The sequence below is a fragment of the Lampetra fluviatilis genome, chromosome 12, assembly GCF_964198595.1.
Source record: "Lampetra fluviatilis chromosome 12, kcLamFluv1.1, whole genome shotgun sequence".
In the NCBI taxonomy this organism is placed as follows: Eukaryota; Metazoa; Chordata; class Hyperoartia; order Petromyzontiformes; family Petromyzontidae; genus Lampetra; species Lampetra fluviatilis.
Window position 1 is genome coordinate 10,839,271 of NC_136286.1, and position 59,610 is coordinate 10,898,880.

Below are 59,610 nucleotides of genomic sequence, written 5' to 3' on the forward strand. Positions count from 1 at the left end.
ACCTTTTAAACCAAGTCAAGCATTAAAGTGCACATTAATGTAAATACTATATGCATCTTTTATGATTATGGACTTTTACAAAGTAAACACGTCCTGACTGTTTTGAATGCTGGTAAGATTTTTTGTTTAATTCCAGAGTCAAAGGGTAATCCAGTGTCTGTGCGAAAAAAAGACACGACAGCGAAAACAACAGTCCCAGGGTAGAACCACCTATTCCATCATCATCGTCATCATCCGTTGTTGATCCACTGATGGATGTAGGCCTTTCCCATGCAGTCGCTATCCCTTGTGGCCCTGTCCATAAAGTCATCTCAATTGCGTCTTCTTCGTGGTTGTAGTCATCTCAGGTTCATTCTCTGCTTTGAATGTCATTCCATCACCGGCCTCGTCCGTCGGTCGTCATCCCTTTCTCAAGTGACGTGCGCCGTCTCAGCATACTTACTTTACTTAATACAGGAGTCAAAACGTGATGTCTCTGGTTTTGGATGCATTCCCTTATTTTATTAACGCCACGAAATATGACGATACGAAGAGGCAAACAAGAGCGCGGTCGAGTGCTTTCGGAAAACTGAGTTATGACGACAGTGAAAAGCAGTTATACTGTGCCACTGTGTCCGAAGGGAGAAACATTTTCAATAACTGGATATTGACAGCTGTGGCACGGATCAGAAACGTGGACGAGTTGAAATGCATTATAAACAACAACAAAGAATAATATATAAACACCCGCAGTATTGAGGGTGTCACGCAAAAACTGCAAACAAATTGTCACAAATGTTGTCTGAAATGACCCATATCCCCGGTATCCGGATTTGATTTTTGTTGCTTACGTTAATTCTTCCATTGTTTTTAACACGAACGCTTGACACGTGCACATTCCAGAGGGGTAGGGGGTGTCATCCTTTACAGAAAAAACCCCATCGTCAGTAATCCGCTGTCATTTCCTACGTCCGCAAGAAGTAATTGTTTTATCCAGCAGGATATCATTCCAGGGGCAGCAGTATTTTCCTTTCAAGAAAATCGTGCATTACACACAGGAGTCAGACGACCCCACCCCACCACATCTCCTGTTACGGCGCGTGGCACTTGCTAGATGGTCGCCTGGTGCGCTTTGGGGGGGGGGGTTCTTCACATTCTTCCGAACTTCCAATAAGGCGTAAACCTCAGGCATCCAGGCAAACATTGCACTGATGATTGCGCAACAGCAGGCATGAGTTGCAGTATTGCTACGTGATTTTTTTTTATCGTCTCTACTCTACACACCAACCTGTAACGTATTTACAAATGCACCGCGGTAAAGGATAGATAAAGGTTTAAGAGTTATGTTTTATATTTATGTGGTGGCGCAGTGGATATTGCACTGCGGCATTAAAAAAAAACCAGCGACCTGAGTTTGATTCCCGGCCATGACTTTCATCAGTAGTGAGTGATATCCAGGGTCTACGAAAACAATATTTTGCCATGTTTTTTTTGTTTGTATGTATGATAATTATTTTTCAACCAAGATATCTTCTTGAATAAATATATTTACAGAGCAAGGATAGGCACAGTGCATATACAAATAGGCAGAGTTCATGTCAATGACAATAGGTTTCTTTTCAAAAGGTGAGAGAAATTAACACCGGAGATGAACTTTTCCAGATTGATTTTCATCGCAAAATTACCAATAACAATCTTCAAATGGTGCTTTTTGCACGATCTCATTCTCAAAAGAGAGCGGTGCACGGGAAGACAAAGGCGGCGTTGTTGTCCTACGCGTCAAAACCAGCGAGTGACAGCAGTGATAGCAGTCACACGGGGCTGCAGCAGCAGTATCAACTTTAGAGAATTATCACTGAAGGCCCACGAAACAGAAGTGCCTACAAGCACCTTAATCCGGCCCTGGTGATATCACCTAGCCTACGCCATCAATTAACTCACACTGACCAGCGTGGTGAAGTATGGTCAAACAACCCCTCACTGAAGGATCACGGTATAAAAACAGCCAAACCTGTGAGTATGTTGACCGTGTGATGAAGTCAGCTTGTGTGAAGGAGATAGATTGATTGTTGCATTGTAATGACTTGGGGGAGGCTTTCCGCCAGCATTGAATAGTTCATGGGGGATGATAATGATAAAAACAAGTTAGTTATAACATAAAAGAATATGCCTTAAAAACAAGGATTTAAATGTATTATAATACAGTGCTGTATTTTTTTTAATGTTATATCTTATTCAGAAATGTTTGTTAAATATGCTTTAAAAAAACAATCAAAATCATGTTACAATTTAATTGAAGGATTAGCTAATGTGCTTTAGGGGTTGTTTTACACGAAGCTGTAGTTGGGAAATGTCAAGCCGGGTCAACTTGGATTCTCTCCATAACCCCCTTCGGGTCCTCTGCACCTGCAAAAGTTACTCGCTGCTGGGGGGGAGGTTGGGAAGGTTGGGGAGGTTGGTGAGGTCATGATGACATCAGACGCCAGCTGCCGAAAAAAGCCCTTGAACAATGGAAAAATAAAGTGTCTACACTGTGGATGGAATGTTTACGCTGGGTTATTTGATTGAACTACAAGTGACTCGGAAGCCAAAGCGATTCCGTCATGATTTCCAAATTGCTGGCAAATAAATACAAAATTAAATTATCCCTGAAAAAAAGGCATGTTGGTAGAGAAATGTGAACTATTTAATTACACGCACACAAACAATCCTTTGGGATATTTATATTTTAAACATATCTGTAGCGGAATCAACGGCAAGCTCCGTGTTATACATTGTTCAGCCAGCCACACATTCTGAGACATTATCATAGCCATCTACCAAATAGTTGGAAAGTGTCCTTTCAGCATGAGAATAATAATTCATGTTTTCTTTCCATAGCATCCTGTCTCGCTGGCATCCGCTACAATATTACGTAGGGCTGTGACATTTGCAATCGTTGCATCAGACCTGCCCTTCCATATGTCTGTCCGCCCTCCATCCGTCCACACTTGTGTGTGAATCAAGGAAATCAAACATTTGCACACAAACCCCGCAGCTGGGACCATGAATTAGGAGCCAATGTACCTGGTAAAAACGAGTATTGGGGTTCGAAAAGTGAAAATACGGTGTTCGCCGAATATAGAGTGCGTGTTGCATAAATCGTAGTTGTCCACAGTCCATCACTGCAGCACCATCAGTGTGTGTGTTTTTGTGTGTGTTTGTTTAAAATAAGCCAATCGCTTTGATGGATGTGCTGGCTACGCCCACGTGCGAGTGGCAGCATGCCAGGAAGATGATGTCAAGTGAGGGCCCTTTGCCAGCTTCAGTATTGCAATGCTTAAGCTGCTCGGACAAATATAATTTCCAAATCATTCTGACCTCTAGTGTAGACAGATAAATAAGAGTCTAATCTGATGAGGGCGCCCCTAAATATCAATAACACCACATACTTATCAGCAGTTACATTTATGCATCGTTAATTTTTTGGGTGGTTTAGTGAAACAGCCATTGGCCTTTGCATTCCTCGTTGGTGCACAAACCTCGGTTTAGGCAGCAGAACTGGCCAATGATCGAGATGTTAACTAACCTAGTTTGGTATACAGGAGGTCATGTGTTCGATCCCGACCCTGATGCCTGCTGTATATTCGTAGTTTTCATGTTCTACCTGTGGTTGCGTGGATTTTTCTCCGGGCCCTCCAGTTTTTCCGTCTACATTTAGAAACGTGCGTTCAGAGTATTTGGCTGCTATAAATGTGCACGTGATGAGAAGCCACTTCGTTGAGCTGTCATTTGTGGCCAGGTCGCTTCTGAAAAAGAGCTACGTAACTCAGTGGGCCTTACCTGGTAAAATAAACTAAAATGTGTTTAGTTTGGAATGCCTGCCAAAGGAGACATCATTCCAGAAAGGACGACCACCACGGAAAGACATTTTGGACATTGAGGCCACGGCTGACGACGATGATTATGAATTTCATCAGCATCATCGTTTGGCAAAATATATATGTTTTCGTTCCAGAGCAGCTAGTGGGAATACACGTCTGTCTCCCTTCACTTTTACAACCTGCCTTGCAAAATTGGACCCATTCCCAGGAGAAGGGAAGAGTTGGCTTGTTCAACATTAGTGAATTTTAATTAAGATAAGTAAGCAGTCTTTGCCTGCTTTTATAGTAATTGGTCTTTGGGAAGGTGCTTTGCCAAGCATACATCAATTTCTTCAAGTAGTGTTTCGCCGGTTTGCAGAATAGTCGTGCAGTACTCATGCCCAATTTAAACCATTACAACATAAACACTATAACTGTGCTTCGTCACTTGTATGAATGAGAGAGGAAGCCAGAAGTATTTCGTGATAAGTTTGTATAGTGTGACAGACAAACACTTAAAATAGCCCCCTAATGTCAATATTACAATATTAATGAAGTAAATATGATGTTTCAAGATATAGCGGACATATATCCATGTGCCTTTTGAAGAGTCATATTACTTACATGACGGTAAATCCATTTATTTTTGTCACAAAATCTTCTCAGATTACAAATATTCCAATAAAATATTTAGCTAAACATTGGGAAACTCGTCAAATGCTATGAATAATGCCACAAAACATTGCCAATTAAGTATATGAAAACACATTTTTAAAAAGGCAGTGTTGACGAGTGTGTTAAGTTTTTTTGTTTGTTAATAATGCAGTGGAGTAGATTCAAATGATAGTGGCCAGGTGAAGCAGACAGATTTAAGGTTGTGAATCACTTATTATAGTGAGAAACTAAAGTGTATTGCAATTTAACACGCATGCCTTCATTGACACTGCACTCTGTAAGTTTGGTGCTGCTCAAACACAAAACTCCCAAGTGATTTTCCGTGTGTACTCTTTACTGCAGCAACAACGAGATTTAAACTATGACTTCATGTACCATGTTAATAAAAAAAACAATTATTTTTCCCCCCAGATCTCAGCAGTACTTCAGAAAAAGACCTCAAAGAGGCACTTACGTAGTCATAAGTAGGGCTTAAGATATTGGCGGGGAGATAAGAAAAACGTTCAAAATGTAATCCCGTTTTAGCTTCAACGTTTCAAATATTTTGTGGACATGTAATTATAATTTAAAGTTCGAACGTATGACGATTTCAGAGAACAGCGGTAAATTCATACCTGTCAACCCATACGGTTTACCCCGTATTTGTGCACAGGGAAATTGAGTTTTCAGGTCCATACGGCGTAAAGCCGTTTCAATACGGGCACATTTTTTGTGTCTGTTTGTGTTTCTCCCTTGTGATGGGATTTTGTAGGATGACCGTTGAGATTTATAAGGGCCCGAGGTGACCAATAAGGTCTGAATTGGTCTGTAATAAGATAGGCACTGATAAGGAGTTGACAGGTATGTTAATTTCAGTTGGAATTCACATTTTGGTATTCAAACAATATTGATTTAAATCTATTCTATACGCAGATTGTTAAACTAATTATTTTTCCGATTATTTCACGAATAGAAAAAATATTTAAATCAGCCGAATTAATAATTATCGCTGTATAATTCCTGTTAGAACAAAAGCCCCGTATTATGTAATCCCATTTCTAGACGCTATGTAAAGTATGAGAAAAAAAATATTTTATCGTGAGAGTTTTTTGTTGGTGCAATGTTTGACCAAGAGCTCTCTGCATGAGTCACCCCAAGGCGAGGCGGTGTGCCTGTCTGGTGATGTCACCCCTCCCTCTGGTAGCCCAGTGCCCAATTGTCTCCTAGATGACTCACTCGGAGTGCTGCTGCTTCAGATCGCATCTGTGTGCAGTTGACTGAACAGGCACGCGGCAAAACACGTGCGACTCGGCCGCCGTTTGAGCACATTGCAATGGGAAATACTGGCATATGCATTAAAATGTATATTAACCCTGAAGGGGAAAACACAATAAAGGAACTTACCAGTGTAGTCTATAAACTACTAAACTATTTTTTATTTTACCAGGTGAGACCCACTGAGCTACATAGCACTTTTTCAGAAGCGACCTGGCCACAAATGATAGCTCGACGAAGTGGCTTATCATCACGTGGACATATTTTAGCAGCCAAATAATCTGAATGCACGTTGATTCTAAATGTGGAGGGAATACCGTAGGCGCCAGAGAAATATCCAAACGATCACGGGGAGAGAGACACGCAAACTCCAGGTACACAGCAGCAGGCGTCAGGGTCGGCATCGAACCCACGACCTCCTGTAGACTAGGCGAGGTAGTTAACATCTCCTAGCCACCGTGATGATGATGATGATGATGAGAAAGAGAGAGAGAGAGACACCTCAAAATCCAAATATACAGCAGGCGTCAGGGTCGGGATTGAACCCACGACCTCCTGTAGACCAGGCGAGGTAGTTAACATCTCCTAGCCACCGTGGTGATGATGAGAGAGAGAGAGAGACACCGCAAACTCCAAATATACAGCAGGCGTCAGGGTCGGGATTGAACCCACGACCTCCTGTAGACCAGGCGAGGTTGTTAACATCTCCTAGCCACCGTGATGATGATGATGAGAAAGAGAGAGAGACACCGCAAACTCCAAATATACAGCAGGCGTCAGGGACGGGATTGAACCCACGACCTCCTGTAGACCAGGCGAGGTAGTTAACATCTCCTAGCCACCGTGATGATGATGATGAGAGAGAGAGACACCGCAAACTCCAAATATATAGCAGGCGTCAGGGACGGGATTGAACCCACGACCTCCTGTAGACCAGCCGAGGTAGTTAACATCTCCTAGCCACCGTGATGATGATGATGAGAGAGAGAGACACCACAAACTCCAAACATACAGCAGCAGGCGTCAGGGTCGGGATTGAACCCACGACCTCCTGTATACCAGGCGAGGTAGTTAACATCTCATAGCCACCGTGGTGATGATGAGAGACACCACAAACTCCAAATATACAGCAGGCGTCAGAGTCGGGATTGGACCCACGACCTCCTGTATACCAGGCGAGGTAGTTAACATCTCATAGCCACCGTGATGATGATGACAAAGAGAGAGAAACACCGCAAACTCCAAATATACGGCAGGCGTCAGGGTCGGTATCGAACCTACGACATCCTGTATACCAGGCGAGGTAGTTAACATCTCGCCACCATAGCGCCCGAATCCTTTATATACGTTGTCTTCCGTGGTATAGTGAATTAAAAGCAGTGTTTCGTTGGATAAATTACTTAACTGCCGATTTACCAAAGTGATCATCAAGTGAGTTAAATGCAGAGTAGAGACAATGGTGGCTGCCCCATAGAACAACCACCGTTGTGGTCACCACATGGGCTGTTCTGTAGGGAGACTGGCCCCACACATTAGTTCAGACAAAATAATCATTAGCGTTATTGTGGAAGATTTAAGTAACTGAACAAATAAGCAGACGAGACACCTTCCCTCGCTCCCGTAAAACAAATGCATTTTTTTTAGATATCCCACCAGCGGCAAGGCCTTCTTGGAGTAAATGATTTAAGCAGCATAGATTCAACACAAGCAGGTTATGGCACCTCGACACCCGCAAGGAATGAGTCCAATGTTTCAATGACATTCAAATTCAACGCTTGTTACATGGAAAATCCCATCTAGGCAGTTACCAAGATAATTTGCAAGGGAGATCCGTCCTGCATCAGCACAGAACAAGAGCAATAACATCAAAGTGATGCATACGAATGAACAGGAAACATTAGAACAGAACGCGCTGGAGGAAGAGGCAACATCAGAACACGGGTACACAGTTGTAAGCCCATTGCACTGCTGACTGAAAGAGCTCTCCTGGGTCCTGACCTCAGATGGGGTCATGAAGGGGCTTTACAGGGGTCATAAGAAGTCACGGCAGCACCCAGGACTCATACTACTCTTTCTAAACACTTTGTTGTTTCATGGTGTCAATGTAACATAAAATACGTTTCCTTGCTAATTATCGTAACTTGCATCTTGACCACGTTGCAGAAACTAGCATTATTAGTAATATTTACATTAAATTCGCTTGCAGCATTAAAACATCTCTCTTTCATTAGCACTATGTATACATTTGGTCTTAAACATGTCAATATGGCTGTAAATTGTGTTTAATAAATGAACTACAATCGTAACAATTGTGGTTGTAACAATGCATATAATCAGTTTAACACGTAGGCTTTCGCGACCAATATGTATATATTAATTAATAATTATTGATTCTCAAGTTAAGGACACGTGCATCTTTTCACAGGCGTAAACATCCTCTATTTCCATAGAATGTGTTGACAAAAACCCTTCAGCCACCAGATAGTCTCCTTTAATCACCATACATCAAAAAACATTTTTTGAATCAAACCATCAGCAGCAGTAGCAACGGTAACTTATTTTGGTCGGCAAGGCAGCACAGTGGTTATATTTGTGCCTTACAGCAAAAAGGTGCCTGGTTTCAACCCCCACTGTTTCCGCATGGGTTTCCTTCAGATTCTCCGGTCTTCTAACCACAGCTAAACTAAAACAATCATAAAATGTAACTGGTATTGGGCAAAAAAAATCCGGATGCTTAGAATTATTACCTGAAAATTACTCAATGAGGATGACAGATATCGATGTCGCCCCCTACTGTAGAAACTTGGCAGGGTCCTCCCAAACATAGAGTCTTAAGACCCAGTAAGCCATATTCTTAGGTTTTTTCGGTAAAGTCACGTAGGTAAAAAATGTTAATTAATAAAAGTAAAATAAAACAAAATAAAAAATCACGACGTTTCGGAAGTACTTGATACAGCTGTCGTGGCTGTGACGGTTCCACCTGAAGACGGAGGCTTGTGTTGCTTCCGAAACGTCGTGATTTTTTATTTTGTTGTATTTTACTTGTATTAATTTACATTTTTTACCTACGTGACTTTACCGAAAAAACCTAAGAATATGAATCCTTGCAGTCACGAAAGCTTCAAATCTAGGACCCAGTAAGCCTTTCCCGGATAAACAAGCGTGATAATAAATATATAATGGTCAATCCATCGTTGGATGAAGGCCTCCATAAGCCACCACCATCCCTCATGGCCCTGCGATTCCACAATGCACCTCGTACCTGCACAGGGGTAGATTCCATCACTCTGTCCCAACAGCGGGCATCCTCTGTGACTCATTTCATCTCTTGGCTGACACTCCATCATTAATATTAACCATCAACCATACACCCTCACAGCGATGTAACCTGCCCAAGCCAACTTGCCTTTCTTGACACTTTGAATTGTTTATAACCTGGGCATGTTCTCTAACCCACGTGTTCCTCTTAATGTATATAAATGTAATTCTACGCGTGCTGAATCATATTATGACTTGTGATAATTCTGTGAGAGGGAAAAACCTTCCACCTCTTAAGAACATTTTTTTTTGTAGAACCTGTACATTAAGTATTTAAGATGCATTGTTCGAGTGATAATCAATTGTAACAAAACACCATGTTCACACGTGAATATGTTCGGCATTTCTAAGTTACCCCACAGCGTTTCCGGATCGCGTGTACCCAAATCGGTGTTGGAGACACGCAGTCAAAGGCTCGATTAATTGACAACAACAACAACATTCACACTTATCTACCTACGTGCCTAGGACGAAGTACAGCGGCCCGTGTGTGGGACATTGCACAGGGAGGGGACGACAACTTTTCCACATCTTTTGAGCTGGGGAGGGTTGGGAAACCTGAGCCAGACTCGGTGCAGCTCTTCCAAAATAGCGGACACTTGTGCAGGAAGTCAATCCAGCACTCCCACGCACAAACAGCTGCTGTTTGCATTCAGACGTTCGCTGGGCCCCACCCGAGGCCCAGACACAGCCAGGAACCACCGTCAGACGCCCAAGATATTCACGGTCAATCCCGCGCCTCGGAGTTGTTCAACGCGATTTGTTCGACGTCCTCCGCCTTTCGCGCACCCGCACAGCGCGCGGTGTTATTGTATCGGTGCGCTGCGAACGCCCTTTTTCTGAGGTTTCATTTTGGGGTCAAAATAGTCAAGAAGTCGAAGTGATTTTCGTGCTCAAATGATCACGAACACGGCGCTCATCTCCCGCTTACAGCCCCTGATACAGTGGTGGAAATTCCACATTGCTATGGCGGGGGGCGGAGGGGGTGGAGAGCAAGTATCGCTGTAGCACGACCATCGACATTTCCCCCCCGCAGAGCGGTGCTCATTGTGTTGACTTGGGAGGAACGATGGGGCTGAGTCAACCTCCAATCAGGATTTGAGTTCGCAAACCTTCCCCGTGTGCGCTCCGGTCACCCGGCGTTCTGCTGAGCCACGTGACAAATCTGTTTGGCAAATGTTGGTTCGAGCGAAGGGATGAATGCCTTTGTCCACAGAGTCGTGTTCTTTCTTTTGATGGTGATGATGATGATGATTTTATAATAGTGAAAATTTCACTTGGCACATGGCAACGACTCGTAAAATGACGTACCCTGTAAAAATATATATATTTTGTGATACTGCAGTGGTGCCACACGCACAAATTATATATATTTTTAACTCAACACATTCTTGAATAACACTTCCTATTTATAAGAAGGGCCATCACCCAAAACTTGAATGATTTTGATGAGCTTTTGCAAAAAATACTAGTTGTGACAGTCGACTGCATGCAATGACATCACCAATAGGGTGAAATTAAATAATGTTTGTACATGCCTATGAATACGTTACTTTTTGCCAGATTGCAATAGGTTACACCATGATACAAAAATGTATACGTAACACCACTAACTTGTTGAATTTATCTGATTTGTTAAATATTACTAAAAGGAGCTATGTCAACATTGCCCCAATGCGGCAAGACGTGGATACGAGTCGCTGGATTAACATCATTCGAGTGGAATGGAGCTCGATTCCCAATCACAGGTAGCATCGAACGTGAGTGATATCCTGCACTTGCCAGTGTGGTGAAGTATGTCAAACAACCCTCATAGCAACACAGCATGGGAGGGACCTTAACGAGCAGATGCTTGACAAAGGTCCGTAAAGCGTTTTCAAATATATATTTTGCATCATTATTACTTAAGAACGATTCGGCTAAATCTTGACTTAAAGCTTTCGTGACTGCAGGAATTCATATTATTGGGTCTTTCGGTAAAGTCACGTAGATAGGTTCAAAGAAAATAACAAAAAATAACAAAAAACTACGACGTTTCGATCGTCTTGTGTTGCGATCGAAACGTCGTAGTTTTCTGTTATTTTTGGTTATTTTCTTTGAACCTATCTACGTGACTTTACCGAAAGACCCAAGAATATAAACGATTAGGCTACCAATGCTGCTGCTCAATCGAATAATAAATTGCATTGGTAATTGTCTTAATTATTTAAATATAACGTAACAATATGAAATCCCCCCCACCCACACCCCCCCACCCCCCGACGAAACACGTCCGTGCATATTCTGCGACCTGGCCAATCTCACCCACACGGTAAACATCCCTCCCAGCCAGCCAGCCAGCCACCAGCCCTCCACACGCACCCCACGCTCCCAACCCCGCCACAGACACAGAGGGCCCTCTTGTCCACAGTCTAAATTCCACAGACGGGTGAGTGGCAGGGGTGAGGCTTCTAATTGCTGCTATCTTTAGCTGCCAAACGCGTCAGGGCTCGGTGTGGGTTACATTACTGCCCCCCCCCTCCCCCGTCACTGCCGCCTCCCCCCCCCCCCTTTTGCCAGTCAGACGAATAAAAAATATGAGAGAGTAATGAAGGACATAAATAAATAAATAAATAACACTCCACCATATTTTGTTCCTTCAGTGCCTTCTATTTCAGACTCGTTCGCCCCCTCCACCCAAAGTGCCCCCCCCCCCTTCCACTACAGCAGGTCACGTGCAGGTCATGCAGCCCCCCCCCACACACATCCCCCCCAGCCCGCCCCCACCTCGCAACAACCCTTTCTCTTTTCACAGCTCATAGATAGTAACATACAGATAGTTCACATTCTGCACGTACAAAAAATGCGCACACTCCGATTGCACAGAGCCGAGAGGGTGCGCGTGTAGAGTTCAACCCGCGCCGCGACAAGGCGAGTTACAGCTGCAAGCGACCAGTGGCAAAGGCGCCGACGTTGCGAGAGATTTGTCTAGCAGTGGGTAGAGAATGATACGATGATAACAGTTCTTGATGAACGCGGGAGGGTTTGCTTTTGGCAAGCTGAGACGAGTTGATGTTAAGGTTGGTCATTTTCAAAACATAAGTTAGGCCGGAATGCACGTGGTTTAACGCAACAGATGTATCGGCCATTCCGTAAGAACGATATCCAAAAGTTAAATGATGGGTCACCATGAAAGCTATGTACAGTATATATGATAAATGTATATGAGATAATATACTGCGAGCAATAAAACAGCTATTGCTGTATATTCACACAGGAGTAAGTTATATAAGAGATATATTTAGTTTTCAAAGAGGTCATATTCCATTGCATAATAAATACGTTTGATACATTCAAGTGTCTCGTCAATATTTAACGTTTACAAACATTTTTTTGTTTAATCAGAACTCTCTTTCCAGCTGAAGTTATCCAACTATTTCGTTGTGCGATTGAATGGAGCATCGATTGTTTTCGCGGACGTGCACGTCACCTTATTGTTCCTCTCGTTAAGCTCCACGTTGCACCCTTCTCTATTGAGTTCTGTCATTTGCCGTTGTTGATTCCGTTGGCTGTTGTAGTGGCTACGTCAACTTTATATAGGGCGTATTATGTACACGTGGGGTATTTATTGAACGCGAACTGCGATATTACTTCTAGATTTGAAGTTTATATATTGAACTGCGACGTTTAAATAGTGAACTGCGATACACAAAAAACACTATAAATAAAAGGGTGAATGGGAGCAGGTTCGAGTGATGCTATACATCTGACTTGATAATGAAGAGAAAAGTTGCCTCAAGAAGAACGCGCTTGATTGGTGTATATTACTTGCTATGACGAATAGTTCAGGAATACGGCAATTAACAACAAAAAACAAGAGACCAAAAACTGAGAAGTGTGCAAAGCAGCACGGAGTGATGCAAACAGTTTGTGGAGTTACATTTATAGAGAGAGAGGAACACATGTATGAAAGAAGATATGCATATCTTCTTGGTTCTTTCGGTAAAGTCACGTAGAAGGGAAGTAATAAAATAATAAAAATACAACTTCCCTTCTACGTGACTTTACCGAAAGAACCAAGAAGATGAATCCCTGCAGTCACGAAAGCTTTAAATCGAAGAAGATATGCATACTCTTTGTTTTTAAATCCTTTATATTAAGTGCGCTTGCTTGCTTACGACCGTGCAAATCTTTCGGTCGTTTTTTAACCCACTTCCCGTGATCCAATCGAGCTGACATTTTGCAATTTTTCCAAAATTTTACACTTTTTAGGACAAAAATATTATATTTAATTACCAATTGCTTAATGGTGCAATGCAATCATCTGACCCATAGGTGGCAGCCATCTCAAGCCAGAGGACGAGAGGACTCTAGCCGCCACGCATATGAAGGATTTACAGTGAAAAACTTTGTTTTTACGGGTTATACTTGTTTTCGGTAAAGTCACGTAGGTGAAAACAAAATAAAATTAAAAATAAAACAACTAAATTAAATCACGACGTTTCGGAAGCAACACAAACAAAATTACTGTGTACAACTGTAATTTTGCTGGAGCAGTCACACCTGATGACGGATGCTTGTGTTGCTTCCGAAACGTCGTGATTTCATTTAGTTGTTTTATTTTATTTAGTTTTCACCTACGTGACTTTACCGAAAAAACCAAAGAGTATGGATCCTTGCAGTCACGAAAACTTCAAATCTAGAAGATATGCATGTTAACGATATCATACAAGTTATGAAAAAAATTGGGCTTGGAAACGTCGCTAAAAGGGAACGATGGACAATGGTGAGGATGAATACAAAAACATTATAATGGAGCCAAGGAATGGAACGTATTGCGGGATCGTGAGAGGTGAAGATGACTTGGGGAGGCCTTCATCCAGCAGTGGATTGACCATGGCCGATGAGGATTATGATCACAAACCAAGGCCTTAAAAAATATGGTCATAATTCAAACCATATATCCAGATTATACAGCGACAATGAGATGACATGAAGCAAGTAACAAAATACAAGTCAGAAGATGAGTCAAGCAGGATTTATATATAGACCAAAGCTGATCAAGGTGACATTAAAAGACATTTTCCAAAAAAATATTGTAAAAATCAAAGCATATACGTAAATCTTGAATATACAGGGTGCTTAATTTTTTTTTTACACTTCTGAGAATTAGCAACAATAACCACAATAAACATACCTCCGGGCTCCAGAGACCACCTGGAGAAGATTCCAGGCATGTTCTGACAATGATGGCGAACAAGTGGAGACTCTGACCTTTTCAAGCTATTAACATACATTTAGTATCATGTGACGGTGTATTATCCGTTCTTTTTTCATTAAAAACGATAGTCCCGTGTAAGTGTTAACATTTTTTTGAAGCACCTTGTATAAACAATCTCAGATATGCTAACGACATCGTCGTTATAACAAACAATTACAGTGACCGACAGGAAATGATGGGCTCAATGTAATCACAAAGCAAAATAGAGTAATGTAATATAGTTTTTACAAGCAAAGACAATTATTGTTGAAGGGATACAACTGATAAATAGAATATTAATGAAGGCAGACTGTTACCAAAATGATCAGATAAATATGAGATTAAGAGCAGGATAGAGCGTTTCTTCTACACTGAATCAGGTAACAAAAGCAAATCAGAGAAATATTCCATTGGAACCTCCTTTGCCAGTAGCAAAATATGATAATTGGTTTTTTACCCTTTTATCTGGCAACAAAACTGACACTTTTTTATATACATTATCAGTTGCATACATTATCAGAGTTGTGTTTTTTGTTTGCATTCCGACCGCAGGTATTGTGGTCAATTCAAACATGACTCCTTGTAAAAAAAGGTGTCAGTTTTGTTGCCAGATAAAAGGGTAAAAAAACAATGATCAGAGACATATTGATTGCCAAATAAGGTAAATAGGCTCGCTTGCCTGGCATGCAGGAGCCGTGGGCTCGATCGTGACTGTAACGCCTGCTGCTGTATATTTGGAGTTTGCGTGTCTCTCTCCTCGTGGTCACGTGGCTTTTTTTCCCGAGTCCTCCGGTTTTTCCCTCCGCATTTAGAAGCATACGCTTAGAGTATTTGGCGGCGATAGATTTCCACACGATAAGCCACTTCGTTGCGCTATCATTTGTGGCCAGCGCGCTTCTGAAAAAGAGCCACATAGCTCAGTTGGGACCTTATCTGGCAGAATTAAAAAAATTGTTTCGTTTTTCCATCGCTGGAAGGGGTGTGACGGTTGAAGAACGAGACTGGTAATGGCAGCAAAATATGAAAATGCGCCCAAAAGCATGATCACTGGGGGGATGTAAGGATGAGATCACCTAATGTGCAGGAGTCAGATGTATCGTGACATTACAAGACTATGAGGGATAGCAATGACATGGGAATGAATTCATCCAGCAGCGTACAGACCATGTCTGATGATGATTATTATTTTAAACAAGTATATATTTATAGATTTCAATCTGACCTTGTATATATGACTCAATCCAAGTCTTCACTGAACCATTGTGAGTTTATCAAAATTTAAGTCCGAAAGAGGAGGATTTCTCCACAACTCTGCCTGTCGTCTGATGATGTGAGTTGTAATTACTGGCGAAACGTCGTCCTCGAATTGTAAATGTTGTGAGTTTACTCTCCAACACACCGGTGTGCTGTACTAGTAACAAATTGACATGTTTTTTACGTGACAAAACCTATTAATTGGCTATGTCGGGTGGTGGCGGGTTTAACGACACATTTATATATTAACGTGATCTAACCCAAAAAGCCCTATTATGGATATAAAAAAAGGTTGGTTGTGGTTTTCAGTTCAGCACTTTTCAGGAGTTTGTCTCTCATGAAACTATTGCTACGATTTTTATTTAAAGCTTTCGTGACTGCAGGGATTCATCTTCTTGGTTCTTTCGGTAAAGTCACGTAGAAGGGAAATAATAAAATAATGAAAATGAAACATAATATGATGATTATAAAACATAATAAAATTTTATAATGCTTTATTTGTATTATTTTATTATTTCCCTTCTGCGTGACTTTACCGAAAGAACCAAGAAGATATTGCTGCGATGATTGCATCTACTCTGTGTATAAAGGTATACGGTATGTGCCGTGTCACCGATCACCCTATAGAGCTCGAGAAATCCCCGGCTAAGCCTGGACTGGCATGCTTGGCACACGCTTGGGTACTTCTCTAATGTGCCTGCTGAGCTGTAACATCAAAGGGGGCATTGTTTACTTGACCATGAAAACAGTGAGCCACTTCTGATGTCCTTTTCAAAGTGATCAGAACAAAAAAATGGCCCTTTCATTTAAACTGTCCATATATACAGAACAGTAGGTTTTTTTTTTGTTTCACTTCAAAAGCCAAATAGTTTATATTTAGGCAGCTTCAGATGATAAACTTCTAAAGAGTTAGTGTGAAGTTGTGGTGTGCCCGAGAAAATTACTGTGCTTTTGGGAGAGCGCTGGTTTTAATTTGTTGAGAAATAAGTGTGCACTTTTATAAACAAACCACTACTAATATACAGCATATAAAATAGAACCATTATTTTGAGTAACAGTTGTGTTATTCATGACAGTGCAAGTTTACATCCCTTTGTCAATCCACTGCTGGATGAAGGCCACGCTATGTTATGTCAATGACTGGGGTTGTTTATGCATATTCTTAGGTTTTTTCGGTAAAGTCACGTAGGTAAAAAATTTAAATTAATAAAAGTAAAATAAAATAAAAATCACGACGTTTCGGAGGCAACACAAGCTTCTGTCTTCAGGTGGAACCGTCACAGTCACGACAGCTGTATCAAGTAAATGAGAGATTACCTGAAGACGGAAGCTTGTGTTGCCTCCGAAACGTCGTGATTTTTATTTTATTTTACTTTTATTAATTTTAATTTTTTACCTACGTGACTTTACCGAAAAAAACCTAAGAATATGAATCCTTGCAGTCACGAAAGCTTCAAATCTAGAATTGTCTATGCATACTTCACCACGCAGGCGATCGTGAGTCGGTGAAGGGCCAGTCCAGGGTTGATTCCGATATTACTCGCCAAAGATGTTTGCCACGGAATCAAAAACTCCCTGCAGCGTTGCCAACCGCTGTGCCACCACTCCGACATTGATAATATTATAGTGGCTTAATTTTTGGACTGCGGTGTAATGCCGTGTCGTCTTAAACATAATGTACGTACGACGTGTAAAGTCAACGATGTGGCCCACCAGTTAATCCATTTGGATTTGCGTTCAGAGTTCAGAGGGTCAAATTCAACCACAGTCACTTTGCTCTGTGCTGTGGAAAAATGATCAAATAAGGCATGCCATCTGTTAAATTGTGCGGTTGTAATATAGAAGCTCCAATGGCAATATTTGTGGCAACCAGCTATTACATGCTGGTGTTATGGTCACATTTGGAGCTATATTTGCAAATGCTGTTACGAAGTCGGGTTTCGGGACCAGAGCAAAAACTGGTACCGCCTGAATTGACAAAACTTTAGTGCTACAGATGTATTTAATGGGCAACATAATTAATTCAAGAGATAGTTCACTCATTTGAAAATGTATCACACAATCCACTTTTACTGATGAAGTAAATAACATGGTACCACTCACACTTTGTCACTAAAAGTGATACTATCATATAAATGTCCACACTGGACTTATGGACGACCGTAACTTTGGCGAAACATCCCCGTGCTAAGATAGTGAAATAATCTCTCTCGTTCAAAGGAGAGGGTCCTTGCCTATAACATCTGTGAATTCTGCAGAATTAATTCAAGCAAGGCTGTCTCTAACGATGAGATAATGAATGTCAGAACTTTGTCGAAGGTTTTCTTGCATTTGAATCAATGCTGCTGAAATTATGCACTTCCAGAAGACCGTGCGGCCGATGGTTTGCATAAAAATACTTTAGCTTTCATGTGCAAAGAGTGATAAATATTTATTTAACAAGGGATGTAATGTATAATTATACGAAATAAAAACAGTAATAGATTGACTACTTGTATTAATGTGCGGATCAGAGCTAAATTATTGTTTCAAAAAAAATTGTTACAATACTCAATAAAACAAATGTTACTTATCCTGAACTTTATCCCATCGCAGTTAACAACACAACGTTTTGAAATACCCGTGAATGGTGTGATCATGCTGCACACACACGTCATATAGTAAATACTAAATACATTATTAATGCATTTGTGTAATTCGTGGCCTTGTGATGACTGATAGTGATATGTGAATGCTGTCTGAAGCTAAACAAGTCCCAACTTTCAATTAGATTGTGCAATACATGGAGGTGCACGATGTGCACCACATTTTGGAGAGAGAAAAAAAAATCTTCAAAGATATCCTCGTAAAACTTTAATTGTAGTCCCTCTTATTCTGTAAACGTGACCTGTCGTCCATCTATGAGTCTTCTTCATCTCACGGCAGTACAACAGGGGGTCGTGGGAAATTGTCAAAACAGTTTACACACGGGGGACTTTAAATGAACTTTCCTTACGCATTCAAGCATCTACAAACAAATGTATATTATTGGCGTATAGCACTTTGGTGGCAGGCACGCGTGGGCTGTCTGACGTTCTCTCGCAGGCACTGGCTTTCTGAATATTTCAAAAAGAAATATATTTGACGATTGACGGCCGCATCTGCTGCTGTTTGCGGCACCGAGACAGCTGCGTCCTCTCTGCAGCCCTTTCCCAATCGTGCAAGACAAGACAAAGATCCCCCGTGTAGCCTTAACAGACTGTTGGGGCAAGTGCTGTTAGCGAGCAGCACCTATGAAGGCCGGCACGGCACACGAGGCGGTGGGTGGCCAGCACCACGACCGGCCGCCTTTGTCTCCCTAGTGGCGATATTTACGCATCGCGCCAGGTACTCATTTGAGGCTGAGTCGACCTAGGGGAGACCCAGGACCGGTTTAGATAATCGTTACTGGTGATGGCCGTAAGCGGGAATCGAACTCGGGCCTCCGGTTTCGTAGCGCAGCGTAGCGCTAACCGCTACACCAACGCTCCCCACACGCGCGCGCGCACACACACACACATGTACACACACACATGCACGCACTCACACGCTCTCGCACGCGCACGCACGCGCGCGCGCGCACACACACACACACGCGCGCACACACACGCGCACGCACACACACGCGCGCACACACACGCGCACACACACGCGCGCGCACACACACACGCGCGCACACACACACGCGCGCACACACACACACGCGTACACACACGCGCACACACACACACGCGCGCACACACACACACGCGCGCACACACACACGCGCGCACACACACACGCGCGCACACACACACACGCGCACACACACACACGCGTACACACACGCGCGCGCACACACACACACGCGCGCACACACACACGCGCACTCATACGGCGCGGCACGTACTCAAAAACGCATGCAGCACATCAATGCAAAGATCCCCCGTATATCCTTAACAGAGTGATGGGGCAAGTACTCTTAGCGAGCACGGCCCCGGTCGTATTTGTCACCCCAGTGCTGATATTTTCACACCGAACCAGGTACTAATTTTTTTTAAGGCTGAGACAACCTAGGGGAGGCCCAGCACTGTTTTATATACTCGTCACTGGTGTTAATCGTGAGCGGGAATCGTACTCGGGTGGTCGGGTTTGAGCGCAGCGTGCCGACCGCCACGCTGCCGCTTCCCACACACCAATGCGCACGCACACACACACACGTGCACACACAAACGTGCACACACGTGCACACGCACACACACACGTGCCAACGCACGGGACGCACGCTAGCACAAGTGTCCACACATAAAACATAACACATGGCAAGTGACGCGTTTGCGGTTAGAGCACGAGCAGTGGGGGCTACTTTATTTAGTGCACTGCCTGCGGTTTGCATTGGTTTGGGAAGATGGGTTGTCAAAGGAGGGGACGGGGGGGTAGAGCGCACGGATTCATCTTACCCCGTTTTGAAATAACCCTACATGCAGACCTGGGGAGAGCGTGTGAAAACCCCCTTTGTGTTCAACGCCAGATGTTCACGTGATTTGCCGGCGGTTCTTCGTTTGGGTTTGCGGATGGGGAACGACGTCCCTTAGAGGTGGGAGTGTGGGGGGGGGGGTGGGGGGGCTAGACGGGCTTTGGCCTTCGAGTGGTGGGGGTGGAATGGCTCTGAAATTAAAAGCACCGTAATGTGCGCAGGGTGAAAACAAAGTCTGGCCGGCTAAGCCAAACAAGACAGCCAAGAATGATAAGTGTGCCGGCATTAGCAAGATGGCAAATGTATCTTAATTCGATTTGGGATATCGCCCGTGGTAGTGCTGTTGCTGCAACGTCTACTTACACGGCGGGCTCGGGAGTTGAGCAGGGGCTTGTGAGTGGGATTATTCGTTACCTATCCAGTATAGTGCGTTATATAAGATTTGTACTAAATTGTTGCTACTCTAAGAGATTGGCTGGTGAAACAAAACCATTTTTTTAAATGTTAACGTTCATGATATGTATATTCATGTTGTGTTTTATGTTCATGTCAAGAGTCCATGTTTCTGATCCATATGTCATGGCAGGTAATATGCAGTGATGGAAAGCTTTGTTCTTTAGGCACATTGAAATATTGTTTCTCATTTTCAAATGTATTTTTTTTTACTTAAAACTTTCGTGACTGCAGGAATTCATATTCTTGGTTCTTTCGGTAAAGTCACGTAGATAGAAAATTTAAAATACAATTTCAATAATTTTTTAAATCAAAATTAAAGCAAAAAACCACGACGTTTCGATCGCAACACAAGCAGTCTTCATCTTCTCTCCGCCTGATGAAGACCGCTTGTGTTGCGATCGAAACGTCGTGGTTTTATTGCTTTCATTTTTAATTTATATTTTAATTGTATTTTATTTTCTATGTGACTTTACTGAAAGAACCAAGAATATTTTTTCTACAAAGGACTCTTCTTTATTTTCAGAATGTTGAGCCCCACCAACTTAATAACTGCACTAGATATATTAATTGTAGTGTTTTCCAGTTGTGTCCCTCCAAAATTTGGTTTTGTTCTCAATGAACGTGTTCTCAGTTGTATGTGACGTTAATTTTGCTCGTGTTTATCATTATCCCAACTCTACAGCTTTCTGCATTCTGAAAAAAGATCATGTAACTGCATTTATCATTGGGTTTACAATGACAATATCATCAATGAATCTGAGTTAGTCGGTACTTTTACCAATTATTTTTACACCTTCATTTCGACAACATACGTTTCAGAAAATATTCAAGTGTCACTGTGAATAACTCAGTGAGTCTGTCTCTTTGTTCCCGACTTCTGATTCAATGTTGTTATTTTCTTTTTGCAGTCTCAGTGTAGCTGTTCCAGGTTTATAAATTATTCTGATAATATCGGTATATTTCTATTCGGGTCAACGTTTGTGAGCGCTTAGATGGCTCCATATTTTTAACAGAATCAAGTGCTTTCTCATAGTCTACAAAACCAGACATGGTAATATTTTGAACTCAATTGTCTTTTCTAGAATCTGCTACAATGCATGTGGACAAGCTGACAAGCACGCAAAGGAGCAAGGAGAGGTGCGTGCTGAGAATTATACCGAGAGACTGAAAGACAAACACCTGGATCAGGGCGCCACGGTGGCGAGATGTTAAATACCTCGCCTGGTCTACAGGAGGTCGTGGGTTCAATCCCGAAACTGACGCCTGCTGTATATTTGGAGTTTGGACATCTCTCTCTCTGTCCCGGTGGTCGCGTGGATTTGTCTCCGGGTCCTCTGATTTTTCCCTCCACATTTAGAAACATGCATTTAGTTTTTGGCTGCTGTACATTTCCACACGATAAGCTACTTCGTTGAGCTATCATTTGTGGCCAGGACACTTCTGAAAAAGAGCTGAATAGCTCAGTGGGCCTTACCTGATAAAACATATATTTAAAAAAAACAGTTTCCTTTTAGCTTACCCTTTATTATAACGACGGGGATAACTGCTGAATGTGCGAGGATCACGCGGTGCACTGAGAGTCACAATAAGCGTGTACCAACAACAGACCCGTGTTGCAAGAGTATCATGTGTAGCCCTGGACCCGTCGTGGACTGTCTAGCTGAACACTACAGCTGTTCCAGCGGGTACAGCTGTTGTGGGGCAACCCAACCAGCCAGCGTGTGCCGGGGAGACGTAGCCTGTTTACCAGAGAGCAGGGACTACGTGACCCCACTGGTGGTTAGGATGCCGGAGTGCAAAGAGTGTCTACAAAGAGAGCCCAAGGGGAGGGTATTGATGAGTGGTCTCAGAGCAGAGGGGGGTGCCAGGCTCCCCAGCCTTGTGTAACAGGACCAGGATCAGAGAGGATAGAGGTGGATTATCGAGACCGGAGCTGTTATCCTTCGATTCGTGGGTGGAATTATATTTCTGCAGCGATGGTTTTGATGGTGGATGCTGAAGCTGTCAGCATTTACCACACACCGACCGCCTCCACTGCGCCCCTCACTTGCCCTGGCGATTCGACACATTGTCATGATTCAAGACCGTGTTTTGATTCAAGGATCTGTTCTTTTTCGTCTTGTTTTTTTACCGTCTCGTTTGTATTTTGTCTTTATTTCGTCACATTTCTAGGTTTTCTGCTTGCGCCATTACCATAAATGTAACGTGAGTAAAACGTTGACTCTTACACGCGCAAATGGATGTACGTTGCATTTATTTGGCTCCCATGTAAGCTACTTTATATTTTATTGATCATGGTTTTAATCACAATGTATTTCACTTCATCGAACCCGAACTATTGGTGATTAAATTTCGATTTAAAGCTTTCGTGACTGCAGGGATTCATCTTCTTGGTTCTTTCGGTAAAGTCACGTAGAATGGAAATAATAAAATAAATAAAATAAAACATAATAAAATAATATTTTAATATTATATAATAAAATAATATTATTTTATTATGTTTTATTTTTATTATGTTATTATTGGTGATTACTTTGCTGAACACTCTGAGAGGCTGTAAACACTGCTGTTCTGGATGTTGTACACAAGTGCAGCTGGATACACAATGGACATGCAATGATGCAGACAAATGATACAAAAATTATGATATTAATTTCGTGTGGCCGATGAAAGAGCAACGATTGGAGATTCAGTTCCAAGTGATTTAGCCATACAATTGCTTTGTCTGAGAGTTGGGGAATTGCAGATCAACCGCCTTGCATATATTTACTTGGGGTAATGTGCAGTTAGATGCAGTCCATGGTTTGGTGTTCATAGCCACAGTCGCAAAAAGGAGATAATCTAAATTATTCTCCACTTGTGCGTTGATTCCAGTTCAGAGCTGTCCGTGTTTTTCGTGGAAGATGGAAGCCGGGCAATGTAGTGTGGTGATGGGGTCGCTGCGCCGGTATTTAAAGGGGCACATTCGATTAAATCCCACGAATTGGTTCGCACCGTTTCGATGCCCAAAGTCGCGTCACGCAGAGTCTGTGCCACGTGATCTCAACAACATGTGCCATGTGCCATGTTGTTGAGACCACGTGCCATGTTGTTGAGATCATGTGCCATGTTGTTGAGATCATCGTTTATTGGCAGGTTTGGGTCGACAGCTGATCGGTGCAGTTCGTGAAGTGTTGCTGCTGCTGCATTGCGGCGAATATCATCTGGTCGTACAATAGTTGACAGTCCAGTAAGTGAAGGCAATGGCGTAGATGTTTATGCTCCTGTGATAATCCACATCAATATAAAGAGGGGGGGGGGAGAGCAGGGTGGTATATTTATATAAATTTGAATGTCGCTGAAAATGAAAAACAGCAAATCATTGTGCAGGAATAGGAACGCTTTAAGTTTTGCACAAATGCCAGCAATGGTATATGGAGTATAAAAAATGTAACTTAGAAAGGTAATGGAAGCTGAAAAGTGCACACATAGGCATAAAATTTTAACACGTAAGCTTTCGCGACCGATATCATCCGTAATATAGTTTTTTTTAGGGTGAAATACGCGATCTAACCCAAACAAAACCCCTACATTATGGAGGCATGGAATTGTACTGAGGGAAGGAAAGAGGAGCAAGCGGACCAGGACGCAAGAGCACATTGGAGACGTGTCAAGCAAATTGAGTGAGGAAGCACGATGGCTGACGAACAAGGCTGGTGACGGAATCGCCAAATGAAGGAGAGCGCCCAAGAGAACGACCTTCGCGGAGACGGAGCGATGCGATGAGCTCGTGCACGAACGGATTACGGAATTGGCGCGACCGTGTGTGCTCGTGATGGCCTGGGGATGTCTCCTACCAGCAGTGGATTGATTTTGGCTGATGATGATATTCTTTGAAATCGTTTTTGCAACTTAATACTTTTTTCATTGTTTCATGGCGCACTTTCCAAAGACTGTTAAATACTTCCTGGTTCCAGCAATTCCAATATTATACACAAACTATGCGTTGTTTTGCTTTTGCGTTGAATGGGATCCCATACATTCTACAGAGCGCTCCTGTCAATAACATCCAACAATTCGGCAGCAATTTTTTTACAAGCCTGAATCTGCCGGTTAGACTCAGAAGGGTCAAACCAGTCGGTGGTTTTGCTTTCGGCAACAACCGTTGCCGATTACTATTGCATTAACATCACTAGCCACAGCCACTTCTTTATGACCCTTGGGCTACACCCATTTCAAACCTTTTAGCAGACCAAGCTTTCCCACCTGATGACGGACGCTTGTGTTGCGCCCGAAACGTCGTGATCTATTTTATTTTATACCTACGTGACTTTACCGATAGAATCAAAGAGTATGGATTCCTGCAGTCACGAAAGCTGAAAATCAAGATTGAATACTATTGCACTGGAAAGCCAATAGGCCGATAATATATTTCATTCATATGTGGAAACAAATGCCCATGCAACGACTCTCTATCGCCGCCTCGTGAACACGTGGCGTTAACAACAACAACGACAACACGGAGAGACGCGTGCACGTGCGCGCGACTCTTCGGGTACAACCCACTCCTTAAGTCCCAACAAAGGGCTCAAGTTACAAATATGCCAACAATTGCGGAGTCGAGCAAATGAGAGAGAGCGGTGGACGCTCGGAGTGGAGACAGATTTGTCCCCCCGCGTGCCACCAGCCCATGAGCAGCGAAGTCCCACACTTCTCTGAGACTCGCTCAAGGTGACCCGTCTCTCAAGTGGGCCCTGTGCAGAACTATGAGGTCCCCGGAGGAGTTCCGACTATCTCACCCCCACCACCCACCCACCCACCCACCCCCCGGCCTGCCGAAGCGCGGTTCCCACCGCATGCCAGACCCAAATGGTCGGCACTAATTCTCAGCGAATGTTTGTCCGTTTCTGTGTACGTTGCACTCGTCACGACGCGAGGTCACGGCCACACCGAACACCTGCCGCGATTCTGTGCGTCACGCCGGCTAAGGCAGAGAGAGCCGCTTTCCTCCGATTTGCACGCATGCGGTGCATTGCACGGCTTCTCAGATTTTGTTACACGCAGCTACCAAATTATTTTCATCATCGTCGTCGTCGTCATTCATGACTTGATATTACGCTTCACACGAGTATACAAACAAGTCCTGAAGCACCAACAAGTGAAATGAGCTTTGCACATCGGTCGTAGCACACATTAACTCAGAATTACAAATGGTTATACGCCAATATTTTTAAGTTTAATGGGTAACCACATGCTCAACAAATTCTAGGTGTTTACATCAATACAGTACGTACGATCTATTATTTTATTGTTATTAAAATAAGTCGAATGATATCAACATTTAAATGCTACTAATTTTGTGAATAGTATTCAAATAAATAATATACAAAATTCACCATAATGTATTTCTTACAATGTGTTAATACATGATAGATAAACATACGAATAACATTTTTACGGATTTTACAAGCAAGCTATAACGCGAGAACACTTGAGTCTAAGTCAAATGGTCGTCACCATTCGGTCGTGAACAAGGCAAGTGAAAGGAACAATTTAAAGTGTTGTACATTCCTTTTTAATGGGGGACGCAGAGAGGATGAGCGTAGAGGCTGTAATTGACAAACTATGCGCGGGCCACCAATCCATCATTCAACAAACGTGAGCTCAACGTTGACAACTACCGTCCAGCGTGCAATGCAACTCTTTCCCTCCCGTATACTTTGCCCTTCGAAGTTAACAGTCATCTAATTAAGGCATCCCTCCAAGGGAGGAACTGAACAATAGCCGTGATTGTTGTAATTAAGCTGCGGCTCCTGAGGAATTGACAAACAATAATATCCCCTGGGGGTGGTGGGGAGGAAAACTCTCCACACAGTTACATAACTGTGGTCTCAATTCAGACGCAGCCCAGGAATGTTGCACAAAAAACAACCCAGCATTGCTAAACCACAGGTTTCAGACAGTAGCTGATGTCACCGCTGAAGCCTACAACCTCATCCATCGTGGTCAAATATGTGGTCTCTGATTTAATCATTGAGAATCGCTGTCCCTCTAAACCATAACTTGTTCTAAGGGAGCTGTCCAGCCTCCTTACCACCCGTACGTTGCAATGCTGTGAGTCTAAAGAATATGAAAAATAAGAATAGTGTTTACCGTTTCTGGCAATGAAACAAGTGTTAAGATGTTCAAACGCCAAATAGATACCCTTTGCAAGGAATCAAGTCTGCATCAACCACACGTTCTTGTGGTGAACATGCGAACAAACATGCTCTGATAATATTGTCTTTGAAACTGTTTGGCCTACACCAGAGACAACCTTCTTCGTGGTCGAGTCTCACCAGTGTCAGACCAGAGAAGGCCAAAAGGCGAACGGCACAACGACATTGCATGCATCAGAGAATGTGTAACTCGGGGTGACCAGCTTTGTCATGGGATAGCTTTTTGCGAGTATCAAGAAAGGTCCCAGTCTAAGTAATGTGCTTTTGTTGCTCACCGAACTGCACGGTGGTGGGTGGGAGGGGATTCCATGGGCCAAATCAAGTTAGAAATGTTTAACTTGATTTAAGTAACCAATACCTACACCCACATATGTTAAAATAATTTCCTTTCTTTTTTAAAACGTAGAATTGGCCAGCGTACAAACTCTACAAACGCCAAGATGCCCTGCCAGTTTTTTTTCCCAGACTGACTGACTCACTCGTCCACAACAGGCCAACTCACAGTATAAAAACATCGTTTAAAAGTGTGCGTGGCTCGCTGTGTATTTGTGTACGTTTGTGCGGGTGTGTTTATATTCCCATTAAAAAGTAACTTGCGGCACCACCGCTATTATCGTACGGAACGCGTGTGGTTGTGTTCGGTGTAAATCGCGCGGATGATCGCGCCCTCTAGCTGATGAGTGTTTCGGTATTGCACGTCTGCAGCAAATATCAAACACAACTTGTACAGAGCGGTTCCGGATACCTTTTCACCCCCAATTAATTGAACCCTAACATTTGTCTATTGCTTTTAATATTAATTTCTTTTTGAAACAAGCTTTACTTAAAAAAAAAACTAAAATTCGATGTTTTAGAGAATCGAATGGGGGGGGGGTCACCGCTTGGTCGTGGTTCGCTTCGGACGGGCAACACGTGACTCACAGCTCGGAACCACGTGGGGTACTGTGACGTCGATTCGCGTGCACGAGGTTGCTCCGACATTTGACATTGAAATGTCGAACCGTCCTGAATGATAAGATAATACAAATCACGCGTGCATCTTCTTTAACACAGTTAAAGCGATCAAAGCTGAAATGGTGATTATTTGATGACTTTGCAAACAATATTTTGCGGTGTGTAAAACGATGCAAGATTCACAACGCGTGGTCCTTCTGTGTAGTAGTGAGTGAGGGTAGAGGAGCGCTCTATCTGCGAGCCGAGTCATGCCCCACAGTGTGTTCACGTTACAAGTCGGTGATATATTGGTCAGATCTTCTTCAGTAAATAGTTTAAACGTGTGCAGATAGCCGGGCCTACGCTCGGACTTAGTTAATCAGGCACATTGCTGGACCTTAGATAATCGCTCCCGCTACTCCAGCCAATCAGCTGCCAGGGAAACAACCCCCATGCAAGAGAACACTATACGTTCAGCCATTCTGTGGCTGAAATAAGTTGTTTATTTGTTAATATTTTTTTTTATAATGTCAATCTGATTGTGTGTATATATTAGTGCGAGTATGTAATTTCTCAAGTGTCTTTGCGTGGTAATGTCTTTATATGAGCCGGTCTTGGGACTTCCCGTAGGTCGACTCAGCCTCAAATGAGTACCTGGTGCGTTGTCTAAGCATCGCTACTGGGGAGACAAAGGCGGTCGGGCGTAGTGCTGACCACTCACCCCCTCGTGTACCTTCTTAGGTGCTCGCTGACGGCACTTGCCCTCACAGGCTGCCCAAGGCTATACGGGGGATGTGTGACACACTGATCGTAACAGCTACTGGGGTTTCTCCCTCCACAGCATGCCGGGAAAGGTCCTGCCAACGATGAATTATTCAACATCGCCTTGTCAGCCAACCTGAGAAAAGGCTTGTAGTCCTGCGCTGGCAGATTGAAAGCTCATTTCTTTAGAACTGCTTTTTGTGTTTAGTTTGTTGTCCTTCCCCAGCACCTTCCGACTTGTACGATTGGCTACGTACGGTATGAAAGAAGTTCACCATAACTGTACATACATCCCCATCTCAATCTGTGCTCCCCACCTTGCCGCACCATGCACACACAGACACACACACAGACACACACACACAGACACACACACACAGACACACAGACACACACACACAGACACACAGACACACACACACAGACACACACACACAGACACACACACACAGACACACAGACACACAGACACACAGACACACACACACACACACAGACACACAGACACACACAGACACACACACAGACACACACACAGCGACTGTAACCTCTGTATGCACGCGTGTTTGTGCGTAGGAATACGAAATAAGGTTACAAACTTACTGTATGTATGACATGTCACGCGCATTTCTTATTATTGCACTGGAATTGTTTTTTTTAAATGATACTGGATGTCAAACATTGTTGGCAAGAGCACTCCGCCTAAACGACGAGTCCCTGTAAAAATAATAAAACTAAATTGCATACTAATCTCATTGCTATTGTGGGCGAAGTACAAGTACAATTCTGCCCGTCTCTTTGCGGGTTAATTTGAGCCACCTCCGATTAGCACAGTTGGCTACGTATCGTGCAACATACACACAGACAAAGACCCCCCGTATAGCCTTAACATACTATATGGGCAAGTGCTGTTAGGGAGCACCTATAAAGGCAGGCACAGCACACGAGGGGGTGGGTGCCCAACACCACGCCCGGCCGCCTTTGTCTCCCTAGTGGCGATGTTTACACATCGCACCAGGTAATTATTTGAGGCTGCGTCGACCTAGGGGAGGCCCAGGACCGGTTCAGATAATCGCCACTGGTGTTGGCCGTGAGCGGGGAATCGAACCCGGGTCGCCAGGTTCGTAGCGCAGCGCGCTAACCGCTACACTACCGCTCCCCCGACAACAGACACACCACACACAATCAAGATGCTTATCATTGAAAGTATCACTCGACCTCACACGGGGCTACTGTCCTGCAAGAACGAGCAGCGTGCAGCAAGTCTACACCTGCTAATCGTATTCATCGATCGTATTTTATTGGAACCCCACCGTGCTTCCAGTGTTCAGGGGCCTGCTTAAGGCGTGGCTCCGGCTGGAGCACGCCATGTATCATACAATATGCCGGTGATGTGCGCGTCTTCTTCGAACGCTGGGGAGCCGGACAAGCCTCTCTCTGTACCAGCGTGGACGGCACCCTCGTGGTGTTCACCTTCTGAAGCGCTCGCTCGTCACCGTGGCGTGCGCGATGACCACCACCACCACGTGACTTTTCTTTCGTGTTGTGTGCGGTGCATTTAGCGCCACAGCGCGTGGATTTATAGCGTTTATTTGTGTTGCTGGTGACTTTGTGTATTTCATATCGGAATCGCCTCCAGTGATGTTGCTGCTGGCGGCAATAAAAGTTGTTTAAAAGTTAAAAGTCTCCTTTGCCGCGTGCGTCTCTCCCGGTCAGCTGCCCGGCGCACAGACTCGGAACCACGTGCGCTTCCGATCAGCTGATCCGCGCGCCGTCAGATTTCATTATTTAACAGCTGAAACACTTCCTACCCCGGGCTCAGTTCCTCGTCCACTCCAGTGGCGTTTGCATTTGTTTAGGCCTACGTGCTGCGGTATTGTCGATGAGACTCTTTTAAGCCAACTCCAACCGAACTCCCATTTGCGAGTGCCGTGTTAAATCGATAGTACGGAATATACATCGCCCGTCTCGCCTCTATCCCATCATCGCCTCCGCAACCCCCCATGTTCCCCGGCTCTCCTTTCGCGGCCTGGCCATGGACCAGGCTGCTCGTCCTGTGCACAGCGTGCCTGCTGGTTCCTTCCGTCGAAGCGGAGCTAGAGGTGTTCGTGGTTCCCCATAGTCATATGGACGTGGGCTGGGTGTACACGGTGCAGGTGAGTTACAAGGAAGGGGGGGGGGTAAGGCTGAGATAGGGTAGCGAGTGGCAAGTGAAGATGTGCGGGCTCGAATCGCGTTCTCGTAACCGTTTGCAAGTATTGAAGTGTGTATGTTGAACTTCTTTCGCGCCGTACGTAGCCGACCGTGCGAATCGGAGGCAGCAGGGTAATAGATGCGAGAGATCGATCCGCCTTGTGAGAATTAATGACAGTGCGTCTAAGTTGACGAAAGACGAAGACGGCGAAAATCACAGCAAATGCCTGGCTCCGATGTGGTCAGCAGAGGGCAGTGCACCTCCGATTAGCACGGATGCCTACGGACGGTGCGAAAGAAGTTCACCAGCCGTACAACAAATATCATTTGTACCCTGCGGTGCGTCTCAGTCCACGCTCCCCGCCTTCACGTAACGCCCACAGATCCAGCGTGGCGAGTGACGGTACCGCAGAGGTCGCAAACGGGTTTTGATTCCTTACCCGTACCCGGCCGCACCAGAGTCGTACCCTATCCAAAATGAGTGACAAACGGTTACTCACCAGTGACTCACGGCCTACCCGTACCCGGCCGCACCAGGGTCGCAAACGGGTACCCGTACCCGGCCGGGTACCGGTAGCCGGGTATCGGGTACCCGATTGCGACCTCTGGGGTACCGCAGAGTCAAATAATACCCCGCGCCCACCAACACAAACCACACGGCGTGAAGAGACACTTCATGGGCCATTGTATTGATTTAAGGGCCATGTTGGGCCCTTGCCCAAATGAAATTTCAGCATGAGATTGAATGGTGAACGGATTCATGATATGCCTCAACATACTCGGGTGCAAATTGACCAATAATTAATCAACCCATGCGAATCCATTTAGAGTACTGGGATTCGTGAATAAATATGATCAACGTGTGTTTAATGGATGAAGAAATGTACAAGTTATATTTTCAGCTGAATATAGTCATTGTAATTGTGCAACTTAAAAAAAAATCGTTAATCACAGTGCTGCATATTGATGTTAACGCAACAATCGGAACGCATTCGATGATGGCACTGCCTTAAAGCAAACATGCATGCATCACCGGTGTTGGTCGTGAGCGGGAATCGAACTCAGGCCGCACAACCGTGGCCTCTCGTTCTGTATACAGGCTGCTTAAAACAATGTTTAACACTTCTGAGAATTTGCAACAATACCACAACGAAATGTGCTTCCGGGCTCTGGAGACCACCTGGAGAAGATTCCAGGCCACGTGTTGACAATGATGGTGATTAAGTGGAGACTGAGAATAGGTTTTCCCCCTTTTATCTGTCAACAAAACAGGTGTTAAGTTGTTAAAACACCAAACTAAAACCTTTTACAAGGAATCATGTCTGTTGTAAAAGGTTTCAGTTTGGTGTTTGAAAAACTTAACACCTGTTTTGTTGCCAGAAAAAAAGGGAAAAACCTATTCTCATATTTTGGTACTGGCAAAGGAGGTCCCATGATGTGAGTGGAGACTTTTTGACTTTTTGAAGCTACTAACATACATTTGTTATCATGTCCCAGTGTATGATCCATTCTTAAATCCTTTATATTAAGTTCACTTGCTTGCTTGCTTGCGCGCTTACGACCGTGCAAATCTTTCGGTCGTTTTTTAACCCACTTCCCGTGATCCAATCGATCTGACATTTTGCACACAGACTCGTTGTGCGTGACAATTTATTTTCGTGAAATTTCCCCCCCAAAATTTTACACTTTTTAGGAAAAAATAAATTATATTTAATTACCAATTGCTTAATGGTGGCAGGCAATCATCTGACCCATAGGTGGCAGCCATCTCAAGCCAGAGGACGAGAGGACTCTAGCCGCCACGCATATAAAGGATTTATAGTGAAAAACTTTGTTTTTACGGGTTAATTTTTTTTTCCATTAAAAACGATAGTCCCATGTAAGCAACCCGTGCATCCTGCAGGAGAGCATGCACGCCTACGCAGCCAACGTGTACAGCACGGTGGTGCGGGAGCTGCTCAAGGCACCGGAGCGGCGCTTCATCGCTGTGGAGCAGGAATTCTTCCGCCTCTGGTGGGACGGCGTGGCCTCGGCCGAGCAGAAACAGCAGGTGTGGCCCCCGGAGTGCAACGGCATCGGTGGGCCCAGCTGGGTCTTTCCGCTGGCCTGACCCTTTGCTCTCTTCGTCCTCCACTTTACGTGGAAACCCGCGGTCTTTTGCTCCGGAGATACAATTTTACGCGTCCAACACAATTGGTGCCAACGACTTCATAAGGAGCTTTTTGTTGCGCTCCACGGGATGATTTTTTTCACGGTCTCCCGTTTTTTTGTAGTATCTTTCAAAGCTGTGGAGAGCTACGGGAGATATTGGGCAATCCACAGCCCACCATTGTTGTGGTTCTCCAACTAGCCAGTGGTCTGTCTACATGTGGTGTAGGAACCCAAATTTTGTATTTGTCATGCTCTCCAGATCCTGAAAATCTCCATCAGCTGTAAAAATGTAACATACATGGCTTGGGCAGGTGGATTATTTGCAGTGCATGTATAACGTATGTACTCGGGATGCTTTCCTGTTAATCAGCAGCATTAGTTAGTGACATCGATGTGACTACGTTTGCGAGTATGAGCAGCATTTTTAAATAGAGAAATGCCTTTTTATTAGATGTAAATATATTTAACTTTTTTTACTGTGGGAAGATGTGGTCTGTGTGCACATGCAGTTGTTTTTTTAAGGCTGGACTTGCATGTGTCACATGGTGTCTTAACGTGAATCAGTTACAAGAGTAGATGTTCGTTTTTACGTTTTAAGTACTGTTCATAATTGCTGATGAAGGAGTTCCAAACCTCGGGCAATTTTCCCTAACTCACAACATTGTCAACGCAGCAGGAAACCAGTTCACTGCTGTGTACATGAGTAAATAATTCACGGTTGTATTAAGATGGAGGCCCATTACCTAACAAGGTTGAGGCTCATGTTCCACTGTTTATACAAAACCACGTTACAATACGAATGTTGGTGATGACAGTGTTAATAGGTGAAATGAAATTAATAAAAAAAATTTTTATAATACTGTCACTCAGAAGAAAGACAAATCTTGACAGAAGGGACTGGGTGTATTCAATAAACGAAGAGTAATGAAGGACAGGAAATTCAGAAGGCCAGGTGGTTGAACTGTCAAAATGTTCCTTTCAGTGACAGTATACAAGAAAACTAACGTTAGTATTCGTAAATAACTTTGTAAATGTTTCAGCCCATCGAAGCAGACATTTGGCAACGTCTATTAAAAGTTGTTCGAAACGTAAAACATCTTGGCAATTAAAACAGCGCTTGTTGTTTTACTTTTAAAATGCACGCATCTCTCATTACTGCTTCTGCCCAGGTGCATGAGTTGGTGAAGCAAGGTCGACTGGAGTTCATAATTGGGGGCCAAGTGATGCATGACGAGGCCGTCACTGAGCTAAGTGCCCAGATCCTGCAGCTCACGGGTAACAATAACGTCACTGCAGATAGTCCCCGAGTTACGACGGTCCGACTTACGATATTTCGATCTTACGATGGCGATACGACAAAATTGTTAAATATTTAAAATTTCGCGCGGCAGGCAAAACGCAGCAGCATACTAAGGTACGAATCTTGGTGAATACAGTACAATATGATACGTTACGATACGTTCAATGCATGCATGATAGGTAGCTTTAGCGGTTTCATTTTAGGATTACCACGATACGATACGTTCAATGCATGTTGAAAGTTTTTATAGCAGATAGGATTGTTTCCTGAAAAAACTTCTATTAAATTGCGGTTCATATAGATAGGCTAGGAATTTACCTTGTTTTTTTTACTCTACATTTTACTGGGCAATACAGCATTGTAATAGATACACACAGTATATAGTTTATACAGTACGGTACTGTAAATTGCTCTGTTTTGCTAAATTATCACCATTCTTTAAGACTCCTGGGTAGGCGAGGCCATCTTCGACTTACGATATTTTTGACTGACGATGAGGTCGTCGTAACGTATCTTCATCGTAAGTAGAGGACTACCTGTGTAGGTATGCAGGGTTTTGCATTTGCCAAACTTCGCCCAGAGGAAACCTCTTTATTTAAATACAATGTCATATTTTCCTATCGACCATACACAACAAGTATAACCCGTAAAAACAAAGTTTTTCACTATAAATCCTTTATATGCGTGGCAGCTAGAGTCCTATCGTCCTCTGGCTTGAGATGGCTGCCACCTATGGATCAGATGATTGCATTGCACCATTATGCAATTGGTGATTAAATATAATATTTTGGTCCTAAAAAGTGTAAAATTTTGGAAAAAAAATTTGACGAACATTAATTGTCACGCACGATGAGTCTGTGTGGAAAATGTCAGCTCGATTGGATCACTGGAAGTGGGTTAAAAAACGACCGAAAGATTTGCACGGTCGTAAGCAAGCAAGCGAACTTAATATAAAGGATTTTTAAATAAACTACAAGCATATGTCAAAAAGCTCTCCACAATCATTAGTAACTGCCTTAAAGCAGACGAATGTATACTTGGCTGACATGTCGCACAGTGACGATTCTTGTGAAGAAGGCTTTGCTAATAATGGATGTGGCGAGTTTATTTTTTTTTAAATTTGTGCTTGAGAACCAATATCAGCGTAGCCCGGTCACTTACATTTTTTTTCCAATTCTGTAATGACACCTCTGCATATTACCATTGCGGGTAATGGAGTTGGATTGCCACCGATGAAGCTCTCATGATTTAAAGGCAAGGTCACTCGCCATTAGACACCTGGCTGCCTCAACAACAACAACAAGAATAATAAAAGTGAGCATACGTGCTCCCCCGCACATTTGTACACAACCGTTGCCGTTTGTTTCGTCCATTTGCCGGCAGAGGGTCATGGGTTCCTGTACGAGACGTTCGGTGTGAGGCCGACGTTTTCTTGGCATGTGGACCCATTTGGCGCCTCGGCCGCCACCCCCAGCCTCTTCGCGATGGCCGGATTCAACGCCCACCTCATCTCTCGTATCGACTACGATGCCAAGGACGCCATGCAACAGTCGCAGGTCATTGGTAATAGCCATTACCATTGTTATAGCAGGCATGCAACGTAGCCCTCCCACCTCGCAATTTTATGAAGTGTCAGGGCTTAAGGTCACGTGTTGATTCAATGATATATATTTATTTTTTTATAAATGACAGTGATTGTAGTGCCAAATAGCCTTACAGTGACTGAATCAGTCCTTCCTGTAAACCCGTTCCATGTCATTTGCTAAATGTGCTGTTCGACGCTTGGGCGTAATCATTTTAACGGATGAATCGATGCATCGTTAGATGCTTAATTATTGTCATTTTAACTTTGCAGTGTTATCGCCTTTCACGGTTACCACCCTTGTCCATATGCTTAAAATAATTAGACCATTGTTGGTCATCACAAATTATAGTCGAGCATTTTGTCTTTCGCATTTACAACTTTAAATTCCAGGCCAATTTCCTACATTTATATTTAGATATACAGTGACGTGATACTTATTATTTCCCAAAAAGGTTGGCTTTTGCCCTCGCGGAATGTAAATTGAAAACTGTTCATATGCAGCACCTACCGCTGGCTTCTCAGCCACCGTCATTGTGTGATTGATGGAATGCCGAACTTGCAATCACACGTCGCGAGTTTCGTTTGTGGTAACAGAACGATGTAACCCTATAACCTGCAACTTGACACGGGTCAAACATGAGGTGAAGTATCACAACCTCTATTTCGACCGGAGGAAAATCCGATGGGCCGTGAAGCTCTTTTTTCACGGCTGCCCAGTGCGGGCGGCTCGGCAAGCTACACACAGCCCTAACCCGTGCCGTCATCCTCCAGAAGCTGCAGTTCGTGTGGAGGGGCTCCCGCTCACTCGGGGCACGACAGGAGATCTTCACTCATGTCATGGACGAGTACAGCTACTGCACCCCCTCGGCCCTTCCCTTCTCAAACAGGTTCGGGCTGCCTCTGGTGTGGGGGGTGGGTGAGACTAACTAAATTAGCGTTCATCTGAATGCCACAATGTTTTGTTCTTTGTTGTTTCTTTCCCAGGAGTGGATTTTATTGGAATGGCGTAGCCCTGTTCCCAGACCCGCCGGCTGATGGTATCTACCCCAACATGAGTCTGCCGGTTACAGCGGACACCGTGAAGCCTTACGCCGACACCATGGTGGCAAACATCCGTCAGCGAGCCGCGTGGTTCCGCACCAATACACTGCTCTGGCCCTGGGTACGCGGCAACGCACCACACGTGCTTCCAAACGCACACATGGTTTAAGCCGTCTTAGTTTTTTTTATCACCTCGGTTGATGAGAAAAATGCTGAGCAGAGGCCCGAAAATCCAAAACAACAGGGCGGCCAGAAACAAACACCACTATTGAAGGTGTGGTAGATGAGAGATAATATGTCACATGAATTGAGAAGGGTTTTGAGAGTATGGGAAGAGAGATAATGGATGAAGTTATGAAATTGCACAGAGCAAGCCTTTGAGTAGTATGGTAGTTGATTGTAGCATAGATGAAAGAAAACGATCAGGCTGGTAGACTCAGTTAAGTAGTCACAATCGTAAAGCTGATATTAAATGGTTAATTTTCTGATGTGATTCATGTTGCTCAGTTTAAAATGGCTGCAGCATGATGTGATTAAAGTTGTGCAAATGAAATGGAACGAAAGCAGAACAGTGCGGAGAGAAGTATTGATAGCTGCATCATGGGACCTCCTTTGCCAGTACCAAGATATGAGAATAGGTTTTCCCCTTTTTTTCTGGCAACAAAACAGGTGTTAAGATATTCAAACACCAAACTGAAACCTTTTACAAGGAATCATGTCTGCATTAACCGCAATGCTTGTGGTCAGAATGCAAACAAACAACGTACTCTGATAATATATGCATTGTCTTTGAAACTGATTGGTCCACGCCAGAGACAGCTTTCTTTTGAGCCTCATTTCAAAACGCTGTTAGACCAGAGGACATCCTCTTGCTGGGAATTCACTGACAGAAAAAGGAACACATGGAATGGAGTAAACACAGAAGTTGTAATCCTCGTATTGACCGTTCAGAAAAAGTGGTCTTGGTCAGGATACATTGGTAAAAAGGATTATGGATGTTGATCTTATTTAGCAACGTACATAGCCAACTGTGCTAATCGGAGGTGCGGGGGAAGGACAACAATCCGTCATGGCTCGATAGATTGTTACAGCACAGGACCCTCAGAGATGGTGACACCCTTCGCCCAGCAGCGGATTTATCATTCATGATGATGAACAATACATGCATGGAAAAAGAAGAGTAAATACCAGAATGTGGATACAAATGCTGTTCATCGAAAAATAACAATAAGAAGAAAAAATGTGCACGTAGAGCAAGTATATAGGCTGATCACAAATTTGCGAATCGCTCGATGGCTCTCGGCGCACTGCCTCTCTCCTCGTTCGGTTCAGATGCTGTCGTCGGTTACGAAGTGACTCCCCGTTGGGCGCGTGCTCCGATTGTTTTTTGTTGCAGGGCTGCGACAAGCAGTTCTTCAACGCGTCCGTGCAGTTCGACAACATGGACCCGCTCATGGCCCACGTGAACGCGCACAGCCAGGAGCACGGCGTTCGTCTTCGCTACGCCACGCTCGGCGAGTTCTTCAGCAGCGTCCAGGCGGCGGGGCTTCGCTGGGACGTGCGGGATGAGCGAGACTTTCTGCCGTACTCCTCGGGTATGATGGGGAGCGAGCGGTTTCATCCGAGCGCTGCGTGAGACTCGGGTGGGGATTGGGGGGGGTGGGATGTGTGCGAGTAGAGTACGTACGTACAGTGATCCCTCGTTTATCGCGGTTAATGGGGACCGGAACCCCTCGCGATAGGTGAAAATCCGCGAAGTAGGATTGGCCCCCTAGGAATTTCCGTATATGTGTGTGTGGGTACCAGAATGTTTAAAATATGTATATTTATACTTTATATATATATTTTACTTAAATCTATTTAATTATAAAACCTTAATATTATACATTCACTCTCTCTCATACGATATGTATTATGGTGTTCTACACTCACCAATGACAGTAGTATCTTGAGACTTGACTCCAGTAATGACGACGACGACGATGACAATGACGATGACAATGGCGACGATGACAGACCTGTGCAGTTCGATGAATGTGATGATGAATGATGATGATGATGGTGTTACTGCACAGGTATAATGAGACCTTTAAATCAGTTCGAAAAATCCGCGATGCACTGAGGCCGCGAAACTTGAACCGTGAAGTGGCGAGGGATTACTGTATTTGTTGAACTTCTTCGCATCGTACGTAGCCAACCACGTGGGTGGACTCGGGTAAACCATCAAACCCGGTGCGGACCGCTCTGTGGTTTCCAACCCTGCCTGTAGAGTCATTGGTGCCCTGTGATATTTAGCTCATAGCACTTCAAACTAACTGAACAAACAAACCAAAGTAAAATGATCGTAAACATGTATAGCCGGTGAGACTCCGCCTTTCACCTCTGTCTCTTGGTGATACTCAGACTAAACTGTACTGTAGTGATTTTTTAAAGTATTATACAATTCAAAAAATAAAGTTTTTTGTAGGTTATCATTACACGTTTCAGGCAGAATGTGAAATCGAATGGAACAAAAATAATTTAGCAACGTGCTTATTTACGGTTTGATGCCTTCCCATGCCTCGAACCATCACCGCGTTTAACTCAGACTGGCAGTCAGCATGGACCGGCTTCTACGCCAGCCGCAACACCTTGAAGGGGCTGGCGCGGGGGGCGCAGGCCGTGCTGCACGCGGCCGAGACGCTCTTCACGCTCTACGTGCGCTCGGGCCTTGCCTCCTCGCAGGACGAGCTGCTCGTGCTCGAGCAGCTGCGGCGGCTGCGCTGGGCCTCGGCTCAGGTCCGGTGGCGAATACACGCACATGCTCGTCGCACGCGCAAACACGCTCACACTTCCAGACGTACGTCGCCACGTGCGCAAAACGCTCGCTCAAGTTCACGCGTCCACAGACGCGCGTTCACGGATCGGAACACGGGTGATTGCACTGTGCTATGAACCTGTGAATTGTACGTGTGTATGTTGAACTGCTTTCGCACCGTACGTAGCCAACAGTGCTAATCGGAGGTGCGGGAGAATGACAACAAACTAACCATGGATAATCTCAGGGCTATAGAGAGGGACGATAGATTCGGCGATTTACCCCAGGCCCTGGGTCCATTAGAAAGGTTTGAAGAGGTCTCAGAAGGGGCCTCATCTGGCACTTTACCTCGGCCCTCTAAATCCCTTTGAACGACCCTGCATATACCACATCATAACCTGGTTCACGCCCATATTCAGCTCGCAAATGCTCCGTTTCTCTCACTTGACGACAAACGTCTTCCGAGTTTGATCTCTCCGACTTGCTAGTAGCAAACCCGGCGAGTGACCCTCGTCTCTCTAGGTGCAGCACCACGACGCGGTGACGGGCACGGAGTCGCCGCCCGTGCGCGACATGTACGCGCGCGACCTGGCGGACGGGGTGGCGGGCGTCACGCCGGCGCTGGCGAGCATGCTGAGCACGCTCGTGCCCGGCCTGCCGCCCCCCTCCGGCATGCGCCTCCTCTCGCCCATCCTGCAGCTCCGCGCAGGCACGGATGCACGCCCGTATGTTTTCACCGGTCTGCTGCCCGATCAGTCGGTCAATCGAGCAACCTTCGGTTGTTTGCAAAACAAATGTGCCTTCTTCTTGGTACTTTCGGTAAAGTCACGTGGAAGGGAAATAATAAAATAATAAAACATAAAACATTATTTCCCTTCTACGTGATTTTACCGAAAGAACCAAGAAGATTAATCCCTGCAGTCACGAAAGCTTTAAATCGAAATTTAAATGTGCCTTCTTCCTGCTATTTTTCGAGTTGTCCCCAGCACATGTGCTTAATAAGTTTGGTGTGTCTTCGTGATGTATAGCAGCATCGCTACAAGAAGAATGTGTTAAAAACACTGCTCCCTGCGCAATGCTCGTCGTGGGTTACGTAGACTCGTCAGAGGCCCTTCTGTGTGTAAGCATTTGTTGAGAAGCACGCCATTATTTGTCATTGAAGTCCCTTGCTGCTCCAACAGCCGTGCTGCGGAAGGGCAGCACAGTGGTTGTCTACAACCCCCTGGGCTGGGAGGTGGTCTCCTTCATCAACCTGACGGTGTCCAGCCCAAAGGTGGCCGTGTGGGACCAGCACGGCCGACCTGTTCCTACCCAGGTAACGATGCCCTATTATTCTCGCCGTCCCTTGGCGCGTTAGGTCGCTGGGGCATGACCGTTTCGTTCACTGGTAGCCCCTTGCAGGCATCTTTACACTTCATAATCAACGATTTTTGGGTTTAGATCGCGTTATTTATAAATGTGTCGTAACCCTCCACCACCCGACACGGCCAATCAGTAAAAAAGTGTCACGTTGACCAAAGACAAATAGTTCACTGCTTTAGCCCACCGGTGTGTTGAAGCGTGAAACCACAACATTTACAATTTGAGTACGACGTTTCGCTGGTAATTGCATCCAGCATCATCAGGCAATTCGCCAGAATGGTGAGGCTCTGCTGTGTCTCCCGTTCTTATATAGAGCAGCAGCAGGGTGACGTCATCATTAACTCATTAACTCATCAGGTGCAAAGATTTGAGGGGGGGTTATTGTAATTATATACTTGATTAGTAATACGGCTGTTGTTACGATGCGAGTTGTAGATTAGTAATCATTTGGATTGTGTTCTATTGTGATTATGCTACATTAATAATCAGTTAGTGCTTGTTTCCCTTATAAGGAATTGTAATGCATCTTATTTAATAATACGCTTCCAGGACGCACTAAGCCTGTAGCTGTCCGAGCGATTAAAGTTATTTCTGTTCCTCTCAATCTCAATGGATTCTCTAATTAGTCTTTGCCAGTAGTAACTAGTTTTACACAACACTTCAACGTTGTCAAAATCAATTGAGTGTCCCTGTTGGCAAGCATGTTCAGCCACTGCCGACAGTTGTGTTTGCGATAGTTTAATATTTCTCTGGTGTTCTTTTAGTCTTACACTAACGTTACGCCCTGTCTGTCCAATATAGCATCTGCCACATACACAATTAATCCGATATACACCTTCTGTTGATAATTTAGGTAGTTCGTCTTTAGTGCACGTTACTAGTTGTTGAATTTTGTGTACTGTACCAAATCTTACTGTAATGTTTTGCTTTTGCAAAACACGGGCTAATTTGTCAGTTACTCCTGAGATAAATGGTATTTTTATTGTTTTAATAATCTGATCGCTTTCAGCAGTGTTGCTTTGCGATCGTGATTTGGCATTTAGTGCTCTGTTAATTTGAGCATTATTGTAGCCATTCTGTCTTAGTGCTTCTTTAACATGTTTAATCTCTCTCACTAGACTTTCATCATCTGACACTGTTTTAGCCCGATGTATGAGCGTCTTAATAAGAGAGGATTTCTGAGCTGGGTGATGATGTGAATCTGCATTCAGATAGGCATCAGTGTGCGTTTGCTTTCTGTAAACGCTGTGTGTTATTTTACCATTTAGGCCATGCCCAAGTAAAATATCCAGGAACGGGAGTGTGTTATTCACCTCCATTTCCATGGTGAATTGAATGGCCGGGTTTTGTGCATTGAGATGATTTAGAAAATCGTTAAGTGTATCTTTACCATGTGGCCAGACAACCAAAGTGTCATCCACATATCTAAACCAAAAGGATGGTTTTAATGTGCTCGAGGCAAGTGCTCTGGTTTCAAAGTTTTCCATGTACAAATTTGCTATAGCAGGAGATAAAGGAGAGCCCATTGCTGCTCCCTCCCTTTGTTTAAAGAATTTTTGCACCTGATGAGTTAATGAGTTAATGATGACGTCACCCTGCTGCTGCTCTATATAAGAACGGGAGACACAGCAGAGCCTCACCATTCTGGCGAATTGCCCGATGATGCTGGATGCAATTACCAGCGAAACGTCGTACTCAAATTGTAAATGTTGTGGTTTCACGCTTAAACACACCGGTGGGCTAAAGCAGTGAACTATTTGTCTTTGGTCAACGTGACACTTTTTTACTGATTGGCCGTGTCGGGTGGTGGAGGGTTACGACACATTTATAAATAACGCGATCTAAACCCAAAAATCGTTGATTATGAACAATATTGGTCGCGAAAGCCTACGTGTTAAACTGATCTTTACACTTCTCTGTGTCTGCCATTTTGCTGCTTTGTTAATAACTTTGTTGGGCTCGCCACATATACACAATTAATACTATTTCATTCCATCATCCTGTTAGCCTTATGGATCAGTGTTTCTTCAGCAGTATTTAAGAAATGCAAACCATAAGCAGTCAGGCTTCGTAAGCAAATGCAACAGCAAGAGCTTTCCGTTGGCAATAGGCAAGCTGTCCGCAAAGACTGTGGGGCCTGTACATCAATATCTAAATTGTGGAAAACTAATTAAACATTTTTCGCTTTCGTGGTTGCTTGTGGATAATGAATGTATAGATAAAGATCTAGTTAGTATTTAAAAATGCTCATGCCTGGTATGATCAGTAATTGTGGGTAATTCAAGTTAATCGTTGGAATAGAATATAATTATGTACAGACCGATGAGTGTAATTAAAAATGTTTGGCCGTGCATTGTTAAGAAATTGTATGTATGTGGCGAGTTATTCACTTAAAATTAATGACTTTACAATTGTACATTTCACTCGAGGCCTCGCTAATGGCATACCTTAAATAAAATAACACCATTTGTATTATAGGCACATCCTAAGGTATATATTTAAAACATATATCAGCCTTTATAAATATATTCAAATGGATTCAAATTTAAACAGCACATATATTTTTACATTTGCTAATGTGGAACCACACTAATATGCACAAACCCAAATTCCAAGCCTTAAACTTAAAATCAAAAACTGTGGACCCGACGGGCGTGTGTCTCCATCGCTTCTGCCAGGTCTACCCATCAGCAGCGTCAGACAAGGACTTCTCCGTCTATTTTCCCGTGCGTCTCGACCCACTGGGCATCTCCAGCTTCCGAGTGCAGGTGTCATCCGCTTCTCTGAAGAGCACAGGCCGGGCTGCGGTCGGCCCGAACGCTCCCGCTGGTTTTCCCACCTCCGTGACGGCACCGCTGTCGTTCCCCAGGAGGTCGCACCCGGGTGAAGTGCGGCTCGCAGAACGGCCCAACCTCATTGCTGTGGAAAATAAGTGCTACGTGCTCATGTTCGACAAGGACACAAACCTGCTGCACTCCGTCACGGACAAGTAAGAAGAAACACTTGTGGGAGCTGTGCAAACCTCATGTGTGTATATAATAATAATAAAGCTGTAAATTTTGATTTAAATAATTTTCTTGCTGTGGATTTCACACCTGATGACGATTGCTTGTGTTGCAGTCGAACCGTCGTGAGAATTTTTATTTTTTATATTTGTATTATTTTATTATTTCCCTTCTACATGACTTTACCGAAAGAACCAAGAATAATAATAAAGCTGTAATTCAGTTATTATATATTTATTATATCAATAATTATAATCATTTACATATCTTTCATCAATCCACTGTTAGATAAAGACTTTCCCACACCGTGTCGGTCATTTTTCGCCGTGCTTGTCAGTGCAGGTTCGTGAATGGGACACCCAGAACCGGTTCAGATATTGCTCGCCGCTGGCCGTTGAATTAAATGAAGGTCACTGGGGTTCATAGTACACTCCGCGCACCACTAAGCTACTGCTGGACCCAATTGTTATGGTTTCTCAATGTATAATTGTTAAGTTCCATCAAGAGTAAATTGCAGGTTTAAGTGACCTGCGACAAGTCATCTTCTCACTATATTTCAAGGGAATATCATTTGTCTTTCCAAGTATGACTTGTTCATGTAGAAAGCATGTAAGTGTAATATAAATAAGTGATTTTTTTCACAAATACGTATGAAGGAAAAGCTATAGGACATGCTCCTGAAAGCCATTCATAAATATTTTTTTTCACAATCCATGTAAATGGTAATTCATAAAATGTATAGGCTTAAAATACATTTATTTTGAAGTTACTCACATCTAGAGTCACTCCACTCTACCTTGCACACGTGATATTTTCACATTGAAATATTAAAACAGCTTTGCTCTGCAGCCCATGGCTTGCAGTTGTAATGCAGCACACGCGTGTCTGGCTTCATGCAGGGTCTCTACGCAGACTGTACTGGTGACCCAGCGCTTTCTGGAGTACCGTAGCCAGACGAACGTGACGGTGGGGCAGCCTTCAGACAACTACATCTTCTCTCCCCTGGGCCCAGCCACGGACGTGTCTCGATTTGTGTCCATGGAGGTGGTCAGAGGGCCTCTGCTCACCGAGGTCAGGCAGTACTTTTACGGGTGAGTGAACAATGCAGCTTCAACCGTGATTTTTTTTGCATGACTCATGGTTACAAATAAAACGTAAACGTTTATTATAGATGCCTCTGGAGGGACTCTCTAGGGCTGCCTCCAGTGGAGTTCGCTTCCACCAGCAGTGGCCTGAGCAGGCAATTACAGGGCTGTGCCTTCACCTTTTATAAATGCATCTGCGGCAGATGCATCTATAATGTCAATGTTTTTAAAATATTATAATTTTGCACTTAAATGTAAAGTTCACTAAAACAATGTATCAATTTAATAAAACCAATGTACATTTGTTTCATTATCCTGCAGCTGGCTAAAATAATGACTACTACATTCATTCTCGATTTGATTGTATAAAAAAAGGCTTTGTTGTGCAATATACGTGCAGTGTGGAGATGTCACGTGATGTGCAAACGGGAACTCCGATCCTGTGGTCACGTATTTTTTTAAGTTTTTTTTTACTTACCTTTTGCGTCTTTCATTACCCCTCTTAAGTTCACCATTATTTGATTTGCTCCTGCTGCTGCTGCTGCTTTGTTTTCCAGCGAGGACTCTTCACCCCCCGGCTCTCACCGCCACGCGGTGCTGACGCGCCTGCATGACGCCCCCGGCGGCTCGGCAGGGGCCGGCGATCTGAGCTGCCGTCGGCTCGAGCAGGAGCTGTGGGTGGGGCCGCTGGCGATGGACCGCGAGGCCGTCCTGCGGACCAGCACGGGCCTGCGCACCGGCCGCGTCCTCCACACCGACAACAACGGCTTCCAGATGCAGCGGCGGCTGTACCGCAAGTTCCCCAAAAACGAACTGCCCAGGGTCGGTTCTGCTTTTATGCTGCGTGTTTCTGCGCAACCTCCGATTTGCACGGTTTGGTTGCGTATTGTGCGAAAAAAGTCCGACGTACATATATTGCAAGCAAGCGACTGTATCTGGAACAGCAGCGTATGTTTTCAGAATCTTTATTCATCGTGAAGGAATCCCGTGAGCTGTAAAGCGATTTTTTTACAGATGTGCAGTAGGGGCGGGTTGAGAAAGTCTCAACAACAAGAAATACAAAAACACGACAGGGAGTGCTAAGTAACGGAAAAGTAAGTAAATCACTACGAAAACAAAAATCAACTTTAGTTTTTATTTTACCAGGTAAAGCCCACTGAGCTACTTGCTTTTTCAGAAGCGACCTGGCCACAAATGATAGCTCAACAAAGTGGCTTATAAATTGATGTCGAGGTTCGTTGGCCATTCAGCAGCATTGGTTGTTACGTTGATTTGGGTGCTTTGGTGCCGCCGTTGAGTGGTTTTGTTGGGCAGCAGGTGACTTCGTGTTTCATTGTCCTGCTCTGCGACTGCAGGGGGAACTCTTTTTCTCAGGGTCTGTGTGGGGGCAGCATGTGGCAACATTCTGTAATGCGCGCACACGGCTTAATGCAGTACCGTAACGCATCCATCGATTGCTCGGAAAGAGCTGTATGCTTTGTCGGGACCATTGTTCTTGGCATGTTTTGACCAATTCCTTAAATATATAAGTGACTGGATATTCGTATGAGTACTCGTATAAATGAGCACGATTTTCTTTGCGTTAAAGAACTACTACCCACTGGTTCGGACAGCCTTCATTGAGGAGGTGATGGAGCACGGAATGAGGCTCACCGTTCACTCTGAGCGGAGCCACGGTGTGGCGAGTCTACACGACGGAGAAATGGAGGTAAACGCATCCTTTTATCTATTTTTTTACGACTGCCAGCTTGTGTTGCCTCCGAAACGTCGTGATTTTTATTTTTATTTTACTTTTATTAATTTTAATTTTTTACCTACGTGACTTTACCTAAAAAAACCTAAGAATATGAATACTTGCAGTCACGAAAGCTTCAAATCTAGAATGACTGCCAGCTTGTTTAATTGCACGTAAAATGTCCATTTCAATGAAGGTTAGCTTCAGCTTGGCGCAAGTGAACTGTGTCAAGTTGAAGCGGATGAGCTGGAGTTAGCTCTGCTTCACGTAGGGGAAATTAAATGTGGAACTTCCAATTCGCCATGGGGGTGGCATTTGCCAACAGCTGACGATGACGGAGCAGCAGCTGACCACTCATCCTCCCCACAGGTGATGGTGCACCGCAGGATGTGGAACAACGAGAACCACGACTACAACCTGACGCTGAATGACACCTCGCTCGTGCGACCGCTCTTTTGGCTTGTGCTGGCCAGGAAGAGCGACGGCGTGTTGCTCTATCAGCGCATGGGGCTGCAGCTGGAGAATCGTCCCCTAGTGCTTGTGGGAGAGACTCCAGGTCCCTCCTGCGATTGCAGAACTCACCACGGCTTCCTTTCGTCTCATTTCCTTAGAACCCATTTTTCGTGTTTAGTTTGTTGCCCTTCCCCGCACCTCCGATTAGCACGGTTGGCTACATACGGTGCGAAAGAAGTTCGACATACATCCATGTCACAGCCACTTTTCACTCCCAACTCCTGGGTGGTGCATCTGTGAGCACTCGTCACGAGACATCTGCCTCTTTTACCTATTAATCCAAACCCTAGGTGGTATTGTCTCTGTTATTTTAGAGGATGCATTTCTTAGAGACAGTCATATACATCTACCCCCGCGTGTGTATGCCGATGCTGCTGCTCGGTTTTCAGAGTTGGGCGTGGTACCCATTGGCCGGGCCACGGCCCTTCCGACTCTCCCACCCAACGTGCACCTGCTGAGCCTGCAGCTGCCTGGCTGGAGCTACAGCTCCGACCACCAGAAGCACCTCAAGCGACTGCGCCGACACAAGGCCGAGGGTGCGGCCAACTCGACGGCGCACGGTCCAAGTGAGTCGAGCACGGTTGTCCCACGTTTCCCGGGGCACGATGCCTGTGGCGAGATGTTAATTGCCTCTCCTGGTATGCAGGAGGTCGTGGGTTCGATCCCGACCCTGACGCCTGCTGCTGTATATTTGGAGTTTGCACGTGCTTCCCCGTCAGTCGCGTGGATTTTTCTCCGGGTCCTCCGGTTTCTACCCCCCACATTTAGAAACGTGTGTTTAGAGTATTTTGGCTGCTATAAATTTGCACGTGATAAGCCACTTCGATAAGCTATCATTTGTGGCCAGGTCGCTTCTAAAAAGAGCTATATAATTCGGTGGGCCTTACCTGGTAAAATATTTTTTTTATCTACACGTATATAGTTTTAGTTTTACAGACCTGGTTTGCGTTTGTCCGTGGCTGTCGCAGACCTGGGACGAGTGCTGCTGAGGCTGCAGCACCTGTACGAGGAGGGAGAAGATCCTGTGCTCTCGCAGACAGCCACCATCGACCTGAAGGTAACCCTAAGCTTGGGCCAAGGCAAAGCACAGAGTCTCACTTGGCCAAAGCGCTCGAACTTAAATTTCGATTTAAAGCTGCTTGCGTTGTGGCCGAAACATCGTGAGAATTGTATTTTATTATGTTTTATTTTTATTATTTTATTATTTCCCTTCTACGTGACATTACCGAAAGAACCAAGAAGACGCTCGAACTTACTTATATACGGTACATATAAGGTAAAACATAGTTTTGTTTTATTTGTATTTTTTTTAAGTGATTTGTTTACCTTTCCGATACTTTGCACGCCTATCGTGTTTCTGTCATGTTTGTTGATAACGTTCTGACCCCGTGCTCCAACTAGATATCTGTGAAAAGAGCTTTATAGATCATCGGATTCCTCCGGTATAAATACATTTTTTTATTCTGATACGTCCATCACATATCTGCCCTCACCAGAGTGTGTGCCTGGTGTAGCTGTCATGTTCTGTAGATGTTCACAAAATCCAACCTTTTCACATAGAAAAACCACAATTTACAGACTTTTTTCAATCCACTGCTGTCATTGGGTGTTGGTTGACCATACTTCACCACGCTGGTCAGTTGCGTTTTATGCGAAGAATGTGCTTGATTCAGTTCATTTGTCACTCGCCAACATCGGTGGCATTCAGAGCCTATATTGTAAACGGATAAACGGATTCATCGTGCTATTTGCTCCTCCATGTAGCTTAGAGCAGCGTTTTTCATCGCAAGGCCCGCGGGCCACTGGCGGCCCCTGATGGCCTTTAGTGCGGCCCCTGACGTACGGCCCCCCGACAATACACAAATTGAATGCACCCCTTACAAGTGATGTCTTATCGGCAAAAGTGGCCCCTCTCTGAAAATTAGTGAACAACACTGGTTTAGAGTCTAAATACTGTACGTAAACGTAACTTTTCGGCACTGAACGTTGTCTTTGTTTTGTGCTTTTCTTAAAAGGGTGCCTTTCAGTTCATAATTTTCATGCAGTTTTTTTAAAAATCACATATTCCAGGGTGGCCTCAAACCATGTTACGTCTGTGAATCTTAAACAAGTGCACAATGCGAATGTGAGTAGACTGTGCCTTTCATTGTATAACCTTGACGTGTGATCTCAATTACCGTATTTCACTAATGGACGCATTTAGGGCCTATATTTTAAATGGACTCTGGAGTGTGGGCTCCCCTACCTTGTCCGAAGAGTTTGATTATTTATTAAATGAACCATGCCAAACGTAAATAGCCACTGATGCTCGTCCTCTGTCACCCTCCTGAATACTGTCTCCAATGTTTACGGTGCACTAACTCAATAATGAGACTAATAAGCCTTTCGATGCCAAATATATTGTTCACTGGGTGGTTTTGTTTACGGTTACCTCTTAGCTGTGGTGGACAACATTTTTTTCATGCACATGTCTAAAAATATTTTTGGGCTTGAACATAAACAGTCCATTATTGCCTCCTGTGAACCCTAATTACTGAAATGTGTAAGCCTGGTTTTGCAGCATATATTTCCTGGCCATCCATTGAGAAGTCATGTCGTCAGAGCTCGTCCTGGGATACCACGCACGTCTCTCGCTCGAAACGCCTGGGGACATAGGCATGTCTTACTGCCGCTCCAGTGTGTTTAACGTAATTCTTTGTATTTCCTTTTTTTAGTGTTGGAGTAGCGCTTTTTTTGTATCAAAACCATTTTAATCATAGCTCTTTTAGAGTGTTTTTACTTCCATAAATAGTTTTTTTCAGTAACTTTTATCGCGGCCTTGCTCGTCTGGCCATCCTGGAAAGTACCACAGTGTCAACAACAACGACTACAGCAATGGTAGAGCAACTACCCCGACAGCAGCAACAATAGAGCAATGACACTAACTCCAGCTACAGCAACAAAATCGACAGCAACTACAGAAATGGAAACAGCGACAACAGCGAAAACAACCACAACAACAGCAACTACGGAAACAGCTACAACAACATATAATACAGCAACAACTGCAGTGACACCAGCAACTACAGCAACAGTTAGGGCTGCGGCAACAACATCGACTGGAACTACAGAAATGGAAACAGCTGCGGCAACATCACTCCTCTTTGTGCATCACTTCACAGGTTGCCGGTTAATTTCCACATTCAATTCAAGGTCATCCTCACATTCGAGGCCCTGAATAATCTTGCACCTCCAAATATTGGGGAGTTGATGCGACCCCTGAGTTCCAACAAGAACTGTTGAGGTCAGCTGACTTAGATCTCCTCTGCATCTTCAGAAGGAAGCTGAAGTCCCTGGGCGATGGAGCCTTCGCTTCTGTTGCACTTGGATTGTGGAATGTTCTGCCTAAGGCTGTCGGGGAGTCTGGTTCGGATGGGATATTCAAGTCCCGTCAAAAAAATGATTTACCTTTCAGAAAGAATTTCCTGTTTTAACTTTGCCGCTTCTTACCCAATTCCCCTCCCAGCCCTTGATATAAAGCTCGTTGAGATTTTATAATCTGCAATTTTTAATAACTGACCAGTGTGCTGAATTATGGTTAAACAACCCTCATTACCAACGTGGTACAGGGAGGCCCTTATTCCACAGCGGATTGTCAAAGGGGCTGTATTTTTTATTATTATTTACCCACACTGTATTTTGTCTATTACTTTAATGCTTTTATGTTGTAAAGGTCAATTCTGATGTGTCCAGTCTCCGTGGATATTTCAGACACTGGGCTGAATGCTGTGGGGTTTTTATCCCTCAGAATATTGTGAGATGCAATTTATCTTTGAAATGCAGTGGCGTTGTTTTCCATTTAATATTATGATGAATTATTAAAATCTACTATTTCCATTTCGTGTAAAAAAAAACGCATTTATGTTGCTATGCGGTTGTCTGGCATTCATTCCATGGAGCATTAAAACATGCACCATTTAGTTCCGAGGAGGAGCTGAACAGAATGATAGATGCTGTATATCTCAAACCCTTTGTATCGTTGAGTTATGTCTATGGGGAAATCGTTTTAGTTTTTACAGGCTTCACTTTTGATACTTAAGGAATAAGGCAGAAAATGTCATGGTTTTTATTTCAGATCCTCTTGGCCTCACTGGGCATAGTGAGACATGTGGAGGAGCGATCACTCACAGGCACGTGGGACGTCGCTCAGCTCCACCGCTGGCAGTGGAATGTGACAGCACAAGCGAGCGCAGGTAAAACTGTCAACAACGTGGTTTTGTATTAATAGGGGTTTTCCCCCTTTTTTCTGGCAACAAAACTGACACCTTTTGCAAGGAATCATGTTTACATTAACCGCAATACTTGCAGTCAAATGCAAACAATAAACAATACTCTGGTAATGTATGCATTGTCTTTGAAACTGATTGGTCCACACCAGAGACAGCTTTCTTTGGAGCCTCGTCTCATATGGTGTTGGCGTCATCTGGTCGAACACCATATGAGACGAGGCTCCAAAGAAAGCTGTCTCTGGTGTGGACCAATCAGTTTCAAAGACAATGCATATATTATCAGAGTATTGTTTATTGTTTGCATTTGAATGCAAGTATTGTGGTTAATGTAAACATGATTCCTTGCAAAAAGTGTCAGTTTTGTTGCCAGAAAAAAGGGGAAAACCCCTATTAGTATATTTTGGTACTGGCAAAAGAGGTCCCATGATGTAACGTGGTTTTGATTTAAACATTTAACTGGCAGATATTTGTAGGGACCACCTTTGTGGGCATATATGAAGTCGGAATAATTTTTTGGAGTGTTTTTTTAATGTATAAACTTGCCATGGGTAAGGCCAACAATGTTAATTTTTCCTTGACCTTACACAGCCACCAAATTGTTAAAACGCCTCAATTGCCCATGAGGTAGCATGGGTTCTAGTTCACAAAATAAGGCAGAGGTTCGTTCACTCTGGATTACCCTGATGATGGAATGGCTTCAGTTGATTTACCTGTATCCATGGGCATATTTATAACTGTTTAAAATAACCATTTTAATTTACCATCGTTGTTAAACTGAAAATGCATATCGCAAACGAAATGACCACATTATCACGGATATATCGTTTTTAAGATTACAAAATACAATTTCTTACATCGGTAGAATTATTTCGTTTTTCACCGTCTCATCAAATGTTCACCATTTAATCTAAGTGTGAGTTGAATCATAAAAGCTTCACTAGAGCACGTTTCCGTCCACCCTGTCCCCATGTGACACGAAGGGTTTGTTTTCAGTGCACGTTTTACCACCATTCGCGACACACGGAAGCCCCTTGTTCAGTGCAGGCGGTGAGTGCAATTCGTCTTCGAATCACAGTGGGGGTTTATTCTCCTCTCTCCTTAATGTACCGATGCATTGTCAACATGTAACCGATGTAGTTCTATCAGCGTTGCGTTTACTAACGCACGGTATTTTATTTGCAGAGGCTGCTCACGAAGAGAGAATGGTCCACGACGATTTCATTATTACTATTTTCCCCAAAGAAATTCGCACCTTCTTTGTCCACTTTGAAAGTATTATTTAACACTCTTTGTGAAGATTTAATATCTAAAATTGCTGCAACCTTTCAAAAACTCAATATATTTTCTATGATTTCTAATACTGTAGACATTTGTAAATGAATGTCAAATTAACTTCTAAATGTTTGCACAAGTACAATTTGTTTAAATCTATGTCAAACGCCGTATTTCTGTCAGGAATCATTAAATGTACAGTATTGCAACACAATATTGTGCGCTACGAGTGGTGTGATAGCGGTTGCCCGTGTGAAAAGATACCTTTGGAAAGTATGTTAAGCGAGCACCATAGGACCTTGTCAACCTACCGCATTGCCTTGCAAGAACCTGGGCAAGAAAAACTGCGTTGTTTTGGCCTGTTTTTTATGTTTGGAGAAACCAGCATTGTCGTGTCTCATACATTGTGCATCCGACACATGCAAGTTGTTCCCAAACACCTTGCGCAATTTGCACGTCTCACACACACACAGACATGCGTCATGTCACTTGCGTGGATTTGGCGAGGGTGTTTCAAAAGCGATTTGACAAGGGATGGTAGCGGCAATGATATGCCGTGTGTACACCCTCGCTTGATGTTACTGGAATATTGTCTCCTCTTGCTACACTGGCCTAATGTGTGCGAGCACAAGCCTTTTCACTTAAAAGTTGCAATGGAGTTTTCATATCCCAATTGATCACTACAGACTAAACAATTTTCTATTATAGCTTGGCTGATTTGTTACTATTGTCCTGAAGGGAAATAATGAAGCCAAATGTACATATATCATATGCAATCAATAGTAAATAATAAAAATAAGAGTGAAAAACAACAAAGCAATCAGATCTATTTTTATCGCGTATTACTATAAAAAAAAGTTATAACTGTGACAATTGGAATTCTACGAACAAAATATGAAATGCATTGGAAAGATTAAATGAGCTTTCCAATGATGTACCATACAATGTGCTGTCCCATTTACCTTTCACAAACTGCATTAATATAACCGATAAACATGAAGCATGGCTATCAGTTTCCCACCATGGGCCTTCCAACTTAAATGTAACTGATTTCAATTCCGTTGCAATTTGTCCTGAAAAAAGCCACTATTTGAACCCAGACTAATATGTCCGAATGAGTGCACGTGCAATTGTGCGTCTGTGTGTGTGTATCTCTGGTTATGCCTGTTTGTCCATCTCCGATAGTATCTGCGTGTTTCTGATTGTGTTTGTGTGAAGAAACGTGGAGTGTGGAGAAATTACTTGGCCACGGGTATAAAAGGGGCATAAGCACGTGGGCTGTGGAAAGTGTTAGTGGTGAAGGGAATGGATAGTGTCGGGGTGGCATTGGTGTAAACTTGCCGACTCGCCCCCTACGTTATAACGTATGCTAAACTTCTTTCGCACCGTACGTGGCCAACCATGCGAATCGGACGTGGGAGTCAACACTTATACCAGAGGTGGGTCGACAGCCCGTGTTTATTTGTTAAAACAAGAACTCTTTACATAAAAATCATGCAGGAAGCCAACTCAATCCATGTACTGTACTCCATATTGACTCACAGAGGGCTTTTTGTGCCCATGTCACGAAACATGCTGACAACCTCAAGTGTTTATTTTCTACCAATCATCCCTTTAACGAGATGAATTTGCAACATGAGTAACACTGTACACGGGAAAACTTGGCGGAAACTCACGTTGCAAATAGTATGGCTGAGATAGCGTATGCACGTGTAGTGTAGCACAAGTCGGAGACGAGGTGGTTGCAAGAGGCACCTTTATTGTAAGACTTTCGGTTCACACAGGTGCACCTCCTCCCTCCTTGATGCCGTACAGCCCAGCTTAGACACAACTCTAACCGCGTTAAACTGACGACGTCGACCGAGACAGCCAACAACTGCCCGGCCGCGCAATTATCGAGTGATGGTGGCGAAGACGACGGCGACAAGAGTCCACTCACTCCCAGAACCGACAGCCCGAAGCTCTCGCTCTCCGCTGCTTTTATCCTACTCGGCGTGGACTGGCTCCGCCCTGGCCGTGCCTCCCTTCTCGAACCCACTAGCGCAGGGGTCGGCAACCTGCGGCTCCGGAGCCGCATGCGGCTCTTTTGAACCTTGACCGCGGCTCCGGGGCGGATGCTAGCGAGGGGAGGAGGCGCACTGTGACACCTGCTCTGGCGTTGCCGCTGCTGACAGGTCGCCGCTCCGCTCCACACTGCCCGCCCGGTGACAGGCAATAACGTTGCCGTTGCTTTGTCACATGTTTGGAAGAAGTAAAAACCTTCCTGGGCAGCAAAGAGCTCACCTTTGCTGAGCTGGAACAGCCAGAGTGGCTGGAAAAATTACATTTTATGGTAGACATGACAGCACATCTAAACACGCTAAATACAACCCTTCAGGGGAAAGGAGGCACAGCCCTGCACATGCTGGAGGAGGTTTTGGCATTCGAGCGCAAGTTGACAGTGTTTGTCAAAGATTTACAGAGAGGTACACTGTCTCACTTTCCCTCTTTGAGAGAGTTCAAACAAAGTCATGATACGATAAATTTGGAATATTTCAAGTCTGCAATCACCACAATGCAAAGTTCGTTTGGGAAACGATTCTGTGAGTTCAGAGAGGAAAAAACGACATTATCCTTCCCTGTCACTCCCCTGGCGATCGATCCATCCCTATTGAATATGACTGCATTTGCAGGTGTAAGTCAACCTGATCTTGAGATGGAACTGGCCGATATAGCCGACAAAGATATATGGGTGTCCAAGTTCAAATGCTTGACCGCTACTCTTGAGGATGTTGCCCGTCAGAAGGCCATTCTGGCTCAGAATCATAAATGGAGTGATATTGAAAACCTTCCCAAACAGGACAAACTTGTATTCGAAACATGGAATGCCATCCCCAACACTTATATAAACATGAAAAAGTATGCATTTGGAGTCCTGTCGATCTTCGGCTCCACATATGTATGTGAGCAGGTCTTCTCTAACATGAACTATATTAAAAACAAACATCGATCACGCCTCACAGATGACAGCTTGCAAGCCTGTGTGAAAATGAAGGTGACGTCTTACAGCCCTGATGTGCAGACACTGTGCACTGAGGTTCAGGAGCAAAAATCCCATTAACCAGGTAATTTAGCTATTAATTTGCAAAAATATATTTTACATTGTTAAGTGAAAAAGTCCTTTTTTTATTCAGATTGACAGCTGACTGCACGATCCTGTATATAGCAATAAGGTAAGAAACAATATATGCAGTGTTATATTTGTTTTAATAGTTGCAATGGTTTTGCGGCTCCCAGTTTATTTTTTCCTTCGGAAACGGGTCCAAGTGGCTCTTTATGTCTTAAAGGTTGCAGACCCCTGCACTAGCGGGTTCCAGGAACTTCCCAATGAGGTCTTCCATGACCCTTGCCCCAGTTCCTTCGCCGTGCCGGCACACCCGTGTGTACGCTCAATGGCGTGTGCGCTGTCCACCGTAGTTTCCGCTGCTGGACAGCAGTTTCGGCAATGTCACTCCACACGGAGAGGGTTGCGAAGAGTCGAGTGCTGCATTGGAACACTCGAAACACGCTCACAGAGTGCACAATCTTCTTGGTTCTTTCGGTAAAGTCACATAGAAGGGAAATAATAAAAGAATAAAAATAAAACATAATAAAATACAATTCTCACAAGTTGTATTTTTATTATTTCCCTTCTACGTGACTTTACCGAAAGAACCAAGAAGATGAATCCCTGCAGTCACGAAAGCTTTAAATCGAAATAGAGCGCACAATGTTCACGCGCGTCCAAGCCCCATCTCCACTCGTTTGGGGACGCTGAATGGCGACTCATTTAACGGTCAAGTGACACTTCCGGCAGTGAACATCGGGCTGGCAATTCAGTGGCCAGGGATAAACGTTGGGCGTGAGTGTCACGGTGCAGGAAGGGTAGAGATGGGTGGGAGAGGTTAAAGTGATACTTGGAAAAAATAAAGACCGGAATTCTAGCAAAAAACGCCCAATGATGCTGGATGCAATTACCAGAGAAACGTCACAGTACTCAAATTGTAAACGTTGTGGATTTACTCTCCAACACACCGGGTGGGCTGACGTAGTAGCTAATTGCCACGTTTTGTTTACTTCACAAACCTTACGAATTGGCTGTGTCCGGTGGTGGCGAGTTAACGACACATTTATATTTCGATTTAAAGCTTTCGTGACTGCAGGGATTCATCTTCTTGGTTCTTTCGGTAAAGTCACGTAGAATGGAAATAATAAAAATGTTTTAGTTTTATTATTTTATTATTTCCATTCTACGTGAAATAATAAAAATAAAATTTTTATGTTTTATTTTTATTACTTTATTATTTCCATTCTACGTGACTTTACCGAAAGAACCAAGAAGACACATTTATATTTACGAGATCTAAAAAAAAAACGTTATGAATATTGGTAAAGCTTACGTGTTAAAGTGTACACAAAACCAAACAAGAAATGAAGAGCGACTCGGCATTATTTCTTACCAATAACAGGAAGCGGAAATCATGCAGCGTTGGTTAAAAAATGGGTAATAATTTCGGACCCAGGAACACATTCCTATTTTTCCCCCTAAGGTCTGTTACTATGCCTCAGTTTTACCCAACACAGCATTTTCCAGGAACGTAACCCCCGTGTTCGGCGAGGTTTTTGCTTTGTACTATGTGTAAGGAATATTTGTTTACATCGAGCATCAGATACAGGAAAGACATGATCTGCTGACCTATTTTTGTTTATGTTATCCACAACACTCAATAATATTGTGTTCTGCGCTATATAATCTTTATGTTGAACTAGGACCCATCTTATGAAGACAGGCTCCTTGCCTACAACATAATATAGTTCAGCAGCATTGATGCAACTGTAATAGCAGCCATAGAGGGTTCACGTGGGGATTGGCTTGCCGATCCTGCTTTGTAGCCAATAAGGGTTGAGATAGGGAGCATGGCCCCGGCGTGATCACGGCATGTCATCAGGAGTGATTGGCCTAGCCATTCGGGGCCCCAGCTAATGGGGAGCCGGATGAGAGGCGTGGTCCCGGGATTGACAGGGAACCATCGAGAATGGTCAAGGCTGTCCATGGACGATTGGCTGGGGGGACCACGTGACGAAGGGATTAAGAGAGAGTGAGAGAGAACGATCGAGAGCAGACTGGGGAACGACAAGAGCAGGGTCACGCGCGGACGGGGGCTCTGGATGCCACGTGCGTGGGGGGGACTTAGTGTGAAGTCTGTCCTCTCTCCGTTGTCTGCCAGCAACGGAGAGTGAGTGAGTAAAGTGTATTTGTGGAAGTGGAAATAAAAAGGACTGATTCCGAAGCCGTCTCAAGAAGGATTATTACACAACCAAGCCTGACGACTGATGAGAGACGATATGTTGATAAGTCAAAAGTTATCTTGCACTGAATCAATGCTGCCGACATCATGCACTCTCAAAACGCCTTTTGTCCTATGAGTTGCTTAATAAATACTTGGCTTTATGTGGATATATTGTTGGATTGTCCATTTAGCCATATTATTCTGTAGTTCAATCACAATTCACACAACACCCTCGACACGTGGCAGCCAACATGACCTGAAAGTAATACATCTTGTCTTAAATGTGATAACTGCATTGACATTCAAAACGTTGCAAATACATTCAGAATTAGAATATGTATTTACAACAATCCTTGTATTGAATTCCCTATCATGGAAACTCTTTCTCCAAGTAATTGGGAATACTTCAAGGTGCTGTTGTCATATTCGAGCTCTGAACTTTTGGGAAATTGCCATTTTTTGTCCCACGCTTTGTAGTGCTGCACTGTGGCGTCTGAGTCTGGCACATCTTTTCTCGTGAAACCAGAGTGAAAGGTCAGAACACCATGGACGGCGTGGAAGACGACCCTTGTTGGGCACAACAAAACCTTGGTAGGTGTATCGGCAGAATGGATGGGTGGCACCAGCTTCACAGTTTGCTTAAGTATATCCGTGCCCCTTAGTTCCATTCCAGGACCCAGATTCCACGTGTATGTTTCATTAACTGGGAATGTGTGCATCTTAAAGTAGTATGCTGCAACCTTGTCTTCTTCCAGCGCTTCCATCATGCTTGCCCAATTTGACCAATGCCTTGGTAGGATGATCTCATCAATGTCATTCACGGCAAGGTATTTTACTCTATACATGTTCCTGTACAAGCAGTCATTTATTGTAGCCATTTGTCCATAGTAATGAATGTCTCCTGGACTAATTGTTGGAATCCAACCTTTGGATGGGTTGAGGTGATGCTCTATGGGCCACTGCACAATGTCAATAAACCCAGTTTGGGCATAATGCTTGAGCACCTTCTCCATGCTTGGGCTTACACTCGTGTTGTACACGGTAACAATGCCGACTCCGAGAATGCGGTACATTTCCACGCTCTGGATGAACAGAAGGGAGTTGTTGAACTCTCCAAATAAGGTGGGGAGGCATACCCCAAAAGTGTGCTTGTGTGATGAATTACTCGGAGCGTAGACAGGGATGAGGAAATTCTCTCCGAGATGTGATGATTCATCAACAAGGGTCACGTGACTCGGGGAGGGAAGGTGTTTTGGAGCATCACAAATAAAATTATACACGGTGTACATGAAGCCAAAGTGACTGTTCAGCATTTCCACTTTTGAGGAAATCTGGACAATAGTGGGTAGGCCTCGATAGAACAGTTTACAGGATATGTGGATGTAGCTTTTGTCCCTTGGAGCAAGTGCAAAGACACGGACAAACACGTGGTCCTCAGTGCTGGTGTCAAAATATGCCGAGAAGGCAAGTGCATGGGTGCCTCCCACAGGGTGGAAAACATGATTTCTACCAATGTCCCACGGTGGATTTGGTCTCGTATTTAGTGACTTGTTAAACATCTGTAATACTTGTTTTGTGGCAATGAATATGCAGAATACTAAGAGCAATATG

At 44.0% G+C, this 59,610-nt stretch overlaps 1 protein-coding gene and 1 long non-coding RNA gene across 3 annotated transcripts in view; one reads left to right on the forward strand and one right to left on the reverse strand.

The window, feature by feature from the left end:
* The first annotated feature begins 29,971 nt into the window (after nucleotides 1-29,971).
* MAN2B2 (mannosidase alpha class 2B member 2) lies at nucleotides 29,972-53,437 on the forward strand. Its single transcript, XM_078861633.1, has 19 exons — nucleotides 29,972-30,539; nucleotides 32,480-32,626; nucleotides 33,897-34,002; nucleotides 35,411-35,583; nucleotides 36,384-36,499; nucleotides 36,597-36,774; nucleotides 38,050-38,248; nucleotides 39,241-39,431; nucleotides 39,973-40,159; nucleotides 40,632-40,765; nucleotides 43,491-43,801; nucleotides 44,717-44,908; nucleotides 45,460-45,724; nucleotides 46,491-46,610; nucleotides 47,007-47,193; nucleotides 47,540-47,716; nucleotides 48,119-48,207; nucleotides 51,265-51,382; nucleotides 52,601-53,437. The coding sequence occupies exons 1-19, from the start codon at nucleotides 30,387-30,389 to the stop codon at nucleotides 52,699-52,701; spliced, it is 3,144 nt and encodes a 1,047-aa protein (XP_078717759.1). The 5' UTR covers nucleotides 29,972-30,386; the 3' UTR covers nucleotides 52,702-53,437.
* Nucleotides 53,438-55,310: 1,873 nt separating this feature from the next.
* The window catches only part of LOC144935167 (uncharacterized), a 12,521-nt gene continuing 8,221 nt past the window's right edge, over nucleotides 55,311-59,610 (reverse strand). For both annotated transcript variants that reach the window (XR_013637271.1, XR_013637270.1), the window contains one exon: nucleotides 55,311-59,610. This exon is cut by the window's right edge and continues 104 nt beyond it. This is a non-coding gene — a long non-coding RNA (uncharacterized LOC144935167).

Coding starts and splice junctions, on each gene's coding strand:
- MAN2B2 (XM_078861633.1), top strand. CDS start 30,387: ATGTTCCCCGGCTCTCCTTTCGCGGCCTGGCCATGGACCAGGCTGCTC. Junction 36,500..36,596: donor GCCCTTCCCTTCTCAAACAG/GTTCGGGCTGCC, acceptor TTTCTTTCCCAG/GAGTGGATTTTATTGGAATG. Junction 38,249..39,240: donor CTTTCTGCCGTACTCCTCGG/GTATGATGGGGA, acceptor CGTTTAACTCAG/ACTGGCAGTCAGCATGGACC.